The sequence below is a fragment of the Lemur catta genome, chromosome 13, assembly GCF_020740605.2.
Source record: "Lemur catta isolate mLemCat1 chromosome 13, mLemCat1.pri, whole genome shotgun sequence".
NCBI classification, from domain to species: Eukaryota; Metazoa; Chordata; class Mammalia; order Primates; family Lemuridae; genus Lemur; species Lemur catta.
Window position 1 is genome coordinate 9,910,410 of NC_059140.1, and position 72,089 is coordinate 9,982,498.

General features: G+C 39.9%; 2 protein-coding genes, 1 long non-coding RNA gene and 1 pseudogene across 3 annotated transcripts; 3 read left to right on the plus strand and 1 right to left on the minus strand.

Annotated features, from left to right (window-relative positions):
- The first annotated feature begins 17,711 nt into the window (after positions 1 to 17,711).
- Positions 17,712 to 21,565, plus strand: LOC123649343. The gene is made up of 3 exons (XR_006738993.1): positions 17,712 to 18,035; positions 18,547 to 18,591; positions 21,550 to 21,565. It is a non-coding gene; the product is annotated as an uncharacterized LOC123649343 (long non-coding RNA).
- A 140-nt stretch (positions 21,566 to 21,705) lies between these two features.
- LOC123649340 (putative vomeronasal receptor-like protein 4) lies at positions 21,706 to 25,843 on the plus strand. Its single transcript, XM_045567423.1, has 3 exons — positions 21,706 to 21,716; positions 23,862 to 24,095; positions 24,173 to 25,843. Coding segments are annotated over exons 1-3 (591 nt in total). The 5' UTR covers positions 21,706 to 21,714; the 3' UTR covers positions 24,528 to 25,843.
- A 9,387-nt stretch (positions 25,844 to 35,230) lies between these two features.
- Positions 35,231 to 36,613, minus strand: LOC123649337 (annotated as a pseudogene).
- A 30,612-nt stretch (positions 36,614 to 67,225) lies between these two features.
- On the plus strand, positions 67,226 to 68,897 carry LOC123649338 (protein FRG2-like). The gene is given in 5 exon segments (XM_045567422.1): positions 67,226 to 67,411; positions 67,707 to 67,776; positions 68,010 to 68,087; positions 68,369 to 68,810; positions 68,843 to 68,897. Coding segments are annotated over 5 exon segments (831 nt in total).
- The last annotated feature ends 3,192 nt before the right edge of the window (positions 68,898 to 72,089 follow it).

Below are 72,089 nucleotides of genomic sequence, written 5' to 3' on the forward strand. Positions count from 1 at the left end.
ATCTTCTCAATAGATGCAGAAAAAGCATTTGACAAAATTCAACACACTTTTATGATAAGAACGCTTAACAAAATAGGCATAAAGGGGACCTACTTAAAAATAATACAAGCCATATATGACAAACCCACAGCCAACATCATACTGAATGGGGAAAAATTGAAAGCATTCCCACTTTGAACTGGAACCAGACAAGGCTGCCCACTGTCCCCATTACTTTTCAACATAGTATTGGAAGTCCTTGCGAGAGCTATCAGACAAGAGAGCAGAATCAAGGGTGTCCAAATAGGGACAGAAGAGATCAAACTCTCACTCTTCGCTGATGATATGATGTTATATCTGGAAAACCCCAAGGACTCAACCAAGAGACTCCTGAAATTAATTAATGAATTCAGTAAAGTCTCAGGTTACAAAATCAACACACACAAATCAGAGGCATTCATATATGCCAATAACATTCAATCGGAGAACCAAATTAAGGACTCATTACCCTTCTAAATAGCAACAAAGAAAATAAAATATCTAGGAATATATTTAACTAAAGAGGTAAAGGAGCTCTATAGAGAGAACTATGAAACACTGAGGAAGGAAATTGCAGAACATGTAAATAGGTGGAAAACCATACCATGCTCATGGATAGGAAGAATCAACATTGTCAAAATGTCTATACTACCCAAAGTAATCTATAGATTCAATGCAATCCCTATTAAATTACCAACATCATTTTTCACAGATTTAGAAAAAATAATTTTACACTTTGTATGGAATCAGAGAAGACCCCGTATACCAAAAGCAATTAAAACAAAATGGGAGGTATTAATTTGCCAGACTTCAAACTATACTACAAGGCTGTGGTTCTTAAAACTGCCTGGTATTGGCACAAGTCCAGGGACACAGACCAGTGGAACAGAACAGAAAACCCAAATATAAAACCATCCTCATATAGCCATCTAATCTTTGACAAAATAGACAAAAACATACTCTGGGGACAAGAATCCCTATTCAATAAATGGTGCTGGGAAAACTGGATAGACACATGTAGAAGACTGAAACAGGGCCCACAGATTTCACCTCTCACAAAAATCAAATCACGGTGGATAACAGATTTAAACCTTAAATGGGAAACACTTAGAATTCTAGAAGAAAATGTAGGAAAGACTCTTACAGACATTGGTCTAGGCAAAGAATTTATGAAGAAAACCCCTAAGGCAATCACAGCAACAACAAAAATAAATAAATGGGACCTGATTAAATTAAAAAGCTTCTGCACAGCCAAAGAAACAGTCACAAAAATAAACAGACAGCCTACAGAATGGGAAAAAATTTTCACATACTACACGTCAGATAAAAGACCGATAACAAGAATCTATTTAGAACTCAGGAAAATCAGTAAGAAAAAATCAAACAACCCTATCAAAAAGTGGGCAAATGACATGAATAGAAATTTTTCAAAAGAAGATATAAGAATGGCTAACAAACATATGAAAAAATGCTCAACATCCCTGATCATCAGGGAAATGCAAATCAAAACCACAATGAGATATCACTTAACTCCAGTAAGAATGGCCTTTATCAAAAAGTCCCAAAACAATATATGTTGGCATGGATGCAGAGAGACAGGAACACTCATACACTGCTGGTGGGACTGCAAACTAGTGCAACCCCTGTGGAAAGCATTATGGAGATACCTTAAACAGATTCAAGTAGACCTACCATTCGATCCAGCAATCCCATTATTGAGCATCTACCCAGAAGAACAAAAGTCATTCTATAACAAAGACACCTGTACCCAAATGTTTATAGCAGCACAATTCACAATCGCAAAGATGTGGAAACAACCCAAGTGCCCATCAGTCCACGAATGGATTAGTAAACTGTGGTATCATGGAGTATTACTCAGCTATAAGAAATAACGGTGATATGACATCTCTTTGGTTCTCCTGGAGAGAGTTGGAACCCATTCTATTAAGTGAAGTATCCAAAGAATGGAAAAACAAACATCACATGTATTCACCAGAAAATTGCTTTCCCTGATCATCACCTAAAAGTACATCGGGGAAGGGTACCAATTGGATATCAGACTGAGACGGGGGTGGGGGGAGGGGATGGGTGTAGGCCTACATGATAAGTGCATTGCTCACTGTCTGGGGAATGGTCATGCTTGGGGGTGCTGACTCGGGGAGGTGGGGGGTGGGGGGAGGGGATGGAGTTATGACTACATGGTGAGGGCCGGGCGCACTGTCTGGGGAATGGACAGGCTTGGGACTCTGACTCAGGGGGATGGGCGGGACATGGACAATGTATGTAACCTGAGCTTTGGTACCCTCATGAAGAGCTGAAATAAAAGAAAAAAAAATTCAGAAATTAAATAACATCAAGGAGTAAAATAATTTTGAGTATACAAAAAAAAAAGACAGGAAAAAAAAGCATTTCTACATTTGAAAATAGTCCAATATAAAACTTCTGATTCTAAAATTAAACCAGCAGCCTATTACAAGCATATTGATTGATTGATTCATTGGTTATAAACTTACTAACCACAGAGAAGACAACCAATTTAGAAAACTTCTGAGTCAGTGGGATATTGCTGACTAATAATATACCATATAAATTAAGTGATATATTAACTATGATTTTATATTTTAAAGCTAAAATGTGGGCATTATGTCAGCAAACTAAAACATTTTTTTCCTGTGCTTTTGATGCATCTCTTTACATGATTTGAGACAGGACTTAAACTTTTAAAAAGTAATAGCTGAGAGAAAGGGGACATATCTTAAGATGAAATTTGTTCTTCTGGTGATGGTTTAATTATAGATTTAAAAATTAGAAGGAAATTTCAGTGGATTAATTATATGGCTTTCATATCTACATTAAAGGAAATTACCATTGTGAGTTGAGATGATTTATTTTATGTAAACATCATTGTAAAGCAAGGTGTAGACGCTCAGCTAGATTTTTTTTACTGTGCATGACAGTAAACAGTTATCCCAATTTTCTTTTCCAATATGAATTTTGCTGGATGTAAAAAAGAGCTCATCACTTAGAATATAGAATTTTGGGGGGGCTTGGAGAGTGGGGGCCTCTATCAAGAAATTGTTACCTATAAACAAAGATTGACTTGACTTGATACAAAAGATAAATCTTGAAGCAATTATTGAACTAACATAGAAAAATGGCTTTTAAAAAGTGATAGAAATATATTGTTGAAAGGATGTCAGTTAAGTTTATTTTCTACAAACTGTAATTTATGAGTTGATGAAGACATGAATAATATTTTTATCATTCTGAGAAGTAATCTCTACATGGGAAGAAGAGATAATATTTCTGAACAAAAAAAGAAGAGAAAGAAAGAAGAAGAAAGAAGGAGGAAGAAGAAGGAGAAGGAGGAGGAGGAGGACAGGGAAGAGAAGAAGGAGGAGGAGAAAGGAAGAAGGAGAAGAAGAAGAAAGGAACAAAGAGAAAGAAGAAGGAGGAGGAGGAGGAGGAGAAGGAGGAAGAAGAAGAAGGAGAAAAAGAAGAAGAAAAGAAGAAGAAGAAGTAGAAGCAAGAAGGAAGAAGAAGAGAAGGGCGGAGAAGGAGGAGGGAGAAAAAGGAGGAGGAAGAGGAGGAGGAAACCAAAGGTTTACTTTACAGGGCACTGTTGCAAACCCACTTCAGCAGGGAGTTAGGCACAGGGACAAAGTGCATCTCATCACTAGGGGAGGGGCAGGAATGTGCTCTTGTCCCAGCATTGTGTCTGCAGGAGGAGCAGGAAGATCTTTGAAGGTCAACACCTCCACACCCTGGTTCACAGTGCTGGCAAGTCTAAGACTTCATCAGAACATCAGAGATACCCTCACTCCCCTACCCCTCTGCCACCAGGCTAAGAAACATGGAGTAAAAATAACAGTGGAATATAACTGGGCCAAGTTCAAGAGACTGGTAAGTAGCACAAAGGGAAGGCACAGCAAACCTGGGAGATATTAGCAAAATACGATGAAAGGAATCTGAATTCTCTGGTGCTCATAAGTTTATCACTGCAACAAATTTTAATCACAGCCTAACTCCTGTCTACATTAGCAGAAACCCACACTAAGCCCTATCTTAGGGAAAACTGCTCATTAATAACCTTAAAACTTATTTACACCTGAGATGCTATCCTGTACAACATATACTGCTTTCAACAAAAATTACAAGGCATCAATTCTATTTTTATTTTCAAAATTGATTTGATCATATGATTTGCTTTGCTTTCACGCATGAATTTTAGGGTCATTTGGCCAATTTATGTAAAAAGACCCTTGAAATTTCAACAGGAATTGCATTGAATCTGCAGATCTCCTTGTGGAATATTGTGATCTTGTCAAATTAAGTTGTGTTATCTTTGAATATTACCTGTCTTTCTATTTATTTAGATCTTTCAATTTTTTAAACTTTACACTGGACAAGTCTTAAAGTTCTTTTGTTAAATTTAAAGTATTTTTGAGGTATTGTGAATGGAATTGTCTCTTGATTTCGTTTTGAGGTTGTTCATTGCCAGTTTACAAAAGTTCTATTTTTTATATTGCTCTTGTAACCTGCAACCTTGATGAATTAATTTATTAGTTCTAGTATTCTTTTTATGTGTGAATTCCTTAGAAATCAATATATACAGGAAAATGTCACCTGCATAGGCTTCCAAACTGGAGGCCATTTGCTTTCTTTGTTGTAGGACACACCTGGTAAAACCTCTGCTATAGTGTTGAATAGAAGTACTAAAAGCAGGTATTCTGGTCTCATTCTCAAACTCAGATATAAAGCTCCCAGGTTTTCACCTTTAAGTATGATATCCTCTGTAGGGTTTTCATAGATGACCTTTAGCAAGTCTAGGAGGTTTCCTTCTATTCCTGGTTGGTTTGGTGGGGGTGTTAATAATAAACAGTCATTGGATTTATCAAAAGCTTATCTCTGTCAATTGGTTTTTTGTATTTTATTGTATTATAATGTATTACACTGACTGATTTTAAATGCTACACCATATTTGCATTTGTGATATAACCCCTCTTGGTAATGGTGTCCAATCATTTTATATATTACTACGTTGAGTTTGTTAGTTTTTTTAAAACTATGTGTCTATATTCATAAGGGATAATGGTCTAGTTTTCTTTTCTTCTGATACTTTTGCCTGGCTTTGCTACCTGGGTAATACTGGCCTTGAAGAAAAAAATTGTAAGTATTTCCTTTTCTTCAATTTTTAAGTTTATTTTTTTTTTTTTAATTTTTTTTTTTTTTTTTTTTTTTTTTTATTTTTGAGACAGAGTCTCGCTGTGTTGCCCGGGCTAGAGTGAGTGCCGTGGCGTCAGCCTAGCTCACAGCAACCTCAAACTCCTGGGCTTAAGCGATCCTACTGCCTCAGCCTCCCGAGTAGCTGGGACTACAGGCATGCACCACTATGCCCGGCTAATTTTTTCTCTATATATATTTTAGTTGGCCAGGTAATTTCTTTCTATTTTTTTAGTAGAGACGGGGTCTCGCTCTTGCTGAGGCTGGTCTCGAACTCCTGACCTCGAGCGATCCACCCGCCTCGGCCTCCCAGAGTGCTAGGATTACAGGCGTGAGCCACCGCGCCCGGCCTAAGTTTATTTTTAATTGACAAATAAAATTGCATACATTTACGTGTACAATATGTTTTGAAATATGTTTACATTGTAGAATCCCTAAGTTGAGCCAATTAACACAAGCATTCTATCACGTACTTATTTATATGTGGTAAGAACACTTAAAATCTATTCTCAGTTATTTTCAGGAATGCCATACATTGTTATTAACTGTAGTCAGTTTTTATACTCTGATCAACATCTCCCTCACCCCACCCCATAAACATCATTCTACTCTTTCTTCTTTTTTGTGGGGTGGGGGGGGTGGGAAGTGACCATGAAGGATTGGTATTAATTCTTCACTACATGTTTGGTAGAATTCACCAGTGAAGACATGTGTTTGGGCTTTTCTTCATGGGAAGATTCTTAATTTCATATCTTGTTATAAGTCTCTTCATATATTCTATTTATTCGCATAAATCTATTAATATATTTCTTCTTTACTTTCATAATTTGTTCCTATCTTAGAATTTGTTTCTAAATTGTAACCTTCCATGTTTTTGGAGAAAGAAAAGAATAGAAAAGACAAGACAGAATGAGAAAGGGTAGGAGTGGGGAAAGGAGGGAAGGAGGGGGGGAAGGGAGGGAGGCAGGGAGGAGGAAGGGAGGCAGGGAGGGAGGCAGACAGACTCACTCCGGAGGCCAGGCAGGCCACTGAGGGTTTACTAGGATTACCTGGCCTAATCCTCCAAACAACACAGCCATTACAACTTCAGAGAGGGGAGAAAACTGAGGTTCGGGGAGGGCGCGCAGAGCCTGGGAGGGCAGATGGCAGCCTGGAGCCCCGGAGGTCCGGGCAGCGCCAACCCCAGCCAGGGGCGGCCCCACTCCCGGCTAACGCGCGTGTAAGTCGCTCAGGCCGGCCGGGCCGCCCGCCCTCCCCGAAGACCCCCCGCTGACAGGGCCGCGGCCTCTCTGCCCGGCTGCGGGGACGGGGACGGGGACGCGCGCCCAGGCAGCCCGGGCTGAGAGGAGCTTTCTCTAGAGGACCGGCTCCCCCGGCCGCGCGCCAGACCCACCTTCTGCTCAGCCACCAGGAGCCTGGCTGCGCGCGCGGGGCGGGTGGCAGTCCCCTGGGCTGGGGCCGCGGGGGCCGCACCTCGGGGACTGGGGGTTGGGCCCGCGGGCCCTCCCTTCCTCTCTCCTACCCCGACTTCTCCTAGAAGACCCTGCAAGTCCCGCCGGACCCTGCCCGCCAGCGCCCCCGCACCCCTGGGACGTCCGTCTGCTCACCTCCGCCTGGCGCTGGGCGCGCACTCCCGGGGATGAGCCCTTAGACTCCCGGCACGAAAGCAGGATGGGGGCAATGGCGGCACCAGAGGGTGTCATCTCATCCAGCCAGCTACTGGGGGCAGAGACGGGCTCCAGCCGACGCACTCACACCCACCCCCCAAAGCCCAGCCTCTGGTTTTGCCCGAAGTCCCAGGAACCGGGGTCGGGGGCGCGGGCTGCGGGCACTTCCTGTCCGGCTCCCCCGGGCAGCCTCGCACTTGGCTGGTGGCCCTGAGGTTCCAGAAGCCACATAAACTGTTGCGCCTGCTTGGGCTTCCATCTTCGGGGACAGAGAGCAGCAGAACGCGGCCCTGCCACTCACACCCAGCAAACTCTCCACGTCCATCCCGGGTTCCCGACGCCTCCGCCTGCCGCCCGGCCCCTCCGGTGCCCACAAGCTCCTTTCTCACCTCCAGCTCTAGGGACGCGCTGCTCGGTGCCCTGGGGACTCTGAGGTGGCGCCGGCCATCACGCTACGCACAGCGCGCGGGCGCGGGCCCTGGCGGGAGGAGGGCGCTGCTGCCCAGGGAGGACGGCGCCTCACCTGGCCCCACAGGGGTGGGAGCGGCGGTGGCCCGGTCCCTGCTCCCGGACTGCGTCTACCACCAGCGGCCCTGCCCGCGCCGCCCAGGGCTCCCAAGCCGCCAGGCGCCGGCCGCCTCCTCCCCGCCGCGGTCCCTGCCTGGCTGCTGCGGGGCCCCCGGGCCGCCGCGCCGCACAGTTTCCAGAGCGCGAAGCTGCCACACGCCGGGCCTGGCCGGACCAGGCTCGCTTGGGCGCGGAGTGTGCGCGTAGGTAAGGAACAATTGGTCAAAAGTGGCTTTTTGTTTTTCCAAGTGGAAAGACTGCCTTCGAGATTATATTTTTTCCTCATTTACTTAAAACCGGTAGAGTCTAAGTATTGTATCACCTACCCATGATGTGAAGAACAGGAATTGATAGTAGGAAAGTGTGTGTGTGTGATGAATTGTGCTCTCTTTGTTTCTAACTGATGCTACTTGCTTCTGTGACTGTGCTTCCTTTTGGTTGTTTGATAAATATAGTTGATCAGAGTGAGAAACAGGTATAAGAGCTGGAGTGATTCCATGATAGGCCGAACTTCCTGGAGTAGGCCTAAGTTTCGGTTTCCCCGAAATGACTGGGCCCTTTCCCCCGAAATGACGCTGACCACAACTGGCTCTGGCGGGAAAAGCCCGAGGCTTGGAGCCAACCAATCAGGAGCCAACACAATCAGCCACTTTTGAAGGAGCAAATGAACTAAGAGGGGAGGAGAGATGGAGTGCCCAGTGTGTCCTGTGCAGACTAGCGTGTTGTGTGCAAACTAGCATGCAAAAATTATAAAAGCTTAACCTTTACCCCAGGGCGGGGTCCTAGCTCGTGGAGAGGCCACTGCCTTGGTGCTCTGGGACTTGGACCCTAGCTAGAGCTAGCTAGTAAGCTCCTTTGCCTTTTGCAGCCATGGTGACTCTGTCTCTCTGTTCCTGGGGCCGAGGGGAACCAGGTCTAATAGATGCTGTCAGTCAATTTGAACATACTTTTATTAGTTTTTGTGAAATTTTAAATTCTATCTGAAATTAAGGTAACTATAGAAAGATTTCAACTAGAGGAAGTGAATATTCTTTTCTAGGAAGTACTGATATCTCTGGTAAATAATGGTCCTTTGGTATGATTTGTTTATAAGTCAGTTATTCAACTTTAGTTTTGGTAAAATAAATATTATTGAAAACTCCCTATAGTCGTTGGAATGATAAAATAAACTCTGGCACAGTGGCGGCATATCAATCTTAATTCTTGAATAATTTAATATTTCAAATTGCCCTGCTTGGAAAATTTATGTAGTAGCAATTATTTTACAATACCATTCTTTACCACCAGAAGAAGCAATGCATTCATCATAACCTTAGCAACCTGGACAGCTAACTAACACACCCTTTGGAGATCAAATTTTAATGAAGTAGACCAGGAATACAAAGGACAATCCTGTATATAAACTTTACAAATCTTATTGGAAGAGTGTTCAGAAATTAAAAGTTGTATTTGTTAGAACTTCATCTGTAGGAGGTTTCAAGGAGCAACATGTGTAAAGTAAAATGTATGTAAACTATGGCAGTTGACAGTTTTTCATGCATCAGCAAGATGTCTGACAGTGGCCAAATTCAACTCATGGAAAATAACTGGATGCCATATTCAAAATAATAGCAATCATTCCTTGGATATTTTCTATTAAATTCTTTTTAGGCAGTAATCTTTTTTTTAAAAAAAACTGTCATTTTTTAGTTAGCTTACTAAAGCTGTTGACTATGGCAAATAAACAAACAAAAAAAAAGAATGTCTTTTGTCTGCTGCTATTGTATCTACTAGCTTAGGAAATGGCCCATTTTTTTCTGTGAACAAATACTTCACAGGGTCACTTAGCTAACTGGGCTACTTAAAGAGATATGATGGGAAAAATTATGGTGTGTTTTGACAAATTGCTTGTGTGTGTTTTTTTGTTTGTTTGTTTGTTTGTTTGTTCCTTTTTTTTTGAGACAGAGTCTCACTCTGTTGCCTGGGCTAGGGTGAGTGCCGTGGCGTCAGCCTAGCTCACAGCAACCTCAAACTCCTGGGCTTCAGCGATCCTACTGCCTCAGCCTCCCGAGTAGCTGGGACTACAGGCATGTGCCACCATGCCCGGCTAATTTTTTCTATATATATTTTAGTTGGCCAGATAATTTCTTTCTGTTTTTTTTTTTTTTTTAGTAGAGACGGGGTCTCGCTCTTGCTCAGGCTGGTCTCGAACTCCTGACCTTGAGCGATCCACCCGCCTCGGCCTCCTAGGGTGCTAGGATTACAGACGTGAGCCACCGAGCCCCGCCAACAAATTGCTTGTTAAGATACACTTTCTAAAGCCTCACCCTGGCTGAAGTTATTTTGTACAAATTATACACCACCTTCCTGATCTACCAACATTGCACAGAGAATCACAACCAAGAATGTGGAGAAACAGCAGTGGAAGTGTGTGCATATATATATACCTTTTTACTTTTGAGGGTTTAAACCAAATTGTCTTGGTATCTAAAGCAGTTTTCAGTACAGAGAAAAAGAGTAAAGTGAAGCTGAATCAGTTTTTATATTAGGTAGGTCACAGCATGTATGAAAAAGTCATTTGCATAAAGGTACGGTGTTGAAATATTATTTTGTTTGTTTTTACATTTTTGTATTAAAAATGCAATAAAAAGCCAAGGTTAAAATTCATACTAAGGTAAGTGACAGCATTGTTATTGAGTTGCATGGTAGTCACACATTTTATTCACATCTACACAATATTTAATAGTATGATTTGTCAGGGAAGGAAATGTGAATAATAGTTCTGAATTTCTTTGTACTCTTACGGTATCTGGATGTAAGAAAAACATTTTAAAACTTATCAAAAGCTCAATAGCATTTAGAGCATATAGGTTTAGGACTGGACAAAAATACAGATATAGTAAGAAAAGTGACCTCTATAGAAAGCAACATGAAGTTGTCTGTTGGTTGACTGTAATTAAAGGAGGGACAGATGCAAGTTGTCAGCAGTACCTGATTGCTGTATGACTGGGGATGTGATTGTTGGGGGTTGTCTACCGGAATAAAATTTTCTTAACTGTAAGTTTTCTAAATGAAGTCCCACTTCTGGGTCATGTTCCCTTTTCCTGAATATGTGAGAAGACAGAAATGTGTAATACGTGGGTCTTGTGGTCTCTCACTTTCAGGGATTTTAATTTCCTTGAAGGCAGATTTTTTTTATCCTAGATCTAAAGTGAGTTTCTCGTATACCGCATGTAGTCATATCTTTATTTTCTATCTATTCAGACACTCTATATCTTTGGATTCGTGAGTTTAATCTATATACATCCAAAGTAATTATTTATAGTTAAAGACTTCCTATTGCCACTTTGTTAGTGGCTTTCTGTTTTGCATTTTTTTTTTTTTTTTTTTTGGTCCTCTTTTGCTGCTTTCTATTTTCCTTTGTGATTTGATTTTTTTTTGTTTTTTTGAGTGATAGTTATATTCATTTCCCTTTATCTTTTTTACATCTATTGAAGGTTTTTCTTTGTGCTTACCATGAGACTTACATAAAAGTTCTTGTAGTTAATAATAGTTTTAAGCTGATAACTTACCTTTGATGATACACACAAACCTCACTTTTACTTTCCTCACACATGTTATGGTAATTATGTCAGAATTCAGTTTTTATTATGTGTCCATTAACAAATTATTAAGGCTATAGTTACTCTGAATACTACATTCTTTTAAATTTTATACTGTTTACAGTGATTTACACACCACAGTCACAGCAGTACATTACTCTGTATCTATCTATATATTTACTTTTAACAGTGATATATATATATATTCATATTCATGTGCTTTTGTTTTTATTATCATCCTTTCTTTTCAAATATAGAAATCACGTTAGCATTTCTTTTAAGGCAAGTCTAGTAGTGATCAGTCCCTCAACTTCTAGGTCTTTCCTAAGAGTGCACCCCATCCTGAACATTGACATGGATCTCTAGATTCCCAGGATTGGGTGGATGTGTTTCAAAGCCCTAATCCTCAAAGCATCTGATTCCCTAGTCTTTCCACTTAGGCTATGCAGCCTGTGCATTGTTTGTCCCAACTGGTGTCCTTTGCCCCAGGTCATACAGGTAGTTCATTTGCTTTTAAATGTTTTCAAAAATATTAGCCTGTTGCTAATTTTTTCTCTTTTTTACTGTAAGCATTTACTGATATAAATTTCCCTCTAATCACTATTTTACAGAATTTCATAGTTTTTTGGTATGTTGTCTTCATATTAATTAGGCTTCACATATTTTTTTTTTTTTTTTTGATACAGAGTTTCACTCTGTTGTCCAGGCTAGAGTGCCATGGCGTAAGCCTAGCTCACAGCAACCTCAAACTCCTAGGCTCAAGCAACCCTCCTGCCTCAACCTCCTGAGTAGCTGGGACTACAGGCATGTGCTACCATGCCCGGCTAATTTTTTCTATATATATTTTTAGTTGTACATATAATTTCTTTCTATTTTTAGTAGAGATGGAGTCTCACTCTTGCTCAGGCTGGTCTTGAACTCCTGACCTTGAGCAATCCTCCCACCTCGGCCTCCCAGAGTGCTAGGATTACAGGCATGAGCCAGCACACCCAGCCAGTTTTCACATATTTTGAATTTTCTTTGTGCTTTTTTTCTTTGATATGTTGGTTATTTAGCACTAGGTTGCTTAATTTTCACATAAACACAAGTTTATCTAATATTTACTGTCATTGACTTGTAATTTTTCTTTCATTTTTGCTGGACATTATTTATTTTTTAAATTTTAGTAATTTTTTAATGGCCTAGTATATGATCAACCCTGGACAGTGTTCTGTAAACTCTTGAGAAGACTGTACATTTTGCTGGTTTTGGATAGATTGGTTTCTGTATATCTCTTAGGTCTAGTTAGTCTATGGGGATTTTTCAAGTACATTTCCTTGTTGATCTTCTGTCTAGTCATTCCGTCCCTTATGGAAAGTGGAATATTGAAGTTCCAAATATTATTGTTGAATTATCTATTTTTTTCCTTTGTTTCTGAATATCTTTTACTTCATGTATCTGTGAGTATTGTTAGATGTATATATGTTACAAGTGAATATATTCCCGAGGCATTGACACTTTTATCTTTACAAAATATCCCTCCTTATCTCTAGTAACTCTTATTTTGTTTTAATGTATTTCATCTGATTTTAGTATAGTTCCTCCATCATTCACATGGTTGTGTTTGCATGTTTAAATCCTCTTACTTTTATCCTACTTATGTCTTTGGATCCAAAGCGAATGTGGTACAAGGAACATATGTTTGAATCTTGTTCTTAATGTTTTCTTTTTAAAAAAGATTTAGCTTGACCTATTGGATTGTTCATTGTTGTTATACTCAATGTTATTATTGATATAATTGGATTTGCATCTATCACTTTACTCTTTTTCTGTATATCTCATGACTTTGTGGTTATTTTCTTTTACTGATTCTTTATGCATCCATTAATTTTTCACATATTAATAACATTTTAATTTAATGATTTTTCTTTAAATTTTTTGAATTATTTATTGGTTGCTCTACTGCTTATCATTTATAGTTAACTCCTCAGAATCTGCTTAATTAATTAAAGACTTCCTATTGCCACTTTGTTAGTGGCTTTCTGTTTTGCATTTTTTTTTTTTTTTGGTCCTCTTTTGCTGCTTTCTATTTTCCTTTGTGATTTGATTTTTTTTTTGGTTTTTTTTAGTGATAGTTATATTCATTTCCCTTTACCTTTTTTACACCTATTGAAGGCTTTTCTTTGTGCTTACCATGAGACTTGCATAAAAGTTCTTGTAGTTAATAATAGTTTTAAGCTGATAACTTACCTTTGATGATACACACAAACCTCACTTTTACTCTCCTCACACATGTTATGGTAATTATGTCAGAATTCAGTTTTTATTATGTATCCATTAACAAATTATCAAGGCTATAGTTACTCTGAATACTACATTCTTTTAAATTTTATACAGTTTACAGTGATTTACACACCACAATCACAGCATTAATATTAATTAACATAATTCCAATGAATTATAGAAATGATATTTCTCTGTACCTCTATTTTTTGTCCCGTTTCATGGTATTAATGGTGTAGTTATTTTATTGATATATGTTATAAACTCAAACATACACTGATTTGGTTATCTCATTATATAACATTATTTCTTTTAAGGAAGCTGAGAGGAAAGTAGACCAACTATACATTTACATTTCTCATGATATTAATGTTGTAATTTCCCATTTCTTGCTCCTTTCATTTCTTTCTGTGAAGCCATTTCTTGAAGTCCTGTACAGCTTTGATCTCCCAACCACTTTATGAAGTGAGTGCAAAAATATAGTGTGTTTCTGTATTTATAGACCTAGTAGTTTAATTATATACATATTTCATTTAATTACTTTATAAAATAACGTAATGTAAGAAATAAAAAGCACAGGCTGGTGCATGTGGGCAGCCTCACTGACTTTGCCAGTGGGCCTGTGAGGTCTGGTCTGTGGCTCAGGGTACCTGGACATAGTGGTCGCTGGCCTCTGGGAGTAGCAAACTCTATACAAGCCCTGGGTGAGTGGTGCATTGCCAGCTGCAGAGCCAGGATGATATCCACCCAGAGGGCCTGGCAGGCATCCATGTGCCATGGTGTTCTCTTAGCATGGCCAGCTCTACACAGTGTCACAGGCCAGGCCTGGGTGAGCCCCTTCCCTGACCATTATCACAGCTACCCCCATGAGGCTGCCACTCTGTCCTCAGTGTCTCTCCCCAAGAAGTTCATCTGGGGCAAATCCTAGGTCTTATTCCTGAGGAGCTTCATGGAGTGGTACTTAGCAAACCTACTTTCTTTCCTTGGGCTATGAAAAACAGGCAGTGACTCTGGCTAACTGAGAGCCTGAGGCCCTGACATTCCTTTCCCAGTAAGTTGTGAAACCTGAGCTTCTAGGGCCTTGCAGGATCCTTCTACCCCAGAGCCATCTCTCCTCACAGGTCCCCATGCCCAGGGGAAGCTACCGTCTCACTTCTAACACCAAGGATCGCCTCATCTCCCTCCAAACTGTGAAATCGATTTCAAGTGACATTTTATCCAGCAAACTGTGTAGGGTATAACAGGAGAGGGGTCCACGCTGGCCTGGTATGTTGTGGAGCCACAGACTGGCATTACTTCATTTTGTTCATTTCACTTGAGATTCTTTAAATGAAAAATTGTTACTGTAATTTTCTTGGAATTCACAGAAGAAAAAAGACCTAAGCTGAAACTGAAAGATTACTAGTCCTCAGCTAAATATTTCTTCAGAGCAAGGTATGTTCAGTTTTTAAAACTTCATCTAATGTTGAAAAATATAAAATAATCAGAGGCATGAACATGTTTTAACCTATATTCCTGCAAACAGACACAAGTTTGTCTAGGTCACATAATAGTCATCTTAAAAATCAAAATCAGAAAGTATCACTGACTTTCAAAACAAAAATCCAACATCTCTACCCCACTCCCTTTTTAAATTAAATAAAATGGCAAAGCTCAAATATAAGCTTACTTTTATGATCCTAATCCCAACTGCTCTCCAAATGGCAATACACTATAAAAGTGACAGATCACACTTCGGAAAGTCAATCTTTCATGATAGGAAAATGAGCACTGAGGGTACATGGACTTGGGTTTGGACCTCAGATTTGCCCCTTACCGGTTTAGTGACCTTGGGGAATTTGCTTTGTCTCTTTGTCTCCGTTTCCTCCTCTGTAGAATAAATAGCAGGATAACACCTACCTCCTAAGGTTGGAGGAGCAGGTGAGATAACGTGAGGCTGTTACTTGGGGCTGTGCCAGGCTGAGGTTTTGGGGCCTGATAAACAATGTCTCCCTGTGTTTCCCTAATTCTGAGCCAGTCGAGGCCAAGAACTAAGGCTCCTGAAGAGCAAATGGTCACCTCAGCACTGGGCAAAGGCTAGGTGTGAGTGACATTGGGTTTCATCAGACCCACTGCCAGTGAGATGTCAGGGCCACCCCCAGGCAGCCCTGGATGCTGCAATCTCTCCCCATGGGCTGCCCCACATACACCTCCGGGCACAGAGGAGCAGAGCAGAATGGGGGCCCTGAAACAGCTGGCGCTCAGGAGGCTGGGAGAAGGTGGGCTCCAATTCCTCGTGATTCTCCCAAGCATTTCATTCTGCCAATGCATTCCACCTTTTGGGAAGCAAAAAAGGTCTGACAAGAGGGTAGAGCACTTTAGGAAGAATTCCTCCTTGTGAAACCAGAGACCCAGGGCAGAATGCTCCCTCCTACCCCTGGTTCACAGGATGTTCCCACTCTGTGAGTGTACCATTAGCTATGACATTGACGCCACTCGGAGAGCCAGGCACATGTGTACATGTGAGCATGAAGAATGCTGGGATATGTTATAAATAGAAATATTGCAGATGAATAGGTACAGTGTGATTCCATTTTTATTTTTAAAGATCATCTATGTACATAAGTAAATGTACACGTATATTGCATGTATTTAATCAAAGCTCCAAGTGCATGTATATAAACAGTTAACATTTGTTGAATTTCTGGGGATTTTTATTGTCTATGTACTTACATTTCTTTATGAGTTGAAATATATTACAGTTTATATCTTATGTTTTAATCAGGAAGGTAAAGCAGGATATAAAACTAAAAAATCGAAGAAAAATGAAAGAATTATGCATTTATACTGCCTTTTAGAGCTACAGATTTTCTTTATTGGTGCTGTTTGTCTTTTTCAGTGATTTAGGTTTACTCTCTATGTTCACTTGCTTTCAGACTAAAGAACTTTCTTTAATGTGAGCCACAATAAAATTATAAGGAACTTATTTTCCATGAATGAATTGGGAAACAGCAAACTAAGAAATTTACTGCTATGATGGTTTTACAGACACATGTTTTTAGGTGCATACAACAGCAAAATAAATCATTTGATTGGTTGAGTTATAAAATTACCTTTCTTAGTTTACCTTTTTAGTTAGTCGCTAGTCACATAACCATATGATGGTTGGCTGCTTATGATTGGCTGAGGGTAAGTTTTATATTTTCCTAATACAGCATTTACCAGAAATGACTCAAGTTAAGTTTCACTTATGTTTGCAGTTTAAGCAAGGTTAAAGTTATTTTTAAGGCCTAGTTTGTTTTGTTTGCTCAGGAATCTTTCAGGCCTTATCTTTATTTTAATTTGCTTTAACATTTCTTATAATGTATTACAGGACTTGCTAAAAATTAAATAAAAGGTAAAGAAACTAGCAGTAAATTTTCTCAGTTTCTCTCTATTTGAAATGTCTTTATTTTTGATAGATAGCTTTGCTGTGCACATAATCCTTAGTTTACATTTTGTTTGAGCTCCAAACACAGAAGTTTAAAAAGAAGAAATACTTTCAAAAATGCAGCTGATGATAGACTGGATGGGGTGGAGAGAGCAGGCAGGATTGTATTTGCAGAGAGTGGATGTCTGGGGGCAGGGGAGGTCTTGACTAAGGCCAAAGACCTTGCTTTTTAGAGAATCAAGGATGACACATGAGAGCACACCATGCCCAGCCCAAACAGGCTAAGCTGGTGCCCTGTGCTACAATCCACAGGTTTATAGAAAGAAAAGTCACCATTTTAACATCAGCTGGTATTTGATTAAGCAAGAATTAAGAAAGAGGATCACAAATGTAGCCATCAGAATCACCACTAATGCTAAGGTTAGAGTTAGTTATAACAAACGTGGATGGTGAGTGTCAAGGGAACAAAAACTTTGGCAGTTGCCAATGAGTGGGTGCTCAATTGCTGAGTGTGTGAAATAAAACACGCTGTGAGTAGAAACAGTAGAGGAGACTGAGGGATGGGGTGAAGAACACACCCCCACTGGAGCCTGATATTTGACAACAAAGATACACGGAGAAGGACAGTGCATATCCCAATCATCAGTGCTGCTTGGAATGGAGCTGTCCTTTCTGCCCACACTAAATGCAACTGCCAAATACTTCCAAGCAATAACTGTCCTACCTTCTGCTACCCATGACAGGTGCCCGGGCTCAGAGCTGTGTCCTCTGGAGGTCTGGCAGAGAGGGTACTGTCCTAATTCCCTCAAAGTTGTTTGTAGTCTAATTGTGACCCTGAATACCAGGCACCACTGGGGATATGTGTGAAGACCACGAGGAATCACTTGCACCAGTGGAGATACATTGAGAAATTTAATATGGAGTCTACTGAATTTTGAAGTTAACATTAGTTGGAGGCTTCTGCTTTGTTGATAGGACTGATGCAGTACAACCTAGCAGGCCAAAGGGACCAGAAAGACGAGCTCACGCATGGAAAAGTTTGCAATGCAGCTGCTCCTCACTTGTTGTTTTCTAGTAATTAGGTTAAGTTGTTTCTCCCTTTTTGGTTTCCCTTCCTAACAATCCCAAGGCCTGGTTGTCCCTGCTTTTTCAAGTGACATGGTCCTGTTGGCAGATGAGCTGATTGGCACCACTTCCTCATAACTGTGTCTTAGGGTCCTCATCTCATACACAGAAGCTCACTCTAAAGACTCAGCTGCGTCAGTGTCTATTATTCAGCATCATTAACCGTCAGCGCTCAAGACTCAGGTGGGTGGTGGGATGAGGCAGGATTGTCCCAGTGAAGTAGTGAGAGAATTCACTTCTTATAATTTCAGTCATACCTCAAAGAATTGTGGCTACATACAGTAGACATTTCCAGATAAAAAGAAATATTTCATGGATCATATGAAGCCATAAATTTATATAGTTTTAAAGGGCATTTATAATTTTAGGATATACTTGAACTGCAATTGTGTTCCACTTTATTTACCTAGTCTATTAATTTAATTTACTGCATATACTTAGGTAAAATTTTATCTGTTAAAATACAAGAAATCTAAAGGAATTCAAAATCACTTAGTTATACTTTTTTGTTCCTTTAAGTATGAAACATTTTAGTATATTTAGAATATTTTATAACCAAAATTATGCAATAAAATGAGATTTTTTTAAACAATTACATAAGTTAGATTTCATCAGATGACAATAAAGATTATTTTGTTTTATTCTTTGCTAATTGCTTATATAGGTTTTTTTTCAGTTCCATAAAACTATCTAGAAATATCACTTCCTGACATTCACTAGATCTTTGTAGAATTAATGGGTAAGTTACATGTACTATACTCTGAGTTGGTGGTGGGATGAGACATGATTTTCTCAATAAAGTATCATGAATATTTTCTTCTCTTGGACTCAGTCTTATATCTCAGTGAATCACAACTAAATACATTTTTCCAGATGGAAAGATCAATTTTATGCAAAATGTGAGACCATAATGTGTAGTTTTGTTGAAGGACATTTACAATTTTATGTTGACTTTGAATTTGAATTGTATTTGATTTTTTAACCCATTTTTTTCTCATTTTAACTTACTGTATGTATATTAGGTAAAATTTTATGTTTTAAACACACTAAATCTGAACAAATTCAGAATTTCTCGTACTTTGTACTTTATAATTTTACAAATATGGTAGAATTGTTTAAAATTATAATAGAACATATTTTTAAACGTTTTACAATAATGACATTTTAGCATATGATCATGATTATTTTCTCTTATTGCATCATAGTAATTGATTATAAATGAATTTATTTTATGATTATCACAAAACTATCAAGAAATATCACCTTTTAATATTTATCAAATTTTTGTAGGATTAATTATTAACTTTGATAAAAGAGGGTAACATCCAGCATGCCTTCAAATATATTCTTAAAACAAAATTAGATTTTGTATCTAGGTTATCTAAATAAACTAAAATTTATAACAATACGTATTAGATGGAGATATTTGTTTAATCATGAGATTAACAGAATTGCCAAAATTTGAAGGAAATCACACCCCTTTATTATAAAAATATCCCCTAAAGTTAGTACTCTTTTATTTCCTCAGAATGCTTCAAGTTGTGATTTGCTCATAAAGACATGATTCTTGAACATTCTCAATAAATTTCAATTTAATTACTTATTGATCTCCAGTATCTTTTTAAAGTTTATTAGACTCAGTAGAAATAATATCTTCTAGTGTCTAAGTGCCTTTAAAATGAAAAACAGGGAGAGCAGAACCAGCATAGGTTAAAATGGAAAGGAAAAGTAAAATGATAATAGTGATTATTCATTTGTAGCCCATGAAGGCATCAAAACCCCGTGGATCACCACATGTACTCTCTAATAATTTGGAAATAATTGATGGGCACAGAAAGAAGTAAAAGTCATTGGAAATCCACAAGAGGGGGTGGTAAAAACCTACCTAAGATGTACAATGAACACTATTTAGGTGATGGGCACATTAATAGCCCTGACGTTAGCATTAAAAAGCTACCCATGTAACAAAAACATTTGTAGCCCCTTAATATTCTGAAATAAAAAAATTAAAAAACATGGATCAATAGAACACCTCTATTTATATTTCTGAACATCAGAGAATTTGAGATTGTCTTAAAAGCAATTGTTAAAAGCCCTGCATTCTGTGCATTTAGGAAGGGGATGGTGGAGAGGACTGACCTCCACTGATCCTGATAGGCTACTTGCAAGACAGGGCACATTCTTCATTGTCCTTGAAACTCACTAATTTGAGACCATTGTTTTCATTCTCAGGTTCACGTTACTGTGATGCAGAGTAATATGATGGGTAAAAGACTTTGTAAGCCTTTTGAAAAAGTGTTATGTTTGCTCATATTTGATTGGTTCCAGTGGTGAGACAAATTCACTCAAAACATCCCTTTTATAGTTTTTCAAAATCCCTAGCACATGATTTTTGATTAAATTCTCCATAGCCTTTCTGACATTTACGTCTGCAATGACACTTCTCCTGCCTTTGCTTTTTCTCAGGAGAGAATTGAAGGTCTTCTGATTGTGAATATCCACATCAGCTGGTATTTTTTCCCCATACATCCTCCACTAAGTTCAATTTCCAAAGGGTAGCAGTTTTCTTTCAGTTATTCAAGGATATCTTATGCTGCTCATATGTGTTCTTTTGACATTTGTACATTTAACAGATGTATTTCTCTACAAACTGGTCTAGATGGAAGGAAACGTGTTTTCTTACATGAAATTATCTGCTGCATTTCACGGCTTACCAGCTGTTACACTGAGCCAAACTAAACGCTAATATCTTTTCACCTGCAAGTCTCATGTTAGCTTTATGCTGTCTAAAATCAATCGTAGGTTTGCAATGCTTTTTCTAGACTATGATAAAACTGATGACAAAAAATGACATTCTTTGTTAATATAAAAAAAGGTATTATTTTGTGATTAGCTTACATAATACTCTCTAAACTGGGTACAGTAAAAAGATCTCTATAGAATATTGTTTCACTTATAAAACAATACTTTTAAAATTAGATATTATTATAAAGGTGAGTAAATGTATTTTACCAAACCTCATTTTCCTCATATTTGTTTTCTTCCAAAATAAAATTTGGATTTTTGTAGATGGCTGCTTTTTATTACACTCTCTCTAGAGATGACTGATACAAGCCCACAGACTTTACAGTCAGTCTTTTGTACCTGCTCCAGTAAATGATGCTGTTTCACAAGGATTGCCCATGGTTATATACTTTGAGAATTACTATATTTAAAATAGCATAAGGTAGAATCCAGTATAGTGAGGATGAACTTGATCTGCATGCTTTGTCCCCTGAGTGTGCTAAGGCTTCACTGTCAGCCCGAGGGCAGCTTGATTAACTCATTTCACTGTGAGTGCTGAGAGTTGCATTCACACTTGTCAGATTTTAATGAATAAGTTAGAATCCAATTCTTCTTTATATTCTGACCAGTATTTATGGCTTCTATACATTTTTTTCTATTTCCTTTCCCAGAGTTCTGTACCATATTATGGCAAAGCCTCTGATTCTCCCATGATAGGAAAGCCAGTTTAAGCAAATAATAATAGACACAGGTAGGTTTTAATTTTAGATAAACAAAGATAATTTCATTGTATAAGTATTCAATAATGGCATAACTCTATACAATATTGGCATGCAACATTTAAGACATATTTATAATAAACTTATTAACCATATGAATTTTCTATTTGACTTTTTCATATTTTACCTGGCAGTCCTCATCTGTGGGACCATGGACCTTTCCTGTCTGGACTCTGCCCAACACCCTCAAGAGTCTCCGAATCTTTTGCAGGATGCGACAGTCAGTTTCAGAGGGGGAACATGCCACAGAGGAAGTGGGTCAGATATCCCTTGAGGAGACATAAGAAAATAAAATTTGTATGTATGTGTCATTATCTAATAATTTTATTATCTTTCTGTTACATGGCTTATAATATGCACTGTATATTAACAATATGATTTCAGATATATAGTTACAAAATAATTATATATACATTAGTGACCATTGCCCAAATATTGTTTTACTGATACTGGAATGTCACCCTTAAGAAGTAGAGATCATTATCCCCATAAAACAATATTATCCTGCTGCTTCTCCTGGGTTCAGCCTGACTGCAGAAAACAAATGTGCTGAGGGTGAGATGTATGTTAGTAAGAACTATTTTTGGTTCTGGATGTTGAGATAAATGTGTTCCTTGGATATATGAAGCTTTGATAGAAAGTAACACTTAATCACTGCATAAATTTTCCTTTATTTATAAACGCATACATATTTAGTTGTTTTAGAACAATGTTCTACCTCAACCATACATTTCTGAATATAAGCCAAGAACAATAACTGTCAACATTTCTGCATTGCTTCCCAAATTTATATGTTGGGGTTACAAAGCTGTAAATTACCTTTAAATAAAAATACTCATTAACCTCAGAAGTGAAATCTAAAGACAGGTGGGGATTTCCAATATTGGGTTCATTAAAACCTGGATTGAAAAAAATATTTGTATTAATAGAAAATGAATACATCATAATAAAATTTGCCACATGTAGTGAAGCTTCAAGAAAGAAGCACCATGTGATTATTTTGATCCTACTTTTTAGATGCTGTAAAGCGGAGAATTGTGTGGATTATCCCTCACATAATTGAGAGATAGATGTCAGTGATTTCCTCCAGAGTCTAGAAAGTTTCGGTAAGAATTATCTAGAATAGAAAATAGACTGGGAAGAGCAAGAAAATTATGAGGAAATATTGTTAAAGGTACTTGTGGTTGGCAGAATAATGGTTCACAAAGATGTCCACATCCTAATTCCTTCTTCCAGTTTTGAGCTTCTGTGAATATAGTAGGCAATGTGACAGGGGAGAATTAAGGTTGCAGATAAAATCAGGGGTGCTGATCAGCTGAGTTTAAGATAAGGAGATTACCTTGGGTTATTCACATGGGCCCAATGTAATCACCAGGGCCTTTAAATGTGTGATCAGGAGGTGAGAGACTCAGTGTCCACAATGATGCAATGTGAGGACAATATGACCAGCTATTGCTGGCTTTGCAGGAGGTAGGAAGACAAGAGCCAAGGACTGCAGGCAGCCTCTAAAAGCTTGGGAAAATCCAAAAACAATCAAACAAACCAAGAAAATACATACTCACCCAGAGCCTCCAGAAAGGAACTCAAATTCTGCTGATGCCTTAATTTAGCCTAGTGGGACCCTTTTTGATATTTTGACCTCCAGATATGCAATACAATAAATATATGTTGTTTGAATCCTCTAAGTTTGTGATAATTTGTTACAGCAGCAAGAGAGAACTAACTCAGGACTAGAATATTGTCACATCTTATGAGAAGCATTTTTAGAAATGGAATCCTTAATGAAATCCTTTCTCCTTTGTGTCAGACTAATGAAATTTCTTCAAACTGTTAACCAAACTCCATAATATCTCCATAGCAGAAGTTGTAGGCAATAAATGAGAATGTTAAAAACCCCCTTATGATGAACATAAGAATTTTTTTTCCAATTGATATATTTGATGATTCTTTTTCTATTGACATGAATTTACTTCAGCTCTTCTGTGTAGACACCAATTTTTATGTGCTGAATTTTTAATAAAGAAAAGTATAATATTATTAGTACTTCTAAGGAGTGAGGCCTAGGTGCCATAGGAGCACAGATAATGGACACCTACCCAGGTTTGGTTGTGCTTGAGATGATGTTAGGTGTATATAACAGAGAAAATAATACAGGGAGGCTGGTTACTGAAAATGTTCTATAAACTAGTCAACATTACTCATGGATAATTGTATTAAATAGAAATGATAGCAGTGGTAATAATCTTGTATATGAAAAAATGGCATGGAGGGTGTGTTTTATCTTGTTTTTCAGATAAAAAATCTTTCTTCTCTGACATTAAAATGAGCAAATTTTTCACTTATGTTACCATTTTAAAAAGGCTTTTTTTTTCCAAGCTGGCACTGGAATCTCAGCAAATACTTTCCTTTTTCTCTTGTGCATCTTCAAACTCCATCTTGAACGCAGGCCTAAGCCCACTGATGTGACCACAAGTCACTTGGCCTTTGTCCACATAGTGAACCTCGTCACTGAAGTTATTTTGGTATCTCTGGAACTGTTTGAGTCCCTGCATTTTGGGAATGACTTCAAATGTAAGGCTTTGCTCTCCCCGAGCAGGGTGATGAGGGGCCTCTCCATCTGCACCACCTGCCTCCTGAGCATGTCCAGTCCATCACCATCAGCCCCAGCACCTCCTGGCTGGTAAGGTTTAAAAATAAATCAACAAATGACATTTTTTATATTTTCTTCTTTTTATGGTTCCTCAATTTGTCTTTCAGTAGCAACCTGATCATCTATGCTGTGTCGTCTTCCGATGGGACTCAGACCAATCTGGTGATTCTCACACAGTACTGCTCCCTCTCACCCGTGAGCTACATCATTAGGGGCTTGATTGTCAGTCTGTCAGGATCCAGGGATGTGTCCTTTGTAGGAATTATGCTGCTCTCAAGTGCATACATGAGATTCTCCTGTGCAGAGGCAATACCAGGACATTCACAGCACCAGCCTCTCCCCAAGAGCCTGCCCAGAGAAAAGGGCCACCCACACCGTCCTGCTACTGGTGACTTTCTCTGTGGTCATGTACTGGGTGGACCTTATCATCTCATCCTCCTCCACCCTGTTATGGGCATGTGACCCAGTTCTCTTGGGTAGCCAGAGGCTTGTGGTCAACATCTATGTCACAGTGAGTCCTTTGGTGCTACTCAGTTCTGATAAAAGAATAATCAATGTTTTCCAAATTATGTGGCAAAAAGTTCATCAATTTTAACAGATTGATTATGAAAATAATTGCCTAAAAAGTACATTCTTTTGCTATCAGTTAAATAACTTAAGTAGCACAGGCTCTAACACCTGGTTTAATTAAGATGTGTGGAATGACACGTTTAAACTATGTAAACACTGTTGGCACCTGTGCTGCCATATTTGGGTTTCAATTCTGTGGGGCATTATAAGGATCCTTGTCATTTCTTGATTATTTTTTGCTGTGTGCATTGCAAGGATCTTTAGAATATGTAGTATTTTTAAAAGCAAAATGTGCACAATGTACACATAGATGAAATACTTTACAAAACTATTTTGTGAAAAAAAAAGAGTCTTATGAGAAATCCTGATTTTCTTGATTTGGTTCATCACTCCACATTCCTTCACTATACCATATGGCACTGATATTCGTACAGTGTGATTATTTTTCTTTCATATTGAAATGTTTTCTTATGTTTTGCACAAGTTTCTAGTATCATTCCTTAATTTTAGTGAAAAGTAGGTGTATATACATATAATTGTAGTTTTTCTGTAACAATACTCATCATTGATAGAATTAGTTACCTGAGTTCAAGTTCTTTGACTCCAGCCACCATGATTCCTCCTTAGCATTTTTCTGACACCTAAAAGGTAATATTGGTTTGGATTTTTCACTTAATTCAGCAGTTTTTAAAAAGAATTTTAATTGAAATATGCATGCTGTTAGATCTTACTGGTTACTCTTCAATTGATAGTTTCTACTCTCATTTCATGGTGCCTAGAAAATATGACGTGTAGTATTTTCATTTCTAGGAAGCTAATGGTATTCTTGGGCCAAAAACATTTCCATTTCTAATCATGTTCTCTTGTATTTGAAAATAATGTGTACCCTGTGCTCTCTGTTTTAAAATGCTATTTGCTTATCTGCATAACTAGTAAAACTTACTAATAAAGTTATTAACACACTTTATGCTCATTTATTTGTCATATGTCAAAACTGTTGATCTTTGTGATTGTTTTAATGTCATCTAACATTATTATAGATATTTCAATTTCTTTTTTTATGAATTTTTGTATTATACATTGTAACTCATATATTATGCTATATGTACAATTGGCTTAAAATAGTACCTAATACATTAAATTTTCTTGGTAAATATTAATAATTTTATAATAAAATTTGTATCTATTGATACAATTATTAACTTAAATTGTTATACTGTATATTTTCTTACTAAAAATTTCTCTCTCTTTCTCTCTCTGTCTCTCTCTACCTACATATTGAAGCAAAAGAGGATAATGGTTCACTGTGCCACCTTGATGAAATCCAGGTCAAATGGAACTGTTCCATAATTTACTTTGAATACTGTGTATCATTTGTCTCACAAAATAAATATGAGTGGTAGGTATGGCATATATATTAATTTTATCCATATTAAAATAGAGGACTCTAGAGCATAGAGCATTTATGGATTGCTCCAAAGCATCACTTCTCTACTCTATTTTTTCTGATTCTTCCAACAACTGCCATGCAAACCTAGATACCTGGAATACTACAAATTATAAACAAATTATGAGATAGGCACAGCTAATAAAATTAACTCAAGAAGATATAGAATATAGAAATAAACTTGCATATGAAGAAAGGGAATGCATCAATAGACTAATAATGATGACATAGACACAATATAAAAAGTTTTTAGAGGTTGCAAACATGGAATAAAAACAGAACTTTATGAGGCTTATTACAGATAAAGCTGTTCTGTTTAGTTTTATAAAGGCACAAAATGAAATAAATGATATTAATTTATAGAAGACATACTGCTGCAACTCCCTGATTGTTAGGAAACTGTAATGGCATCATCATCAAGGCAAGGATAACTTTGAGAGCTACGTCATCTGGGCAGAAGACTAGTTAGCACCAGGCTTTGTTCCCCACAGAAACATTCAAACAAACAAACGATTGAAAAATAGCTTTATAGAAGCTCTATAACCTAGACAATAACTTGCAATGAATGGCAAATGTACAATAAAAAAAAAAGCCACATTCAATGTGGTAGAAAATTCCATGGGGATTTTACTGGCTCTTGCCCCAGCACCTTCCTTGCACAGCACAGCATGGACTGCAGGAACGTGATCAATTCTTGGTTCTCTGTATCAGGACAGAAGGAGAAAGGAATATATTTGAAATGGTCAGGCCGGACGCAGTGGCTCACACCTGTAATCCTAGCACTCTGGGAGGCCGAGGCGGGTGGATCGGTCGAGGTCAGGAGTTCGAGACCAGCCTGAGCAACAGCGAGACCCTGTCTCTACTAAAAATAGAAAGAAATTATCTGGCCAACTAAAATATATATATATAGAAAAAAAAAATTAGCTGGGCATGGTGGCGCATGCCTGTAATCCCAGCTACTTGGGAGGCTGAGGCAGTAGGATCGATTAAGCCCAGGAGTTTGAGGTTGCTGTGAGCTAGGCTGACGCCACGGCACTCTTGCCCAGGCAACAGAGTGAGACTGTGTCTCAAAAAAAAAAGAAATGGTCAACCTGTCTGTGGGCTGCCCAAAGGGCTGCTTTTGTCTTGCCTGACTTTGGGCACAGATGGGCAATGGGGGCATCATGTGGATCCTGGGCTGGCAGGAGCCACAGAAGACAGGGTGATATCTACAGCACTTGAACACTGCAGTGGGGCTGCAGAATTGTGGATTTTGGGGGCCAAGAAATGAGTAGAGAACTGCAATAGAATATCAATGGCTGTGACAAGAACCTGAGCTGAGGCTCTTCTAGAAATTCAGAAATTATATGCAAACTGCTAGACTGAGTAAGTACAAGTACAATGAATAATAAAAACAGAATATCATGGCCCGTTAAACATTTCCCAGACTTGATCCAGTTTTACAGACTTCAAATCCTTTAAATGATGGTGAGGCCAGGTCCCCTTGAAGAAGGACCCTGTTACACTACCAAATATTTATATGGTTAATTTTTTTCACAGCCTTCCAAAGGGGTCTACATTCTTTTACTAGAGTGGCTGTGCATTGGGGAAAAGAAAACAATTAGATCTCTTAGGGACTACTGGACACTGGCTGTGAACTGACATTAATTTTCAAAACCCCAAATATCACTGTGATCCCTTGTCAGAGTAAGAACTTATGGAGAGCAGATAATCAATGGAGTTTTAGCTGAGGACCATCTCATGGTGAGGCCATTGGGTCCCAGAACCCAACCTGTGGTTATTTTCCCAGCTCCAGAATGCATAATCGGAATAGACATACCCAACAGTTGATAGAATTTCCACATTTGTGCCCTGACCTGTGGAGTGAGAGCTATTATCATGGGAATTGCCAAGGGGATACCACTAGAACTACCTCTGCCTAGGAAAATAGTGAAGCAAAAGCAATATTACATTCCTGGAGATATTGAAGAGATTAGTGCCATTATCCAAGACATCAAGGACTTAACAGATGCAGGGTGGATTCGCACTGCATCCCCATTAAACTTTTCTCTATGTCCTGTGAAAAAATTAGATGAGTGTTGAAGAAGAACAGTGGATTATTTTAGGCTTAACCAAATGGTGATGCCAATTGCAATGGCTGTAATAGATGTGGCTTAATTCTTGAGCAAATTAGCATATTGCTGTTACCTGGTCTGCAGCTATTGATCTGGCTGACGTGTCTACCTTAATGCCTGTCAATAAGGCCCATCAGAAGCAGTTTGCTTTCAGCTGCAAAGGGCAGCAATATGCCTTCACTGTCCTCCCTCAGGGACATATCAACTCTCCAGCCCTATGTCATAATTTAGTTCACAGGGACTTCAATCACCTTTCTCTCTCACAATATATTACACTAGACCATAATATTGATAATATTATGCTGATTGGACCTAGAGTGCAAGTTGTACAAACTATGCTAATCTTGTTAAGATATCTATGTGTCAGGAAGTAGATAAGAAATCTGACTAAAATTCAGAGACCTTCTACCTCAATAAAATTTTAGTGGTCCAGTGGTGTGGGGTGTGCTGAGATAGGCCTTCTAGGGTAAGGGATAGGTGGTTGTATCTAAACCCTCCTACAATTGAAAAAGAGACACAACACCTAGTGGGCCTTTTTTGGATTTTGGAGGCAATATATTCTTCATTTGGGTGTGTAACTCCAGCCCACTTACTGAGTGGCTCCAAATGCTGCTAGTTTTGAGTGAGGCCCAGTAGAGAACACCCAGCTACAGGTCCAGGCTGCCATGCAAGCTGCTCTGCCACTTAGGTCATGTGATCTATCAAATCTAACTGTGTTTGAAGCATCAGTGACACTTAAGAATACTGTTTTCAGCCTTTAGCAGGCCCCTGTAGGTGAAGAACAGCTAAGACCCTCAGGATATTAGAACAAACCCCTGCCATCCCTTGCAGATAACTACCCCTCTTTAGAGAAACAGCTCTTGCCCTGCTACTCAGACTTAGTAGGTACTGAACAGTTAACCATGGGCCACCTACTTGCCACACGACTTCAGATGTCCATTGTGTGCAGGCTGTAATATGATCCATCAAGCCATAAAGTTGTACTTGCAGAGCACCACCCCATGATCAAATGAAAGTGGTGTGCACATGAGTGAGCCCCAGTGCACCCTGAAGGCACAAGTAAGTTACATGAAAAAGTGGTCTAAATGCCATGGTCCCCAGACCTGCTACACTGTCTTCTCTCTCCCATCCCCTATGGGCTCATGGGGAGTTCCCTATGATCAGTGAATGGAGGAAGAGGAAGCCTGTGTGTGATAAAGTTGTGGCTCTCAGGTCACCTCAGACTTTACCCTGGGCACTCTGTCCTTGGCGTAGTCCTTGACAGCATTGTTTAATAGAGTCACACCACAGAGTTATTGTGATGCTTCCCTTTATAGACAGAACTGCCCCTGCTGTTAGGGCCCCTTTTCTCTTCACCTGTAGCCTAGGGACAGGGGGAGACCTTGGGTCCATTCCAAATCCCTCCAATGACAGCAACTGGTGTTCTAGGTAGAAGAAAATATTTTGACAAAATATGCCCTTCCTGCCTCCTTAATCAAATTGTTTAGATGACAAACTCAGAAGAGGGTGGGTCTTTGCGATCTGCTGCACAGCAGAGTGACTACAGTCAATACTAAGGTAAGGTCCATATGGAGATTGCTGAGAGTAGATTTTAAACATTCACACTACACAAAAAAATAAGTGTGTGAGGTGACTGACACATTAAATAGCTTGACTTTATCATCTCATATTGTATACATGTATCAAAACATCACATTATACCCCATAAATATATCAGTATTAATGTAGTATTATTGGTCAATTAAAATAAAGTACAGATGCGAATGGGTGTGGCTTTGCTCCAGTAAATGTTTGTTTAGAGACAATGAAATTTGAATTTCATATCATTTTCACATCATTAAATATTATTTTACTTTTTTCCAACCATTTAAAAATGTAAACTCCATGCCTAGCTCACAGGGCCAAACAAAAGTAGGCAGAGGGCCAAATCTGACACTCAGGCCACAGTTTGCAGACCCATAACCCAGATTATGACATAAGACATAGATTTTTTTTAAATGGTAGGGGAGTTGGAGTGTGGCTTTAACGACAGCTTTGACTTTCAGCCCACATGCTGTGAGTCAGTGAGTGCCAAAGAAGGAGAGATGACCCAGACAGAGGTCAGTACAGCCCACCTGAGAGCTCAGGCTGGTTTCTAGGGCTGGTGATTCTTTTTTCTAGGCCCAAAACTCCACCTTCGTCCTCTCAGTGACATCAATGGGAAATGGAACAGGTCTAGAGATGGAACTTCAGGGGCAGCCAGATGAAGGGTGTGTCCTTGAGCAGAACAGAAACACTACCCCAAAGGGAGGGGTATGAGCCAAAGTGGGGCCCAGAAGCTGACTTTGAGGGATGGTGCCCAGGCAGTGACAATAAGTACTTGAGATGTGGGGCCTCCACTGGCCTTTGAATGAGCCCATCAATGGCCAGTGAGTGGGGCCATCCTCCTGACTCTGGGCAGGTCAGCCCTCTAGGCCCCTTCTCTGGGCTCTGCCACTGCAGAAATCCCTGCATGCCCTGATGAAGTGGATGGTGTGGCAAAGCCCTGACCCCTTCAGCTACTCTCAGGAGGCTGTGTGGCTCTGGCAGGCACCAGAGTGTGCTGTCATTGGAGAAGCTGGATCCTGAGAAGACACAGCAGCACTGGCAGAAGCAGCACAGCCTGGAGAACCAGGTGCAGACCCCACACTGGGGCATCCTCAAGGGCAATGAGGGCTGGGTCACATCCAAGTGGTCAAGGACTCAGCACTGTGGCCTGTGAATCCAGCCAGGATTCAGATGCAAAAAGAAAAATAAAGAGAGTGAGATCTTTGATCCATATTTCATGCCAGAACCAAAAATGAACTCAATAGAGATCATAGACCCAAACGTGAAACCTTTAGCTGTAAAACTTGTACTGATGGGAAACTGAGGTTTACCTTGGTTGAGAGCCTGGATGGGAAGTAGCAGAAGTTTTCTATGATTCTGGCCTCAGCTGTTTGATGGGACTAAATCATGTCTAGAAAATCATGTGTGTGAGAGACAGATCTATAGACTGCCGGGGGTGCATATGGAGCATCTGCCTCTGACAGTCACACACCCCAAAGGAGATGACACAGTCTAGGGGGTGATGGGGATACAGCCAGCATCTGATTTTGAATATGACTGGTGAGAAGGAAAGTGAGAAACAGGTGCTACAGGAAGATGTAAGTAGAGAATGACCACGTGAGGTGGGTGTCTCTGGGGAGTCCCCTCTGAGCTGGGTCCTGTGGGTGCAAAGTGGGCAGGGAAGAACATTCCAGATAGAAGAGCCCAGAGTCCTGGCTGTGAAAGGGCAAGTGTGGAGGCAGATTTGCAGCTCCTGCTATAGAAAAATAACTCTGGGCCTGTCTGGGAGCCTGGGCTTCAGTTCCAGAGGCAGGGGCTCTGCATGCCATTTATTCTCTGCAAGATCTGGTGACTTCCTTCTGCTTCCTATTGTTGTGAGGGCAGCTGCCAGGCCCAGGAGGCCCACCTTGATGAGCTCTTGGACCAAATGAGGCATTGAAGCCTCATTTGGAAACTTCAGGAAACACTGAAGGTTCGCTTGGGAAGGGCCAAGGATTTTATGAAGAACATGAAACCCAGGTAGGCCAAGCAGACCCCAGAAGACAGAAGGGGATGACCTAGAATTCATATTCAATGTCACAGGCAGTCTGCTTATAAGCCCAGGGCTGTGCCCAGCAGGGTTAAGATAAAATTTTGCCTTTGACTTTGGAGAATGTGATGATTCTTTGCACCTGGACTCTCAGCCAACACAGAAATTTCCCCAGGGGAATTTTGAAAAGTTATGGAGGGAGGTGTCAAGATGTTCCATGAAAGGGCTGTATGTGCAAAGCGGCTCCAAAATATCAAAGGAGACAAGAAACCAAAGAAACTAATAACTCCAGTTTGTTGGCAAACGGTGTTATATTAGGGGAACTTGTGGACAGAAGCTTTGTCTTGACAGACCACAAGACAGGTAGATCTTCACACCACAACCTCCTGGACCCAGGGTTTATGTCATGGAAGGAATGTGTAGGTGTCTAAGAGTATCACAGCCTTTGATGTACACAGCAACATCAAGATTGTTTTGGAGGAAACGTGAAACTTACAGTGAATGGGTGTTTCTGCGTAAAGAATAATACATCAACTAGACATTTTTTAGGTATGCCTAGTCTCAAGGTTAGAAGTCACGTGATGGTTTATTATTAAAAACAAAGTCACTCTTGTCCCCTCACAAGGCAATGCAGTTTACAGATCAAGAGCATGGGCCTCCCTTTTAAAAATCTGAACATACATGTTCTTTGTTAGAGAAAAAAAAGAGCTAACATATACAAACAAATAAAAACATTTTCTTTGTTCCTGCAGAACTATTTTTATACACACACGCGCGCATGCGCGCGCACGCACACACACACACACACACACGTTTAAATACATGTTGGATCATATTATGCAACTTGTTCTGTAACTGCAGATATATTTCAATTTTAAATGACCATGAAGAATTTATTGATATGGATAAGTCATAATGATTTAACTATCCTCAATGGATGACATTTTTTTCTTTGTTTACAATTTATAAATATTACAAACAGTTCTCTGTAAACTTCCTTGTATCTTTGAGCCTTTGTACAACTAATTCTATAAGGACTAATCCCAGAAATCGAATTGCATTGCCAAATCACTGCAGTACTTAGATTCTTAGAACAAGGATTCATGCTCAGAATGCTAATAAATGCTCTGCATACCAGCTTCCTAGACAGCTTCCTAGACCAAGTGGTCATTTCAGTCAGGCTAGTTTTTGAAAGTAAGAAAATGTAAGTAGAAAACCCTTTTACCATTCTGTTGTCCAGGGTTTTGTTAACAAGGTGAAATATTAAAAGGAAGATTGGATTAGTTTCAGCTAAAAAAAAAAAAGAAAGAAAAAAATGTAGGCAGTTGAGGGAAGGGGTGAAAAACACAATAAAAACTAGAAAATATCCCAGAGTTATTTGTAATATCTGTTATCTCTGTCCGATCTCAAAATGCTCTGCTGGCTTAGTCCTTGTGCATCAGAAGCAGTGTTTTCCCTGCCCAGATAATTTTTGGCTTCTTATTCTGAGAATATCTGTCAGTTTGTGGTTTCTTTCCTCTTTCTTTGCTTCCTTCCTTCCTTCTTTCCTTCCTTTCTTATTTATTTCCTTCCTTTTCTCCTTTCTTTATAACCCTAATTATGTGGATATGTATATGAAGAAATAGATATATTTTGTAAGGTGTTTTGTTCCAATTAATTGACAAACTTATTACAGAAAATTAGAAAAGAGAAAAAAAATCAATGGAGAAACTAAATTAACTCACAATCCTACCACTGAAAACCTACCTCCCTTAACCCCATAGTTCTGGGCCTTCATGAGTAAGATCGAATCAAATGTGGACATTTGTATTTGGGTTTTGGATGGCATTTCCATCCTCCCCCCAATTTTGACAATGTCATAGCTGGGAGGACTAACCAATGAGATCATCTGGTTAGTCCACCTTTCATGTTTGAAGATAGGCAGGAGACTAGAGATAAAATACAAGGCCTTTGACCCTCCTTCTTGCACCTCAGCACTATCTCTGATCTTTACCTCTCACTTTTCAACTTGGAAATGTCTTTGACTTAAACCTAATCTTTCTCCTTTCTCTACTGCAAGCCATCATCTGTCTTCATAGTCTATAGAACAAAATTCAGGATGGAACACAAAAAGAGCTAGGATTTATTGTAAGGATTTAATGATCTCAATAACTCTGAGAAGAAAACTATAATTAATCAACTTTACAGATAAAGAAACTGAAGCTTGGAGAGTTAGTAACTTGCCCAAGTTCTGTGAGATGGGAAGGAGTGAGATCTGGGATATGAACCTAGATGCTGTAATTCGGGAGTCTTGAACCAACTCTCATGGCTACTGGTCTTGGGACTTACCAGAGAAATAAAAGTTCTGGATCCAGCTCATTAGATTTCTGTGTTGAAGCATAACATCCACATACACCAAGGGATAGAAATAATAAGCATACTGCTCAATGAATTACCTGAAGCAAACACAAACAGTAACTAGTACAAGAAGCAGAACATTAGTAACTCTTCAAAGACTCCCTCATGTTCTCACCCCAAGTCACTGTGCTCACTCCTCCAATGAGAACAAATATTCTAACTTCTGAATTTGTTTTAAAAATCTATTTAGGCCAGGTGCAGTGGCCCATGCCTGTAATCCTAGCCCACCAGGAGGCCGAGGCGGGTGGATCGCTCAAGGTCACGAGTTCGAGACCAGCCTGAGCGAGACCCCATCTCTACTAAAAAAATAGAAATAAAAAAATTATCTGGACAACTAAAGATATATATAGAAAATATTAGCCCGGCATGGTGGCACATGCCTGTAGTCCCAGCTACTCAGGAGGCTGAGGCAGTAGGATCGCTTAAGCCCAGGAGTTGGAGGTTGCTGTGAGCTAGGCTGATGCCACGGCACTCACTGTAGCCCGGGCAACAAAGTGAGACTCTGTCTCAAAAAAAAAAAAAAAAAAAAATCTATTTAAATGAAATTGTACAGAACATACTCTTTTATGTCAGGGTAATTTATTATGCTTGAACGTTTTATGTATATTTTTGAATGTAGCTATAGTTGATTTTTATTTCTATTTAGTATTCATTAACTATGTGTATATATACACAATATCACATTTTGTTGTTTTTTTCCTGTATAGTTATATCTACCTATATCTACTTGTTTATATATATATCACATTTTATTTATACTTTCTTTTGTTTATACTTTCTATTATTGCTGTAAAAGTTTCCAGTTTTGCAGCTTGGAAAGGTAACAAATAATGCTGCTCTAAACATTCCTTTACACGGTCAACAGATGCAGGCATTTCTCTTTAGTATGTACCTAAGAGTGGAATTGTTGGATCAAAGTGTGTGTATGTTCATCTTTGGAAGGTACTACCAAAGGGTTTTTGAAAGTGTTTTTTATTATATCTCTCAGTTAAATTTATTAAAATACATGTCTTTCAAATAAATATTTTGAACAGCCCAAATTAATCAAAGCAGTGAGATCACAAAGTGTTGCTTATCTGCGCACCATTAGCTTGTACAGAATATCCAGGAGCCACGAAAGGTCAACGAGGCTGTCTAAAGACGTGACGCAGGCTCCAAGGACTCCACAGGGTCAGTCATCTGAACAGGCTCAGAAGCCGGCTCGATCCTTAGAACCTCTGCAAAGCCATCACCAAAACAGCAAGCGACATGTGCTATGTCTACAGTAAAGTAGAAAAGGCGGTCCTGGCAGAGCTTCCGGTGGTAGCAGACCGAGGATCGCCTGACAGCGCAGCCTCAATGCCACGCTTTGCTTGCTCTGCTGATTGAAAATATTTAAATGACGCCTGACCAACATCTGTTTCTCCTCCTTAACTGAGCTGTCCGAGGTCCATCTCAGCGTGAGGAGTAAACCGCACTTCTAATGTGGCCACAGGGGCCTTTCTCACCCAGGCAGGAATCACACTGCAGGGGGCTCTGTCCTGGCAGGACAGTGAGGCTCCGCGGGCTGCGTCTCTGCACTGCCTGCTTGGGGGACCGCTGCTCCTTCCACTCTCCTTAGCCTCTCATCTCTACCTTCCTCTGAAGAGCTCTTTTCCAGGCAATTGGGCTAATCTGCTTTTCTGCCACACTTGGACTTCGATCACTTCTTGATTCCAAACCAAAATCCACTGCTATCTCCCTGTGCTTGGGCGAGGTTTGCTGGGTTTTTGCTGTGTCGCTGTGTTTCACGTAGTTGTCTTCTGAAGTTCTAGCTTGAGGACCTTTAGCTCTTTGGTGCTATGGTGTGGTTGTGGCTCCTTGAATCCTGAGAGCTGTGGCTGATCACAGCTATCAGTTCTGCCATCAGACCGGGACAGAGTTTTTGGTTTATGTTGGTTATTCTGCAAATTAACATCCTCTAAAGTTTCCATCAAATTTTGTGGTGAGTCCGAACCAGCTATGTAGGGCTTTTTGTCTAGTACAGGTGTGCCGTGTATCATGTCAACTCCAGAAAGGTGTGTAGCTCCACCTTCTACCTTTTCCAGCTTGGCCAGGGTCAGTCCTATTGCACTGGGACGATGAGGGCTCCTCGTAGAAAAAACTCCAGTCTTTGCACCATTCAGCCTAGAAGTCTGCACTTTTGCCTTACAGCTCAAATGACCATTTTTGTGAAAAACAAACAAAATCCTGTCTCCAGAGCCAGCTTCACGCAGCCACATGGGGTCGCTATGGGCCAAGGTCCCTGCTCCTTCAAGCCGTGCATGGCTCCTGGTCTCTGAAGGATCTACCTGACCCATCAAGACCTGAAAGTGTTTTTAACAGTTTGCGCACAAAGCAGCATATAAGAGTTTCAGTTGCTCTCCATCACCATGAACACTTGAGTATTATTATTTTTTAATTGTAGCCATTGCATAATAGTATCATATTGTTTTCGTTTGTATTTTCTTGATGATTAAGAAAGCGGAGCACATTTTCATACTTGTTGGCAATTTGGTTATTTTTTGTGAAATGCCTGGTCAAATCTCTTGTCCACTTTTTCCAACATGTCCTTTTTCTTATTAATTTATGGGAGTTAATTACATATCCTAGATGTGAAGGTTTTGTCACATACACCTATGACATACACATATACCCACCCTGCTCTTGCCTTTTTACTTTCTTGAAGGTGTCTTTTGGTGAAAAGAAGTTCTTAATTTTATTGAAGTCAAATTTATCAATTTTTCCTTTTATGGTTAGTGCGCTCTGTGTTTTATCTAAGAAATCATTGCCTGTCCCAAGGTCATGACAATATTCTCCTGTTATCTACTAGAAATATATCTTATAAAATGTTTACATTTAGATTTAAAATTCACCTGGAATGGATTTCCATTTATAGTCTGAGGTGGTAATCAAGATTCATCACTCTCCCACATGGATAACCAGTTGACCCTGGGCCATTTACTGAGAAGATTTTCTCCCCCACTGGCCCACAGTGCCTCTTTTGCAATATACAAAATGTCTGAATGTGGGGGTTTGATTTGGACTCTCGAATCTTTCTATTTCTCCTGTGCCTATTCTTGCACTACTCAACCACATGTCCTTGATTACTGAAGCTTTAATCTAAATCTTAATATCCAAGAGTGTAAGAACTTTATTCTTCTTCCCAATTGTCTTGACTGTTCTTGGCTCCTATTTCTATGTAAACTTTGAAACTAGCTAATTAGTTTCTACAAACTATCTGCTAGGATACTTTACTGAGGTGTATGAAGCTGTAACTAAATTTGGAGGGAAGTGACATCTCAGTAATACATGGCAAACAAACAAAAAAAAAAACTAAACAAACAAAACACCAAGGAAACCAATCCAAACAAAAACTAAAAACCATAATAAAAAAGCAATAAACTGGAAATAAATATTTGCAACTCATATCACAAAAGGGCTCACATCCCCAATATATAAAGAACTGCTAGAAATGGATAAGAAAAGGAACAGTTACAAAGCAGAAAATTTGACAAAACACAATAACCCACAGTTCCCAGAAAAAGAACAATCAATAGCTTCAAATGTATAAGACTTTGCTCAGGTTCAGTTATGATATGACAAAATTGTCAAATTCAAAGCTTGACAACACACTCTGTATCTGTGGAGAAATACAAAAATTATTTCGTTTTCTTCAGGCCCACCAGGTCTAGCACCCTGTGGCACCACCTGAATACCTCGGTGGTGCCCATGGGGCTCAAAGCATGTGGAGCACAAAGGGTAGGCAGAGGCTGGAGGGGAAGGATTATGTGGGACTGTCCTCAACAGTAGAGCTGTGGGTGCACTGTGCAGGCATACTCGACCTTTGACAGGAGGCCTGGCTTCCCCTTGCTCCATGTTCACATCATGGGCATGTGAGACTGTGCCCAGCCTGTGTTGACACATCTGGTGTGGATGGGGCCTGGCATCATGTCCTCACTGAGCACACACTTATTCAATTCCTCATTGTACAACTGGTGAATTGAGACCAAAAAGAGGCAGGGAGTGACCCAAACCATGGGATGTGGGCAGAGCCCAGAGTATTAGGAAGAACTCTGGCTTCCTAGGTGTTGGCTTCACCTTTTCCCACAGGTGTGCTTTCAAATGAGAGCTCCTAAATCCTTGGTGACCGCGGCCTACCCTCTCTCCACATGAGGCCATTTTCCTTTGCACACATCTACATGAGCACAGACACACACATATGCTCAGTGACTTCTCAGGTGGAGACCTTGAAAGTAGGGTCACAGAAGAAGCAGACACCAGGAAAATTACAAGAGGGGAAGAAAGAGGTTGGAGGCAGCACTGCCATGGGGCGGGGGGCATCCACTCTCCTAGCTACATGCCCGGTGGCTCGGAGCACTGGCAGGAGGATCCCACAGGCCTCAGGTTCTGCCTGAGCTGGTGCCACACCCAGCACAGCTTTGAGACGGCAAGACTGGAGTCCAGCCATCACCTCCATGGGCACTGTGGAGCTAGGATGAGCCCAGTTGCCCTGGTATAGACAAGGAAAATGAGAGATAAAGCCTCAGTTTCCACCTATATAAATTGAAGTGTGAGAAGTGGGTGTACTCAAGAGTTCCACATAGTCCCAAGTGTCTGCTGGCCTTTGTTCTCCATTATGACCCACTGTGCTCTGAAGGCTCTGGAAAGATGCTTTCCACTCTCTGCAGATACTTCAGAGCAGAGAGAGGATTGCAGGCTTGGACGGTTGAGTACTCGGGAAACAGAAGAATATTTCGGATCACTGGCCCCTGAGTCTGGGGCTCAGGGTCAAATCCAGGTCATGTTGGCTACTTGAGGTTCTCATTTGGAAGTGGGGGGTAACAACTACCCTTGCCTCATGAGGGAACTGCACACCCCAGGAAGTAGAGGCAAGGAGTGGAAAAAGGAGGCTTCTGAGGTTCCTCATACTATTCTTGGAGCTGAAAGATGCTGTTCTTTTGTATCACCAGGACCCTGTAGAGCCACCATCTTGAGAAGCCCACAATACAGATGCTTGTTTTGTTCTGTGATACTCCTGCCCATGTCTGAAGTGCTAGTTTTGGCCACTAGAGGTGACAGCAACCTGTGTCCCTAGCAATCACTGGGCTTGGCTGGAGCAGCTGGAGCCAGGGGAAAGTCATGCTCAGGTCATTCTGGCTGTCCCATTTCTCAGAGACAACTCACAGCTCCTGTTATTATCAATGATCTCCATGTTATGAGGTGGTCAGAAGCAGGAAGGGGGCTCTGATATCCTCCCATTTATTCACTCAGCAACCCTGCCCTGAGTACTCACCTTGTGGCAGGTGCCCTGGTGGGTCCAGCATATGATGCTGAAAATGACCAAGTGGTCCCTGTCTCCCAGGAGCCCACAGTCTGAGAACAACCAACAAAAACACTAAAGCAAGTACATGTGAAAGAAAAAGAGCAAATGCTATAATGAAAACGAAGTAGGATGTTGGGAGGCAGGGCTGGGGAGTCACGGAATTGTGGGGACCTAAATGCCTCACTGAGGTACATTCAAGCTGTGAACAGAATGACAACAGAAAGCCAGCCCTGCACAAGTCTGCAAACAGTGTGTCAGAGAGAAGCCCTTGTGCAGAGACTCACAGGTGGAAGTGAGTTTGGCAGAGGAAGTTAGAAAGGGGCCTGTGTGGCTGAAGGGGGCTGGGGAGAGAAAGAAGCAGAAGGAGGGAGGATTCTGGGGCCTGGGAGATGACCTGATCCTTCCAGACAACACTGCCCCAAAACTCAGTACCCTGAACTACAAGTACTTGATATCTCAATTATTTGTGTATCTGCCTCAAGGTCTCTCAAGAGGCTGGAACTGTGGTCTCAATTGAGCTGGACTGTGTGAGGATCAGCTTCCAAGTTCACTTATGTGGGTATTGGCAGGATTCAGTGTGGACTGAAAGCCTGGGTTCCTCCTTGTCTGTTGGCCTGGGCACTTCCTGGGTTCTCTGCCATGTGCTCCTCTACATAGAACAGCTCGAGGAATACAATGCAGGTGGTGGGGGACAGAAGGGGAGAGAGAGAGAGACACAGAGAGAGACAGAGAGAGAAAGAGACTGATTAAGGAAAAGAACATAGGACAGAGCAAGTAGGAGAAAAATGACAGCTTTTCTTGTAGCAAAATCTTGGAAGTTGCAATAGACTGAATCTCCCCCCACTTCAAATTCATATGTTGAAATTCTAACCCCCAATATAATGGTATTAAATGAGAGGTAACAAGGTCCTAAGGTTGGAGCCCTCATGATTAAGATTGCTGGCTTTATTGTAGGAACCCCAGAGAGCTTTGTCCCCTTCTCTCTGCCAGATGAGGACACAACCTGAAGTCTGCATCTGCAATTGAAAAGAGAGTCCTCACCAGAACCTGACCATGCTGGCACCTTGATCTCAAACTTCCAGCCTCCAGAACTATGAGGAATAAAACTCTATTTTTTATAAGCTACCCAGTTTATTGTTCTTGGCTATGGCAGCCTTCACTAAGACAGAAATGAGAGCCCTTGACCTCAGTTGTATTCTGTTGGTCAGAAGTGAGTCACTAACCACTCAGTGCTGTGAGCCTTCGTGGAGGCTGCACACCACACAGGCTGAGATGAGACTCAGGGATCTGCCTCTACATAGAATGGGAAGGCATTGAACGATTTGATGTCAGGGGATGTGCTATCTGAATTTCACTTAATTTCAACCTGTTATTGATGCAGTATGAAAAATGAGGCCCAGAGTGGAAGTAAATTTTTCAAGATTGCACTGCAAGACCCCAGGCCTGCTTGAGATATATGCCATGCTACCTCCCATCCCTTTTTGTAATTTTTCTATTTCTTAAGTCTCTATATGTGACACCATACCATGAGTTTCAGAAGTTTTATCTCCTACATACCTAATGAGTTCCTAGGAAGTAGATGCTAGCATGATCCCCACTGTGAATGTTGGGCACTTCCTGGGTTCTCAGCCTTAGGAGGCTGGAGAGGCCCTGAAACACATCATTATTTATCTAGGGCAACACAGATGATAAAAGAAAGAAGGTTCTGACTCAGCTCTGTCTCATTAAACCTGGGTTCCTGGCTGCATTTAGGTCTTCCCGGGAGGTACAGGGAGGCTGTGTTTGCATAATTATATAGAGGCAATGAGTTAGCACGGGGAGGAAGGTGAACAGTGAGCATCCCAGGGGGCCTTTGGGAAAGTCTTATGGAATGAAGGGGGCCAGGTGATGGAATTCCAAAGCAGTGATCTTGCTTCCTTGGTGACAGACTCCAAAAGAACATAGAACTCTGGCAACCAGACAATTCTACAGCCAGCTCCATACTCATCTCATTTGGTGGGAGACACTCAAGAGAGCAAGATGTTTTCCTGTTCAATTGCCATTTTTTGAGTCTCTCACATCAGGAAGGACAGAAGTGAGAGCCTTTTTTGACTATGCAGACTTTGGCTCAGCCCTCACCCCTGATGCCTCTGGCAAGTTGGCAGAAACTGTTCAAAGGTAACACAGGACAGCCCAGGTCAGGCCCAGCCAGGCTGGGCCTCACCTGTGATCCCATCTGGGCATCCCCACACCACTTCTCATCACCATGTGTTAGGGGAGGAAGAAATGAGAGAGCTTTTTCTGGACAGCAGATTTTCAAGTGTGTGAAGCCTGGTGGGCCTGTCAGGTTCATACTCCAAGTCATGGCTGGGCAGGATGGGAAGGTGAGTGATAGAGACTAAGTTTGTCTACTCAGATATGAATCCCAAGACTTCAAGCTGTCATCTGCTTCCTCCCTGGAAGGAGGTCTATGTAGATCTCCTATGTGCCTGATCTGGGGAGCAGCATTTCTAATGGGGGTGTCCCCTGTGGAAACAGACAGGCAGGTCATTGATGCCTCTTGACCTGGCTGCTGCGTAGTCTCTTTGCACAGCTCCACACATATCAATGAGGAGCTACCGATAGGCCCAACTTCTCCTTCTCCTTGGATGAAGGGCAGGTGAACCACACCACAAACCATGGCCAGTGCTGGTCTGGGGTGAGAGCAGACACAGAGAGGTCTCCACAGACAGGAACCAAAGAAGACTAGGGTAGGTCTAGCACCCAGATCTAAATATGGGGACGCCCTGGGCTCTGTCCCAAGGCTTTCCCACCTGAGTGTCCCACCGTCCCCTCCCAAAAATATCTGGCCTCCATTAGTCCCCAGTGGCAACTTGGTTAGGTGAAAAGTCCTGTTGACATACTTGTAGGAATATCACAGAAAACACTTTTGTGTTGTTTTCACTTTATGCTAGGCCATAAATACCTTTGCATGTCACTACTCTTTTATGTTTTAACTACCTATCCAAAGTACCTCTGGTGGCAGGCACCTCCACTGCCCTGCCAGACCTTCTCCAAGACTTAAAAATCAACACTTCTACTGAGGAAGTTTTTACATAAAAAGGGAGGGGTAAACAAAAAAGGGAGTTCAGTTCCTCTATGTATTTTTTTGCAATGTGTCATCTCACAGAACTCATCCCTGTAGCCCCAACAGGGCAGGAGCTCTGCCCTCCCATGTCTTCATAGTTCATAAGAGAGGCCATTTCCCACAGCAGTTCAGCCTTTCAATGCTGGTGGAGCCTGGCATGATAAAGTTCTATTTCCTTGTCAGCCATTCTGCAGGGAGCAAACTGTGTGTGTCCTAATAGGTTCCAACAGTGTGTCAGGGCTGCCATGACACTGCACAACAGGCTGAAGGGCTTTAACAACACAATTTTAAATTCTCACAATTCTAGAGTGTAGAAATCTGACATCAAGCTGTTGGCTAAGGTGGTTTCTCTGAGGGCTATCTTCATAGCTTGTAGATGGCTTTTTTCTATCTTGTGTTCACTGGGTTTTCTCCTGTGCTTCTTACTGCCTTTTCTTGTGTCCTTACTGTTTCTTCTTATAAAGACCCCAAGCATAATTGATTGGAGCCCAACCCAATGAACTCACTTAACCATAATTGTCTCTTTAAGGACCAACCGTCCAAATGCAGTCACATTCTTAGTCACTGGGGGTTAGAACATAAAAATGTAAATTTTGGGGAGGGGACACAATTCATCCCATAGCACAGACTAATCCCAGGAAAAGATTACTGGGTTAAAGGCTATGCAAATTTATAAATTGAACAGCTATAGCCAGAATTCTTTCCAAAAGTGCTGTGGCAGGTACACTGACACCAGGAGTTACTGAGTGTAGCTGCTTCTCTGCATCCAGATTCCCCTGGGTGTTAATATTATTTTAAATTTTTGCCAATTTTGTATCTGTGTGGCAAATGAAATCACATTCATTTCATTCTAATTTCCCAAAAGATACTCGTGAGTCACCTCTCTGTTATTTAACACTTATGTGGGCTTCCTCTGTCCTCAGTCATCTGCTCAGATCCTTGGCCCTGTGATGGGTTTTCTTCAACCCTGGAGTCCCCCAATATTTTCCCTTTGCCCAGTCTGGAATTTCTGTAGTTGCTTCTTAAGACAATGTAAAAAAAGAAAAGAAAAAAGAAAAGCAATTCTGTTGCTATTGTGTCAAAAGGGTTCTCCTAGAGTGTCTTGCTCTATGCACTGTCCCTAAAATTGAGAGGAAATGAGGCTTTCCCAGGCCCTTCTCCTCCATGTCAGAGCAGACACAGCATCAGGGAGCTTAGAGGGAATTTCTAAGAGCCCTCACTGTGAAAGGTTCTCAGTTTTGACCTGTGTGTTGGTGAGCAGCCATTTGGCATCCCAAAGCCTGTGTTTTCTTATCTCTATTATTAGGATATTATTGAGGACTCAGGGATAATGCTCTTCACACAGCCTATGAATACAGGTGGATGTTGCTGCTCTACAGCTGACAAAATACCTTAAAGATGCCTTGAATGTATTATTTAATTATACTTTATTCCTGACATCAAATTTTACCTCAGTTTAGAAACTTTTTCACCAGAAACACTCATGTTCTCCACATGCACAAGTCCCTGAAAGGTTCAGGCTTGCTTGTGTTCCACACCCCAATTCTCCAGTGGTTCATGGTGCTGTCACTGACCATATGTCCTTCCTTGTCCTGCCTAGAATGAAAATGATTCTACCCTGAACCTAGAGGAGATGTGCATGATGAAGACCTTCTAGCCAGGCACAAGGGAGCAGCTAGTGGCGTCCTGGTTCCAGCCTTCCAGAGTTGAACCATCTCCTTCACCACATTCCTAGGCTCCTACTGGGACTTCACCATCACCTCACATTTCCTGGACCAGCTTCAGCAGGTCAGCGTCTGCCCTCTCTAAGGCTCACTGGTGACTGCCACCCACTAGCTGTCTTAGAGATGTCATTGCAGCTCTCTATGACTCAGTTTGCTCCTTTGAAAAGTGAGGAGGTAAGAAGATGAACCTTATTAAGTTCTTGTAGAGAGAGACTACATGGCATAAGACATGGCTGGCACGTCCCTAGTGCCTTGCTCTGTAGAAAGACTGCTGGGCCTGCCATGATTATTCATTATTATTATTTTTCTCTTTCCTCACTGAAGCTCTTTGCCTCATGCCTAGATGGCCCATGTTTCTCTATATTTAAAAAACCACATAAAAAGCAAAACCTATATATTATTTGTGAAGGAAGTTTGAGAATCCTTCCTTCTGGTCTTTGTCCTTGACACAGAACAGTGCTACCTGGGTACTGGAAGTGGGGCCTCTGGTATACCCAGATATTTGAGGAGGTTCTGGTTTGGGTTCATTCATTCAACACATATGAATTAAACACTTAAGCTGTACAGTCACATTTTCAGATGTGTGGCACAATTTAATGAACAAAGCAAATGACCATCCTTGGTTCTCAATTCTATCTGGGAAGTCAGACACTCATAGCAGACATCATAAGAAAATCATGCCCACAGAATGTCAAACGTAATGACTTCATGACCTCTTCTGGTATGAATGCATCCTCCAAGATTCTGATGAAGATGACAGACCAGAGGACCAACTATAACATTTTAATAGATGCAGAAGGGTTTGACAAAATTTGACATTCTTTCATGATAAAAAAAAACTCTCAAAAAATTAGGTATAGAATAAATGCATCTTAACCCAATAAAGAACATGTCTGACAAATACACAAAATCATACTAAGTGGGGAAATGTTGTAAGCATTTTTTTTCTATGAGCTATTACAAGACATGGATGCCCACTTTTACCAGTCTTATTAAACATAGTACCAGAATATCCAAGCCAGAGAAATTAAAAAACAAAATTTTAGGACAATGACAATGTTCCACATACCAGTCTATGTTTTTGTCCTAAGCTTAGCTGAACAGCACAAAAAATACAGTTTTCTTGATGTTTTTGTGATTCCATTTGTCAGTCATAAGGATAAAAACTCAGATATTTACTAGCACGTTCAGGAACCAGTACAGAGCACAGAAGAGGCTGATGTACTGTAGGGCTTGAGGCCCCTGGAGTTCCTAATGCTGATGGTGACGGCATGGAAAAACACTAAAGAGGCAAGTGGTGCTAATGCTCCCACTTCTGGTCACTCTGTGATTACAAAAAACAAGTTTGCATCCTGAATCACTGAGAAATGTTTCAATCCAAAAGCTACCATGATATCTAAGACTCTTCCAGAGAGAATCTCCAAGGAGGTGACTAAGAATGAAAATTGTTGACTGTCACTATACCCGCTGAAATAAATATTTAATAATTTGTGAGTGAGGAAATTCCCCAAGATTACAATATTAATCTGGAAAAAAAGGATCCTTCCAAACTTTAAATGTACGGAGGTCATTTTACTATTGTCCAAGACTGAACATACACACTCAAAGAGAGAAGATTTTGTATAGAAACATAAGTAGTGCTATAAGTATTTTATAGAAAATTAAATTCACAATATTTCATTTACCATTAACTCTCCTTAAAAATTTATTTCTAAGATATATTTTCCCTTAAAAAATGTCCAAATGCTGATGTTTCTTAACATAGCACTTACAGTATACAACACAATGTTAATACACTAATTATTCTAATTTGACATTTACCACACTTTGACTTAGGATCTAATAACAATTTCTTTTTATAAACAAAGTCAAATAATGCTAAGTATGTAATTTAATCTTCTGACCCACTGAAACTGCATTCCTCTTATCTATCCTCAAACTCTCCAGTTAAAAACAATTTTCACCACATTAAAAAATTCCAAACTTCTATCAGAACCTCAAAAACACTGTGTGAAATAGCATGTGGTTAGGACAAGAGTGAGAAAGTTGTAGCCATAACACAGGCAAAAAAGAAGAATGCTGTGTAGCTGGGGATGAAGATAAAGAGACACGGAGGAATGAAGATAAGCAGGAAATGAAATAAGCAAAATTCTTTCTAAATTCAAAGAGAGTCAGTTATGCAGCCTGAGTACAGATATACCCTCTCCATATGCAGAATCAATGCCACTTATTGACCCTGGATGTTTTCTATCTTTTACCAGGAGCTACACACACACTTCTGTGGAAATATTTAATGCTAATTATGGAGCATCTACTACACACCAAGCATTGTCCTGTGTTTGTTCACTTCATATAAATGTCAAAACAATACTATGACTTATGAAGCCTCCCCAGTTTTCCCCTGAACAAATTGGCCCAATAAATCAATTATCTCAATTATGTCAATTATAAAAAATGAAAAAACTTGCCTTATATAGAGTTCTTGAGAAAAAATGGAATGCACTAATTAAATAAAATTTCTCTTAATACAGTCGCTGTAAAATTATTCACATCTTAAAATTATTTTCTGAATACCATTAAACTTTATAGATGACATTCTTATAATCTCTGAGCAGGTAATATAAACACTTCATGAACTTGGGAAGAAGAAAAATTTGGAAGCATGTGGAAGAGTTTCTGGCCAATGCTCTTCTTCCCGGCCTATTGGAATGGCTGCCCAATAGGTTTCTACCCTTTATGAGAAATAAATTCTCCTTTTTCCAAAGTAGAAAACAGGAAATTTTTTTATATTTGGTTTCCATGGAGAGATTTTGAACCAGGAGCTATAAAATTTTAAAGAAATGAATTCAATGTAAAGCAGAAAAAATAAATTTGCTTTCAGAATGGTGTGAGGTTTCTAGTTTGGTAGTAAATCATCAGCATTTTTGAAATTAACTGTTTTTTTCTGATATTTTTCTTTTCAAAATAGGTAGACAGATACACAAACACCATTATTTCTGCCACAATTTTTTTACACTTAAAGGTTTTCTTTAGACTTATATATTTATATATTTAATGCCATATAAATCAAAACTAAAAGTTTATGTGTGTTTTGTAGGCCCAGAGTGGTCATGTATTCAATATGTAGGGTAAAATTTTCTGAATAGTTATTCAAGATTCAGAAATGTATGGCTTTTGATTATGCACCTATATAATTTTCCTTACAATCACCATAATGACTTCAAAATTACAAAAAGAAGAAAAACATAACTCATGGAAACAATATTTTTCAAATTATTTAAACTTTAAAGCCAGTGGGGAAAAAGGATGACTAGAGATGGCATCCCACTATATTATTTAATATTAATAGTATATCGTTACCACCTGTCATCTACAACCTTGAGTAAGGTGGGATACATTAACAGTGGTCACAGTATAACACTTTATTCAAGCATAATACTCTTAACACATTAAAAACAATTTCAAGTTATTAAAACAAATTAAATTCATACATAGTCTATGCTTGAAAGCATATCAAAATCTACTGTTTTATTACCTTAATCTACAATTGGTGAAACTAAATAGTAAATACTTTAACGTTCAAAATGATTGTTTAACTGCAATGCAGGATATTCCTCTGAAGACCTACTTAATGCATCACTCACAACACTATTATCAAACTCCAACACTATTGTCAACTCCAAAGAGCCCCTTCACTTAGATTTTCTTATGGTATCTTACCTTTTGGTGTGTTTCATTTTTCATGGAAAAGTACATAAATGGTTTTCACCTAATATAGAAGGATCTGTCATAGCCCCAATGCAGCAAAAACTGTCACAGGCTTTCACATAAACACTGGGAATTAAGGTATAGCATTAAGCAACTGTTAAATTACATAAATATTTGCTTTTCAAAAAATCTAAAATTTGTTCAATGCAACCAAAGTGTACTTTGAATGTAATCATAGCTCTCCAAAAAAAGTCGATCTCCTGTTCCTTGTAAGGCAACAAATAATCTATTTTAACTTTGGATTTTTCTCTATAATCAACATTTTTGTTTAGAGTAACATATGAAAATGTTTTAGTGCTTTCTACTGTGAATCGTGTGATGTTTATTTAGATTTGATTTTTGATTAAATATATTTTCACACTTATTGCATCTGTAAAGTATCTTTTGGTATGAACTCTCTGGTATTTTCTAAGGTATAGTTTTTGGACATTTTTTTTTTTTGCATTCATTACATTTGTAGGGTTTCTCTCCAATAAAATTTCTCTCAAAGTGAATAAAGTTTGAGTAAATTTTGTATGGTTACCCTCTAGTATAAATTCTCCTGTGTCCTGTGACATCTGTCATATAAGAAGGTATTGAACCACTCTTTATATTTGTAATGTTTTTCTTCTGTATAAATATTCTTGCACACTCTAAGGCTTATGTATCGTGAAGGGACTTTCCAAAGGCATTGCATCTGTAACGCTTTTATTCAGTATGAATTTTCTGATTATAGGTAAGATGTGAGCAATTATTAAAGACTTTGCCACATTTTTCACATTTTTAGGATTTTTCTCTAGCATGAATTCTCTCATAATTAGAAAGGTTTGAACACTGGTTAAAGGATTTGCCACATTCTTCACATTTGTAGGGTTTCTCTCCAATATAAATTATCTTGTGTTTACTAAGGTATGAGGATCAGTTAAAGGCTTTGCCACATTCTTCACATTTATGAGGTTTCTCTGCAGTATGAATTCTTTTATGCCTAGAAAGGCATGAACAAGATTTAAAGACTTTTCCATATTGTTTATATTTGTAGGGATTCATAAAATTCTTTTCATGAGTATGGATTCTCTGATGTTATGTTAGGATTGAGTACATGTGAAAGGATTTGCCACATTCTTCACATTTGAAAGGTTTCTCTCCAGCATGTTTTATGTCTATTTAGATTTGATAGTTTACTAAAGACTTTCACACATTTATTACATCTGAAGATTTTGCTATCTGTAGTTGATGAACATTGCTTAAGTTCATTAGAACATCCTTTCTGCTCCTTATATTTACCCAGTTTTTCCTTAGGTTTCAATTCTCAAGGTCACAGCTTCCATATCTTCCCAGTGTGACTTTTTGGAATAAATCTTTTATGCCCTTCTCTGTCAAAAGGTCTCGGGTGTAATGAGAAGGCATAGCTGAAAAAAAATGAAAATAAATAATCCCACTTAGACTCGGTTGAATATATATTTAATAAATAAAGTATAGCAAGTACATTAACAAGATGATATACCATAGGCATTCATTCCTTCATAGATATAAAAACTTAACAGAAATAGACTGATGAAATAGCCTTTGTGAGAACCCCAGCAACCAAATAACCCCAGCAACTCTAGATGAGCACAATGCAAAGAGCCACATAGAAAAAGAAGGAAAGTTTGCTACATTTACCCACCACATCTCTTCCTCTTCTTCAATGTAGAATGCTGCATTTAGAAGTAAACACCCAACTCCTGGATTCTCCCTCAAGAGAGAAAGAAAATACTGGCACACATGTCCATACTTCTGGATTTTTAAGGCCTTTCCAAAGACTGGTTTCTCTCTCCCATGACATAGAGTGCTGAAAGGAATAGAGTTACACTTTGAATGAAAGATTTGGTCTGCTGAGATCAAAGATAAATGAGTGTTACAGAAGCAGAGAAACTTAAGTTCCAAAGACAAACAATAAGTGTAGCAAGTTACTACAGGTTCTTAAGATGAAACATGGGCAAACCTTTTTAAGTGGAAAATGAAGACACATCTTCAGAGAAGACACACTCTGAAAACAAGCTGGAGAGCCTCACAGAATCGTTAGCTCAGCCAATTGGTGTCAGACTTCCCCTGGACAAAGCCATTGACAGGTGACTATTTTTTAATGCCCAAATTTTAACATATACAACGTACACAGATGACATGGCCAATCAAAGAAACAAAATAAATATCCAGAAATCAACCTGAAAGAAGTGGAGACATATAGGTTACCTAAAAAAATTCAAAATAACCATCTGAATGGATGCTCAATGAGTAAAATGGGAACACAGATAATTAAATGAAATCAGGAAAATGAGAATATCAACAAAACAATAACAAGTACAGAAAAAAAAACAAAAACCCAGACATTGTGGAGTTGAAGCATATAAAAAGAAATAATGACTGAGAAATTCTCAAACCTAAGAAAAAATATAAAAAATAAAGATACTCAATGAACTGCCAACTAGGATAAGCACAAAGAGACTTATAAGAAGACACATTCTAAGCAAAGTTTTCAAAGTCAAAGACAAGAGGAGAATCTTGAAAGCAGCAAGAGAAAAGTGATGTGTCTCCTATAAAAATGCTCATACAAGATTGCCTGTCAGGTTTTCTATAAAAGTTTTACAGGCAGAAAAAGTTGGCTGATATAGTCAAAGTGCTGGGAAAAAAACCTCAAAAACTTTGAAGCAAGAATACTATAACCAGAAAAACTTTCTTTTAAAATAAAGAAAAAATAAATATTTTCCAAGATAACCAAACGCTGAAAAGCTACATTATCACTAGACCTGTCTTAAAAGAAATGCTAAAGGGAGTCCCTCCCATTGAAAATAAAATGATGCTAGAAAGCACACAAAATGATATGAAAAATACATTATCTCTCTGGGAAAGATATGCACACACACAAAAATAAAAAATCCGTAGCATTATAATAATAATGCATAAAATTATGGCCTATTAATTATGCTATAAAATTTGAAAGACAAAAGCATGAAAATAATCATAAACATCTGTTAATATACACTGTAAAAAGACATAATTAATGACATCAATAACAAAGTTGAAGATAGATGTAAAAGAGGAAGAATTTTTGTATGCAACTTAAGTTGTTACCAGTTGAAAATGTATTGTTGTAAGTATAAGAGTTTTTTGGTAATCCCCATGATAACCACAAAGAAAGCCCCTATAAGGATCTACAAATCAAATTAGAAAATAATCAAAGCATGTCACTACAAAAATAAATGAGTCTGAAAGGAAGACACAAAGAGAGAAAAGAAGGGACAAAATAGCTACTACAAGATTCAAAATAAAATTAATAAAATGACAATACTAAATTCTTCCCTTTCAGAAAATTACTTAAATATTTATGGATTAAACACCCCAAATAAAAGACAAATAAATAAAGGGATTTAAAATATATTTTAAAATGTTTTCACTATATCCTGTCTATAAGAAACTCACATCTGATCTAGTGACAAAAATACACTGAAAGTGGCAGAACAAAAAAAGACATTCCATGAAAATGGTAATCAAAGAAGAGTAAGGGAGGTCACACTTATACTAGGCAAAATACATATTAAGCTAAACTGTCACAAGAGACAAAGAAGGACATTAAACAATAATAAAAGGGTTAATTTACTAGGAACTTATAAAAAATATATCTTACATCAGGATTCCCAAATATATAAAGCAAACAGTCACAGAAATAAAGAAATAGACAGCAATATAATAATAGTAGAACACTTCAATAGCCCTCTTTCAGTAATGAATTATAAAGCCAGACAAAATATTAATAAGGGAATAGAAGACTTGAAAATACCATAAAGCAATTAAATGTAACAAATCACTCCATGAAACAGCATACTATAAAATCTTTTCAATAGCTCATAAAACATTCTTCTGGAGAGACTACTTGTTAAATCACAAAACAAGTCTTAATTTTTTTAGCAATGGAAATATTACTATCATTCCTAACTGACATGGAATGAAAATAAAAATCAATATAAGAAAAATCAAATAATTAAAAAATACATTAAAATTAAACAACACACCTTTGAGCATGCTCTTGTTAAAGGGTCAGAAGACTTACTACTGTGAAGATGTCCATACAACATAAAGTGACCAACAGATTTGATGCAATCCCTTTCAAATTTCCAATTTCATTTTTTGCAAAAATAGAAAAAGCTATCCTCATAATGATATGGAATGTCAAGGAACCATGAAGAGACCGAAAATCTTCAAAAAGATAAACAAGATTAGAAGCTTCACTTTCTGATTTCAAAACACATTACATACCTCCAGTAATCAAAGCATTTTTGTATTGACATAAAGGCAGACAACTGGAGTAATGAAACAGACTGTAGGACTGATACAAAACCCTCACATATATGGTCAAATGAAGAGTTATTTGCATACCTATATTTATTGCAGCATTATTTACAAAAGCTGGTAGAAGAAATCAACTCAAACTTCCCTCACTAATTGAAGGAATAAATACAATTAATAATATAAACGTAATAGAATATTACTCAGCTTTTAAAAAACAGTAAATCTTGCAAAAATCTATAATAAAGATACATCTTGAAGACATCATGCTAAATAAAAGACAGATACTGTAATATTCTACTTATATGAGATATCTAAAGTGTTTACACTCCAAGAAACAGAGAACAAAATGGTGTTTATCAAGGGTCAGGAAATGAAGAAAATGGGTAGTTGTTGGTTCAAATGTATTGTTTTTAGTTTTTCATTCTAGAGATACGTTGCATAACAAGGTAAATAGATGTGACATAACTGATATGCATAAAAACACTTAAGATTGCAAATTTTATGTTATGTGTTTTTTTAAATGAAAAAATAAAAGATAATATCTCAATGAGATACAGACTTATGAAGCTTTTTGGAAATTACCATCCCAGCATAAGAGTTTTTCTGTCACACAAAGGTAATGTAGATTCACCAATAAATAAATGTGGAAGCTAAAACATAATAAACATTTTTTCTAGTATCATTTAAATTTATTAAAATTTTCTCATCAAAGCTTCTTATGAATAATTATAAGGCAGGATGGAGGGTATACCCTCATCCTCAACATACAACCCCTCTTTATGCCCCTCCCAAGAACAGGCTGGCTTCAGGGTGAAACATTCTCTGATCTAGAATCTGATTTTGCCACCATCCATCCTGCCTTCCTCCTCCCAACTTCTTGCTAATCCTGTTTCCTTCTCCCTATGAAAGAAAGCCCTTTTCTGCCTAACATTTGAGTTAGTGCTTATAGTTGGTGTTCCCTATGTTGCCATATTACTTTAGAATTAAGTAATTCTTACTTAAATCTGAATTTGTTTTATCTGACAAAATCTAGAACCAGCCACAGGACATTAACAATCCCATCCTTAGGAAGAGCCTCCCAACCCCAATTTCAGCCAATCACATCTACATGTGGATCCAAAGTCTCATAGCCTCTGTAGCTTTTCTTAGCATAAAGGGCTCCTTCCATGGCTGGTGTGAGCAGGCTGGGACAACTAAAGAGGAGGCTGCTCAGGAAGCAATAACTGGCCCTTCAAATGAAATCTTTTTGCAGGTCTTGGCTTTGAGTCACTGGCTCAGGCTTCTACTTCCCAATCAGGATTATTCACTTAGTTTTAAATCAGAAAATACCCAGTTTTTGAAGAATCTAGCAAAATCACTCAAACACAGTGTTTATAAAAGGGAAAGAAATTATAAGGTACTTACATCTTATACTTCAACAGGAAAAGCAAAAGTATCTATCCCTTTCAGACAATAAACATGTCATATAATTATTATTTCCATGACAACAAACCATTTAATCACAAAACATTTCTAGGAAGTGTCAAGTCCCATCTCATAAAATTTAGCATTCAACTTGCAAATTCAGATAATGAAATACAAAACAGAGACATCTACTGTCACAAAATCTCTACCCAGCAAAAAAGAGGAATTGATGTTTTCATGAGTCTCTGTAATCCCCAAATTAATCTACCACACTTTCTTGTGTGGAAATGCATTCATATTCTTTTGTTTGTTTGGTTTGGTTTTTTGAGACAGAGTCTCCCTCTGTTGCCTGGGCTCCAGTGAGTGCCCTGGTGTCAGCCTAGCTCACAGCAACCTCAAACTCCTGGGCTCCAGTAATCCTCTTGCCTCAGCTGGGACTTCTGGGGCATGCCACCACACCTGGCTATTTTTTTTTCTTCCGATTTTAGTTACCTGGCTAATTTTTTTCTATTTTTAGTAGAGACAGGGTCTCACTCTTGCTCAGGCTGGTCTTGAACTCCTGACCTCAACCAATCCTCCTGCTTCGGCCTCCCAGAGTGCTAGGATTACAGGCTTGAGCCACTGCACTGGCCCATATTCTATATCCATAATAAAAAAGAAATTTTCCTAATTACATTTTTCTGGTAGCATTCCCTAAGCAAAACCAAAAAATTGTTTGAAATCACCTCTCTTCCGCCTCCCAGACACACAAAAAGAACTGTCCTGAGAAACTTGCTACACTCACTCTCTGGAAGAAAAAGGTAAATCAGAATTTTTAACAAATGGGCCGGGCGCAGTGGCTCACGCCTGTAATCCTAGCACTCTGGGAGGCCGAGGCGGGTGGATCGCTCGAGGTCAGGAGTTCGAGACCAGCCTGAGCAAGAGTGAGACCCCATCTCTACTAAAAATAGAAAGAAATTATCTGGTCAACTAAAATATACATAGAAAAAATTAGCCGGGCATGGTGGCGCATGCCTGTAGTCCCAGCTATTTAGGAGGCTGAGGCAGTAGGATCGCTTAAGCCCAGGAGTTTGAGGTTGCTGCGAGCTAGGCTGACGCCACGGCACTCACTCTAGCCAGGGCAACAAAGCGACACCCTGTCTCAAAAAAAAAAAGAATTTTTAACAAATGAAACATATGATTAGACCCTTAATTTTTTCCCCGAAATCTACCTGTTTCATGCCCTTTGGAAATATTTTTTTATCTTTCATGCTATGCTGATAAAATGTAATTTATAGTTAATGAAAAACTTAAATGGAAATGAGTAAACAAATCTTTTCAAGTTGACAAACTCAGGGAGAGGCAGTGTTGTCAGGAACACAGACATGTCTGACTTAAGTGTCAAGTCAGGTCATGCTATTATTTGAGACATTCTCCCACCCCCTTCCTCCTCATTAAAGTATTTAAAAACTACCCTCCCAGGAGACTGCACTCTGCCCCAGTGTGCCCAGAGTACATTTTGCTTTGCAGGTTCTTGCACCACCTCATTGGGGTGGATTTTCCTTGTCCTTTAGAATAGTTTTTTTCCCTTCAGAAATCGGAGAGAATCCAGAGGGTAGGGATCGTTTGTTTTTCCCCCTCAAAACCAGCATCTGATTGGCTGACCAGCAAGGTGTCTCCAAAATATGCAAACTGGGGGTGTGGGGAAGAAAATATTAATGCCCCAAGGGGCCAGCTTTTTAAAGGAGGGGTATGCCAGGGGACTCCTTTCAGCCCCAGGGCATTTGGCTGCTCTCTAGAGAGGCTCCACCCCATACCTCAGACTGTCCTCTATGAGGAGGTAACCCAGGCCTGAGGTTATTTGCCAAACACTCCAGGAAACGTGGTCACTGTGGGCATCTTGGGTCCCAAACCGTTCAGAAGCCTAGGACCAAAAAAGACAGGAAGTTGGCTGAGGGCACAGAAAGAGGAATCTCAAGCCAAAGGCATTCTTATTGAAATATCTGTGTCTAGGGAACATAAAAGGAGCAGAGACACAAAGATTTTTTACAGTGGGGTGTCAAGGGATTATTCTTGGCTTTCCTTTCACGCAAATATTCACAAACAGGAAACAGTTTTCAAAAAGTTCCATTCCTTACTCTGTGACAAAATGGTTAACAATTCAAATACTGTGCCTGAAATGTATAATAAAGGAAAAATAGTTGATAATGTTGTGAATTGTAGAGGGGAAGTTAGCATTTGGGAATGTCCAGAAGGACCCGAAAATTTAAGATTTTGCTGTAAGTCCAATTTAGACAGGGGGAACAGGGTGGTGGATTTGAGACCTTGCTTGCCATACACCTGGAAAATACAGAGGAAAATCAGTCCCATGTAGAATATTAAAATAATTAAATAATAGGCAATTAGACATAAGACTGAAGTGGCTGTAGTGCCCTGTGTTCCTAAGGTAAAAAAAAAAAAAAAAAAAGTCTAAATCAATTGCATTTGATATAATTTACTATCTTAAAGGAAAAAAAAATCAGGCTTAACAAACCATAAATCTCTAATTAGCCTCTGATTATAACCAGCAAATTTCCACCTGGATAATACAATAAGGGACTACATAACTGTAAACAATCAATTTAATTTGGTTTGTTTCCTCATGCACCTTATAAAAGCCTTTCCTTCAAGTCCCTCCGGTGGATCCCAAACCACAAACGGTGGCTGGGGGCTTCCCAATTCACGAATGGTTGTTTGCTCAAACTCTTCCTCGGTTTAATCTTTAAAAGGAAAAAAGCGGACCCCACGGACCACAGCGCCTCCCACGCACAAGCCGCGCACACCGAGCTGGGCTCCTTCCTAGGTGACCCTCCCGTCGTCCCCGCACAGTCTGGGGAGACGCGGGCTGCGAGCGCACAGCTGCCCAGAGAGGGCTCCGGGCCGCGCCCAGGTCTCTGTGCAGGGACAGGACAGGATGCCCTGGGTCCGGCCGCCGGCCCAGCCCCACCCTGTGGCTGAAAGAACCTGAGGGCCGAGCGGCCAGGATTGGGTCCTCGGACTCCAGAGCTGAGGCGAGGAGGCCCAGGTTCAGCCACGGCCGGTTCCCGCCGCTTCCAGCCAGCCCCGCCCGCTTCTAGAGACACCCGGCCCCGCACACGCACCACTTCCTGGCATCCGGGGTGTACTGGTGTCCTCCCTGTGGAGCTTTCAGTACCTGCAGGTCACAGGACAAAAGAAGCTGTGGCGGAGCCAACTGGGCCTCGCTGAACAGAGGAGACAAAGCGGCCGAGAGAGAGCCCGGACCCGAGCTCCGCCCAAAGACCCCGCCAAAGCCCAGAAGACCGCCCCCTCCTTTCCGGCTGCGCACCTGATTGGACAGTTCCCACCACGGCGCCCTTGATTGGACAGGACGCCAGGCCCTGCCTCTCTGAGTGAGGGAAGATATGATGAGATGGAGCTGAAAGAGGCCGCAATGACAGGTTTCTGGCTGCAGCCCTTTTTATGCAGGGCTTCCTCCCTGCAATGGGCCTCGTCCCACCCAAGGGCACATTTGCATTTAAGCATGTATGTAAGGTTATATCCACTTATGAATTATGTATATACATATATGTTATTCACAAATGGAAACAATATAATGATAATTATCTTAAAATTTCAGATTTTCTTCTTGGCCTCTGGTTCATTTAAGCAGTTTCTGGTCTGAAACTTCAAAAGAAAGATAATTCCCTAAGAAATAAAATATGTGCCACATATGAGTTTCAAATTTTCTAGTAGTCACATTTAAAGAAATAAAAAAAGATGAAAATAATTGTAATATTTTTAACCCAATATATTAAACATAACTTCATTTGTATATGTGATCAATATATAATTGTTCAGGAAATATATACTTTTTTGTACTAATTTTTCAAAACTCACATGTATTCTATGTTTCCAGCACATCTCAGTTCAGACCAGCCGTATTCCAGGTGCTTAGTAGCCACACATGACCACTGGCTGCCACGCTAAAGCGCAGCTCCGGGGTCTCTGACTCCCTTGACCTCAGGGAGGTAAAGTGCCTTGAACCCCCATTTTGTGCCAGAGGTGAGGGAACAGCCCCTCCCTGTCAACATCTCTTGTCAGGCCCAAGGATGGGAGAGACAGTGCCTCTAGAGAGAGCAGGAGCTGCAAGCAGAAATTGTTCCCAGGAAGATCACTGCTGCCCACCTGGTGTTTGGCAGGGGCCCATCCCCCTTCCAGAGATCAGACGGCTAACAAAAAGTCATGGGGCCCCAGAAGGAGAGAAACAAATACCTTCTGTCCTATCCACAGCTTTGACATTTAGAGATTAGATGTGGAAGAAATAGATTAGAAGCAAACTTCTTATTTGCAAATTGACCTTGGTCCTAATGGTCAGGCTCTGGTTGCGTGCTTCCTCCTGTGGTGTAGACAACTGTGTGAGTTTAAGCACCAATCACGTTGATATATGTCTACATGCATTCCTATATTGCTCATCACCACCTAACAAGAGATCCCAACTTAAATAAAGGGAAAAAGAAATCAGTACCTGTAGAGTACCAACTGTTTGCAGGTAGCTGATAATCTGTCCTGGAATCATGTCTATAATAATTATATATGCTAGTTAACTATCACTGCATAATAAATTACCCCTAAACTTACTATTAAATTAATAGCTCATGATTGAGCTGGTTAGAAACTTAGGCTAGGCTGAGCTGGGCCCCTTCAGGCTTGTGTGGTAAGCTCCTGGTTGACTAGGAGGCTGCTAGGGGTGATCTGGCTATCAACCGGGGCACTTTGGTTTTCCTCCCATGGTATTTTATTCTCCAGCAGGATAAAATGAAATAGTTTTCATGCCAATGGCAGGGTTCTGAAAGAAAGAAAAGCACTCAAGACCTGTTGAGCCTAGGCCCAAAACTAGCACACTGTCATATCCACAGCATTCTACTGGCCTGAGCATCTTTGGCCAGCCAGATCCAAGGTTTGGGAAACAGATTCTGCCTCTCAGTGAGAGCTGCTATAAAAGCACATTGCCAAGGGCATGGACAGAGGAATGGATAAGAAAAAGAAATTGTTGCTATTTTTGCAATTAATATTATTATATATTTTCTTGCAGATGAGGTTTATAAACTGTTTCCAGTCAACAAGGAACATGTTCAAAGCTCCTCAGCTAATAAGAATCTGGGCTGGGACTCGTGGTTAACTCTGTCTGACTCCAAAACCTGTACACCTCCATAGACCACACTACTCATGCAGCTCCCCTAGGCCTTCAAGGTTCTGGAGAATAACTCCTCTGCAATACAAGCTAGATTGCTTTAGATTCTCATTTATCTAGTACTCTTCATTATTGGAAATAATCCCCTCCATAGAATGCTTCTGAAGTATCTCAGAAGGACTGGGAATAATTTGAGGTAATGGCTGAGCACTGATGTTTAGGAAATTAAAGTTCAACAATACATTTTGTATTCCTCATCATAGGAGATATTTTAAAACATGTTTTATGCACTGAATATTAATGCGAGCTCTTTTCATGCTTTTCTGTATTTGCAAGTTATTTATGGTTTTCAGCACATACTAAATCAAACCTCTATGTGTGAAACAACCTCTTATTCTGAAAGCAAGTGACAGAAAGATAGGTCTTCTGAGAAGATGTTTTCTCCTGATGCAATTTGGCCAAATAGCTGAGTACCTCTTGAATTCATCCTTTGATTTTTAATCGGGCAAAACTGTTTTCCAAGACCACAAACTCAGCATCTATCATGGGGCCAATACCTGAAGCACACATGGCAATCGCACACAGCTAACATATACCCTACCCTGGACCAGTGCTTCTCACCCCTGGCTGCACATTAGAAAAACTGAGGGACAGGTGGTTAAAACTCCTCAAACTGATGTTGCAACAGATCAATTAAATCAGACTATCTGGAGTGGGACCTGGACAACAGTGTGATTTAAAGCTCTCCAGGTGATTACAGTGTGTCTCCAAGCTCAAAAACCACTTCTTTAAACCAACATCTTCTGGTGAACTACTTACAAATGGTTCCCTAAATAAATGTAAAAATGTTGGCTGCTGAGTTTTGGCTTTTTAGTCTTACCTGCATTACATACATACTATGTTGTGAGCAGAACCAACCTCTGCTACTCATTTTGTTCCTGATTCAACACAATTCCACATTTCCTGAGTGTATACTCTGTGCTGGGCACTATGCTGTGCTCTCCAGTCTTTATGAGCATCATTGCTGGGGGAGGACATTGCTGAGATAATTGCAGCCTAAAAATCAAAAGTTTGATACTTACTGTATTGAGATAAAAAATAAAAGACCTAGGGCATAGCCAAGGGTTAGGACATGAATAAATACCTCATAGTATTAATATCCATCTAATGATGCCCTGAGCAAATTTGTCCCACTTTAAAACAAAATATTGTCATTATTATGATATCAAGTTTGGATTTTTGTGCAAATATGTTATATTTACATTTTGTGTTGATGTATAACATGGATACAAAAATATGTGCACAAAGCATTCACAGAAAGTTTGATGAATTATTACAAAACACATACAATTTGACCGGGTGTGGTGGCTCACGCCTGTAATCCTAGCACTCTGGGAGGCCAAGGCAGGTGGATCATTTGAGCCCAGGAGTTCAAAACCAGCCTGAGCAAGAGCAAGACCCCGTTGCTACTAAAAAAAAATAGAAAGAAATTAGCTGGACAACTAAAAATATATAGAAAAAATTAGCCAGGCATGGTGGCTCATGCCTGTAGTCCCAGCTACTCCAGAGGCTGAGGCAATAAGATCCCTTGAGCCCAGGAGTTTGAGGTTTCTCTGAGCTAGGCTGATGTCACGGCACTGTAGCCAGAGCAACAGAGTGAGAGAGACCCTGTCTCAAAAAAAAAAAAAAAAAAAGAAGTGAAAAAAAAACAAAAAAACAAAGCATATACAACTTAACTGAGCAATATAACCAGCCTCTCTGGGCTTCTCTGACAGTAGGAGGTTATCAGAACTTATTAACATTAGTGTCAGTAAAGTTGGTATTCAACCCTCCACTGTTAAGTTTGATTGGCAAACAAACAAACAAAAAAAAGAACCAGCCTCTCTCATTCTCCTCCCAATATTTGCTTTCTCTCTCCCACCTCCTCTAAGGTAACAGATCTTAAGAGCTAACATTGCAGATAAACTTTGCCTTTTTATGCAAGTGTTTTATTACAGAAAATATTAAAACACTTAAAAATAAACAAAATAGTATCATAGACCTGTTATCCAACTTGAGCAACTACCAGAGATGTGCCATTTTTGTTTCATCTATATTTAAACCCATCCCCGCTCCAACTTCATTTTTTTTTTAGTTTTTTTAATGAGATAAGATGTTTACATATTGAATGGTACAATCTCAACAGTATCTTTTCTAAATGTTTATTTTTTTTAAGAGATGAGGTCTCACTCTGTCACCCTGGCTGGCATGCAGTGCTGTGATTATAGCTCACTGCAGCCTCAAATTCCTGGGCCCAATGAATCCTCTCACCTCAGCCTCCCAAGTAGCTGGGCCCACAGGTATGTACCACCACATCTGGCTAATTTTTTAAAATTTTTTTTCTAGAGACTGGGTCTTGCTATGTCGTCCAAACTAGTCTCAAACTCCTGGCCTCAAGCAATTCTCCCTCCTTGGCCTCTCAATTTGTTGGGATTATAAGCACGAGCTGGGATTACAGGCATGAGCCACTGCACCTGGCTTTACCTGAACTTTTTGACAAATAAATTACAACCGTATAAATTTCCCTCATTTAATAATATAATTACCCCCAATTAATAATCATTAATGTGTATGTGAATCACCTAAAAATATTATTTAAAATCCAGATTTTGGGGCCAGGCATGGTGGCTCACGCCTGTAATCTTAGCACTCTGGGAGGCCAAGGTGGGCGGATCATTTGAGCTCAGGAGTTCGAGACCACCCTGAGCAAGAGCGAGACCCCATCTTTTAAACAAAATAAAAAATAAAATAAAATCCAGATTTTGACAAAACAGGTGCAGGTTTTGCCTGAGAATTTATATTTCTAACAAAGCCCAGATCTATAAAGCACATGGTAACTACAAGATCACTTTTGTCTAAAAAATTAAAATTTGCTGAATAAAATAAAGAAAAATTGTCCTAAGGTGAAAGGATAAATCAAAACATGGATCAATATGCTATCTGTAGTAGCATTAGGTTAACAATCACATAAACTAAATAGAAAATTGTATAATGGTTTTAATAAGTAAAATTAGCAAAATCAATAGAACACTCTCTATTATGGTTTCCATAAAAATATTCTAGTATCATGAGAAGACACTGATTAAAAACAGCAAAGAGGTGGAAGTAAACATAAGTGGCAGGCAATTTTTCACACCCATAGGCGGTCTTTACATAGTTACCCAAAGCTCAGTCATTTACACCATAAGTGCAGATGATTTTTGTAGCTTTCTATTAAAATTACGCAGCAATGACTTTACAAAATTTAACTCAGTTTTATTATAAAATTAACTAACACAATTTTTATATGACATTATTATAAGTTCCATTTAAATTCACCTTCAATTCGCATATTATGTGGGGGTCTCATTAGCACAGGTACAGCAGCTGGGGAAACAGACTCAGCAGATACAGGCTGTTCTCTGCATCCTTTCGCTCCTGAGAGCATCGGTTCATCAGTCAACCGAGTCCTGGGAGAGTGGAGGCTGTGTGTTTCCTAGCATAGAGGACCTCATTCCTGGGCACTCTCCTTCTCAGAGGAAGAGACCAGAATGTCCTCTTAGGGGACAGTCACTGGGACATGGGCTGAGCGCCCTGAGGTGTGAGGGCTTTGAGCAGCAGGCACAGACAAGAGGGAGGGATGAGGCAGCTGTTCTGAGCCAGGAGATCTACTACCCCTTGTCCCATCTTCTCAAGACAATTCTGAGGGGCTGTTCTGGAACTTGTCTGAATGGTGGAGGTTGGGGGCAGGGTAGGCTTTGATGGGACTCAAGTGAGGTCTGGGAGGCAGGAAGTCAATGTTCAGCATCTGGGCTGGTGTTGTTATGGTCACTTGAGTCACCTGTTTGGATACAAGTCCATTTTCATTAGGGAGGAGTCTGGAGCATCTGGATGGCTCCCAGATCTCATCTCTGATTCTCTTTGGGGTGGGGTCTGCAAAGGGCCTAGTCTCAGTATATTTAGAAAATTTTGGTTGTAAACCTAGCAAGATCTCTTGCCTGGTGCCACAATGCTCAATTTGCAGTCTTGGCCACATGTGTACTTGGCAGGCAGAAAGCTGGGTTTACATTCACATCAGCACAACCTTGAACCAGAGATTCAAGTGGCTAGGACAAGTGTCTGGGTGGCAGGCTGGGGAACATCATGACAGCAAACATCAAGCCTGTTTACTGTCACCTTGGAGATGATTGTCCAGTCCTGGCCAAAGTGCGTGGATGCAGCATGGCACCAATCAATAAAGGCAACCCCCACCCTTTAGCTGGCCATGAGGTGAGAGGGAGCCCAGTTCTTATCTTGCCGGGAGGCTCTGCCAGGAGCATAAATCACATCTCAGGTTTCTTGACAGCTGGCTGACTTATGAGAACAACTCTGGAACAGATCTATTCTTGAGTATGTGAACAGGTATCAGCCTCCTGGAATGGTATGAGAGGTACGGCATTCAAATAAAATATGTTAGGAATCTCTCACAATGAAGAGTAAAAAACAAAAACTCAAATTAAAAAATACAGAGGACTTTTAAAAAATGTACAGTAAAAGAAATGTGTATCATATTTTCTACTTCCACATAAAAAGGCATCCAATCACAATAGTAATAAGAAAAAAATTAATTAAAAATATGAGTTTTGTGTGATTATTAATTTGGAAACTTAAATGCTTCCTAATACTCTTTTTATAATTAGTAGAAACACAGCATTTCATAATGCTCATAGGCAGTACAAATGGCCAATGACCTTTTGAAGGACAATTAAGAAATACGTATCAGGAGTTGAAAGATGCATGTTCTTACATATAAAATTCTACCTCTTGGAAGGCATCTGATAAGAACACTCGAATATTTGCCTAGAAATGCCTACACTAGCATGTGCCTGGAGGACATGTACATAGCAGCAAAGTACACATACATAAGGGATCGTTTTGGTCTCAGAAACTTTAAGACAATACCCGCCTATGAGGGGCACAGAAGTCAAGCATATCAGGGAACCCAGGCAGAGGAATTGAGCAGGGAACCAGGGGAAAATCACCCCAGAGTCACAAGATTCTCTCATTACATTTAAGTTTTGCTGATGCTTCAACTGAAGTCTTCTGGAAAACTTCTACAGTAGGACCTTCCTCTGCAGCTTTTGTTGCCTGCAGAACAAATTATGTTAAGTGTCTGTACCTGTCGCAACATCCTGTCCTCATCTGAGGCTTAGGAAGCAAAGGCACAGTCCTTGCTTGTGTTTTTCTGTGGGAAAGTATTGAAGGTCTTACAAACTTAGCCAAGTCTTCTCCTTTCCTCATGTCAGATCCAGCCCCCAACTCCAGGCAGCCCCTCATGGTTTCTCTATGTACAAGCAAGATGTACTTTCATTTGGACTCTATTGGTATTCTGCCTGCTATCTACTGTTTCAAGATATCCCCATTTACCTGGCTACAATGATCCTCCAGGAGTAGAATGAGCTCCTGAGTGAGGAACTCCAGAGTTTACTGAGGTCTTTGTAGATTTCTGTTTAGTTTCTCCATCCACACTTACAGATGGCTGTGGACACAGAGTAAAGCAGGAGAAACTGGAATTTCAATGTCCAAGGATTCCAATGTCTAAGGATAGTTTTCACCCTTCAAACATTGTTACTGAATCCACAAAGGGGTTGTAACCTAGGTCCAGTTACTCACCACACAGAAAGTCAATTACTGAGACAGCAAGGATTGCCAAAGAAGAAAGGGAATTATTATAGATTATGTCATCCAGGAGATGGGAGAACTGCCTTAAATCAATCTCCCCAACCCGCTGGAGGTAGGGGCTTTTTTAGGGGTTCCGGAAGGTGGCTACATTTATTGGGATAGTTTGTGCTGAAAGCAACCAATGCAGGAGGGCTTGTCAGGGTGGAAGTCTGCCCTCAGTTCTTGGTGTGCTCTTGGACAAAGAATGGCCAGACATATCAAAGTGTCAAGGCCAGACTACAATCTTGGAAAAATCACCAGGAGGGCTAATACAATGGAGAAACCCCAGGCAGGAAACAGTTTTACATGAGCAGCTCTTTATTGTAGAACAAAATGGGTCTGTCTCCATGAGTGGAAAGAGACAGACAGACAGACTCACTCACTCACTCACTTACCCACTCACCCACTCACTCAACCACTGTCTCTCACCCTGACGTCTTGGATTGTTTCCTTTCATTGGCCCAGTCTGGGGAGGGGGGGTTCTTGGGAGGCATGGGATGTTACCAAATGATCAACAGGTGTCCTCAAATGTCCAACTGCATATATGAGCTCCCTTTCTGAAAGGCAGCCTAGGGGCGGAGGTGAACCACAATGCAAGTTCAAGCTAATGGCATAATAATGACCCTTAGGTTACTCTAGGTCACTTTCTAAATTCTAAATTCTATCATGCCTGGGCTGGGGAATTCCCAGAGTGATAATGCATTCCCTCCTTCCCCAGGTGCAGCAGTTGCTCAGGATAGGATTAAGGGTGGGGCAACACAAAAACGGAGTGCCCACCCTTATCCTCCTTCCCAGGTGGAGCAATTGCTTGAGATTGTCCTCAGATTGTCCTCAGCACTTTGTCCTGAGAAGAGCCAGAGATCATAACTATCTACCTAACAGTCTTATTCAGAAATCACACGTTGGTGGCCCAGAGTGGCTTGGTAGAAATGGAGCATCGGCTCCCCTGACCACCTCTCTCTGCGCAGGTTGCTGCTACCTCCTCTGCATTTGGGCTCAGCAGCCTGAAGAAAAAATAAATAAAAGGATTTTTAAAAAACCAACAATTTTTCAAAACATTAAAACAAAAGAAAGGAACAGAAGTCACAGATTGGTGATGGATAGTGAGTCTTGGCATTGTTATCCTGCAAAGAGTTTGCCATTTCCGGAGACAATTAAAAGGATTGGTTAAACAGAAAGATAGTAATGTTTTGGTCTTTGAGCTCTACTGGCCTAGGAATGCAAAGCATAAAAAAGCTACAGGGAAAACATACATGGGGCTGTCATTCTGTGTTTGTTCATGGAGCCAATTATGTCTTATCATTGCTTTTGTTATTTCTCTCAGTCTTGCTAAAGGCCCTTGCTAAAGGAGTCTGGGGTTGGCAGGGCTTCCTCAGTTCCAGGTTCTCCTTTTCTTATTTGATCCCAAGGGATGTCGGACAGGGTCCTACCCCAGCACTACACTGGGCACCTCCTGGTCCCAGCCACATGTCCTAAGACCTGATAATTCTTGCATTTCCTCTGTGGGTTAAAGAGTAAGGAGGTCAGTGAGTCAGCAAGAATCACAGACAACTTTGAACGAGTAATTTTAGGGAAGGTTTTGTGTGTGTGTGTGGATTTGGGTATTGACTTTTTAGAACAGGCCACAAACAAGTGGCCTATTAGATGTCTGAAAATTTATGACGCAATAGTCATATTAACAACCCATTTGAAACAGAGACATGAGGAGAAAGAACCAAGAGGTATACAGATAATAATGATCCAGCTGAATTTGTCGGTTCAGATTGTGGGTGCTGAATAAATTCGACAGAGCACAGTGTGGGGCTGTTCCAGGATGCCTGAGGGAGGGAAAGACTGAGGGGAAACTTCCCTCTCCAGCTAGACTTTTTGCTGCCCCAGGAATCAGTAACTGACTAGGTCAGCGCGGGCCCTAATCTAATCAACCCAACGCGCTTGCGTTTGATCTAATCATCTTCTCCACTCAAGATAGGAAGAAATATTTTATTTGCTGTTTATAATTTTCTGCATTTTTATTTTATCACATATGTATATATCTAATACAATCAATTATAATTTTATAATTGTCATTTCCAAGCATTTGAAAAATTATAACATATGTATATAATTTTAACACTATATATCATTTCCTTCATGTGCAAAATATATATACATGTGTCAATATATGGTTTAATTCCACATCCTGAAATCTTGGCAAGGTCTTAAATACTTTTGGGTGGAATTAGGCCAGAAATCAGACAGGATGAGTCCTTTGCATTCCTGTCCCTTTGCCCCTGCCTCTGCTGTCTTGTTTTTTAACATCTGCAAAATTCCCTTCTCGTCCGTGTCTAGGTCCCCAGTGCTACCACAGCCAGCAACATTCCTTGTTGAGGCGATAATGAATGGCAGGAGGGAGGGGTCTCTTCAGCCAATAGGAGTGAGCCACGCCCAGCCAAGGGGCTTATAAAAGGCAGGTCCAGCAGAACAACCCACAGTCTCAATCTGGATGTGTAAGGCAGAGGACCTTTCACTCGAACTTCAACATGGGATTGGGAACTGAAGACCGAGATCCGCACAGCCCCTCCAGCCAATGCCAAACTGGTCAACTCGCTTTCAAACAGATTTCCTTTACAGATGGAGACTCAGATGAGAAGAAACCACTTGAAGAAAAAGGTAAGGCACTCTCTGCCCATTCCAGTGACAACCACAACACCCAGAGGCAAGGGAAGGTCTTGGGCTGTTCGTATGGAGGCCGGAAGGAGGAGTGCAGTCGGGGACACTGAGTGTGTGTTTGGGAGGGTTTCATTTGAGGTTGGGGTTTAGAAAAGGCTTATAGCCCTCAGGGGGCTTTGAGAATGTGGCAGTGATCCCCTGGAACAGAATTTTTCCTCTTCACTCTTGACACTGGCTGAACAGCCTCAGTTGTGAGAATGACCCACAAATATGTGTCACAGATAGACTATGGGCCTCTCTGCCTAGGGAGGGATGAGTCACTTAAACTCCTTTTTTACACTAGAATAAGAGCCCAATTCAAATGAGGAGGAGAATTCCAACACAACTAAGCCCAAAGCCAGAAACGGTACTGCTAGATCAGGTACGATTTGACTCTTCCCAGGTAAGGAGGGACAGGATATGGATTAACACAGTCTCCCCTGGGAAGGAAACTGGGAGCTTTTTGGCAGCCAGGGCCTCTAAGATCCTGGACTTAAGAGAACAGAGAAGACCCAAGTTTTGGTGGCAAGCACAGCTCCTGTGTGTCCAGGATGGACTAGGGCTTCTGAGGTGTTCGGCTGGAGGCATTCATTCAAACTCTCATTTTATCCACAGAATCAGAGGCTAGTTCAGGTGGGGGAAACTCCAGGAAGAGGAAAATCAGTTGCAAGGACAGCTGCCAAGACAGAGCAGGTAGGATGTGTTTTATTTGCCCCAACAGGCAGACAAGCATGTAACTTCTATAGGGTTTGGCCAGGAAGGGGTTTTCTCAGTGGCTGAGATGATTTTAAAGATCCTGGCATTCAGAAAGCTTTTGGGAACCAAGAGGTTTTCAGCTTTATTATAAAGGATGTGGGTGTCAAGGAAAAGGAGAGACAAGTGGGGTTCACTTGAAGGTGCAGGGGGGAGGTTCCAGAATGAGTGTCCGTGAGACCTGTTCTGGCAGGTCTCTCACTCACATGCTTCCTCGGTAGGGAACTGTCTAGAAGATGAGCACAGCTTGACTTCTAGAAAGAAACCAAAGACCTCTGCTGCCATACACAGCAGTGAAACGGAGGAGACCCGCAATGCCAACCACAGGGCACACCCGAAGGCCCACACTGAGCATAGCAAGTGACCCAGATCTCGTTTCTCAAGAGACCAACCACCACCACTTCGGAAAAGTCTAGTGAGCTCTCTGCGTGCTATGTCTGAAGCCATTTATCAAGACATAGGCCAGGTGTGGGCTCAGCAGGTACATTCTCCACTGACCTGGGAGCAGCTCTCTGAGCTCACCCAGCTCCAGGGGCCTCTGTGCACCATGGTGCAGACCTTCTATGCCATGGCCACCCAGACAGCCTATGTCTTCCCTGCTGAGGACTGGCTTACTCCAGCCACACTGCCTGGTCCTGGGGATCCGGTCCTGGATGGAGAAGCCCGCAGCTCCTCTTAGGAGGGAGACATGTCCAGCATCTACCTAGACAGGAGACAACTAAGCCTGTCAGTGGGTCAGATGAGGCTTGAGCTGGGGGCTCCTTAATCCTATTCAGCAGAGGATGCAGATCTGGGACCGAGAACAAAGACCTTTCACTTTTAAGATTCTTCCAGATGACAATCAGCAAAAATTTTGGACACAGTGTTAATAAATGACAAGAACTGGGGTAGTGCTAATAAAGGAACTTGAACAATACACTCAGAATGGTGAACTCTGGGTTTCCTTGATGGCTGAGATTACTGACAAATTTTATATTTCATGTTAGACATTTCATGTCTTTTAGATGTTTTATGAGAGTCATGTAATTATAATTAGAAAAATGTTAGGGTATAATCATTCATGTGTTTGTATAATGTAAAGTATGGCAAAATGAATGTATGTTGACATCTTCCCCCCTTGATTCAGAAAAGGATATAGATCTTCATTCTCCCAGCCCAAGTCAATGGAGGATTGATAACCACTAATCTTTAACAGAATTCTCTATGGAGAAATGTTTATGTTTTTTCAGTTTAATGAAATCATGGTGAAATTATCATGCCATTGTTTATTACTTTCTATTTTCTTTATATAAAATCTAAGACAATGTTGTTAAACGCTTATGGATCATATTTATTCTTCACTTGGCTTACATAATTTGCTTTTTAAAACTTTCTGGCACTTTATGGGTTTTTGTGGATCTTATTTTATTGTGGAATATTAAATGTAATGTAGGTATTGTCATTTCTTACATACTGTTATATTTTATTTCATATATTTTCTATTGCATTTTATAGTAGGATCATGTAATATTTCATCATAAAATGTACTTACCTTTTACACAGAAAAAATAAAAATATTTGGGTGTTTACTTTGTTCCCTGCCTTATAATTTCCATATTGCATAGTAATGAGATAAAACATCAATGGCTTTTGAGTATTTTAAATTTTAGATAATTATGCATTTATCCATATACTGCATGTGTGGGGTCCAGGGTGGTTTTTTTCTTCACTTCTGCTTCATTTCCACTGTGACCTCCCAAGAACCCACAGCTCTTGTAGTTGGGGGATAGTGGTTTATTATTTCAGTAAGTGAGGCCAATTCAAAATAATATACTACAAATCAGCTTGAAACCAGGACATGCCTTCAAAGCATACACAAGTGTCTACATGTGTAGAAAAAATAATTTACAAGTTTCAGTTCGGGTGCAAGATGCAATTTCAAAAAGATTATTAAAGTAAATTAAAATGGAGACCAGGCCTAAGTCATCTCTGAGCAGACAAAACCAGTTAGGCCTCATGAGTGACTTTAACCTTGTTTGATTTCCAAACATAAGAATAACTTAAGCTATTTCTTTTCAATGCCTATGTTAAGAAAAAACAAATCCTAGTATTCTGGGAGGCCAAGGCAGGTGGATCATTTGACCTCAGGAGTTCAAGACCACCCTGAGCAAGAGCGAGACCCTGTCTCTAGTAAAAATAGAAAGAAATTATATGGACAGCTAAATATATATATTAGTCGGGCATGGTGGCGCATGTCTGTAGTCCCAGCTACTTCGGAGGCTGAGGGAGAGGGATTGCTTGAGCCCAGGAGTCTGAAGTTGCTGTGAGCTAGGCTGACGCCACGGCACTCTAGCCCAGGCAGTAGAGTGAGACTCTGTCTCAATAAATAAATAAATAAATAAATAAATAAATAAATAAATAAATAAATAAATAAATAAATAAATAAATAAAAACAGAACTTAAGCTCAACCAATCACAAGTTGTCAACAAACTCATATAGTCAGGAACTTTCCAACAAAGTAAACAAAAATTCAATTTTGTAATAGCAACCAATTATTTTGCTTACATTTTCCCAGTAAATACTTGCTGCTGACACTTTGTCATAGAAACACTAAACCTCTTTCAGTCTGGGGCTCTCCAATTCATGAATTGCTTTTACTCAAATTCTAAAATTTTATGGTGCTTCAGTTTACTTTTTAATAGAATAAAAATAAAATTACCTAGGAATAAATCTAATAAAGATGTGTACAGTGTATGAGAAAAATGATAGGAAGTTTCTAGAATATATGAATTTTGACATAAACAAATGGAAAATCACATCATGTTCTTAGGTAGAAAAACTTAGTATTTTCAACATCAATTGTTCTTAAGGTGCTATATAAATTTAATCTTGTTCCAATACAAATAACACTAGATATTAGAGGTAGACATGTGATTGAAAAGAGGTAAAAACACAAATAAGAATAGCCAAGAATACTCTGAATAGGAAATAAATAAGATTGACCAGTCCTGTGAGATATCCTGATTGATGAAAAAACTGATAGATCAGTGGAGCTAAAAATTCAGAAATAGAACAAAGTGCATGAGTAAGTGTCTTAGCCCATTTGGGCTGCTATTAGAAAAACCCCTTAAACTGGGTAACATGTAAACAACAGTTCAGAAGTCTCGAAAGTTTAAGATCCAGGTACCAGAAAATTTGGTGTCTGATGAGGGCCTGTTTCTCATAGACGGTGCCCTCTTGCTGTGTCCTGCAATGGCAGAAGTGACAAGGGTGCTTCCTTCAACCTCCTTCACAAGCACATTACTTCGATTTATGAGGACAGAGTCCTCCTGACTTAATCCCATCCTCCAAAAGGCCAACAACTAATACTATCACACTGGGGATTAAGTTTAATATGAATTTGTAGGTAGGGGACAAAAGTTTAGCAGAAATTTAATAAACAAAAAAAAACTACAGTGAAGATGATATCATTAATACTTGGGGTATGGGAATTTGATGCTCCTATTACAAAAGTAACAAAATTGATTTATTATTTACAAACTATAACAATAAAGGCCTAATGAAAGACAAATCTATATGGCAAAAAAGTCAAATTTTGATAAGGTTAATTCTAATAGTTTGTACCAGGATTTTTGAGGTTTCTGGGGTGGACAGGGCTGTGGAGTTCCTTCCTATGACATTTTACACTGAAGTTGCTCACACTGTTACTCAGTTTGAAAGTGCTTGGCCAGGCGCGGTGGCTCACCCCTGTAATCCTAGCCCTCTGGGAGGCCGAGGCGGGTGGATTGCTGGAGGTCAGGAGTTCGAGACCAGCCTGAGCGAGACCCCGTCTCTACTAAAAATAGAAATAAAAATTATCTGGACAACTAAAAATATATATAGGAAAAATTAGCCGGGCATGGTGGCACATGCCTGTAGTCCCAGCTACTAGGGAGGCTGAGGCAGTAGGATCGCTTAAGCCC

Coding starts and splice junctions, on each gene's coding strand:
- LOC123649340 (XM_045567423.1), top strand. Junction 24,096..24,172: donor GCCCCAGCACCTCCTGGCTG/GTAAGGTTTAAA, acceptor TTTGTCTTTCAG/TAGCAACCTGATCATCTATG.